Source organism: Neovison vison, chromosome 6, assembly GCF_020171115.1.
Source record: "Neovison vison isolate M4711 chromosome 6, ASM_NN_V1, whole genome shotgun sequence".
NCBI classification, from domain to species: Eukaryota; Metazoa; Chordata; class Mammalia; order Carnivora; family Mustelidae; genus Neogale; species Neogale vison.
The window spans coordinates 223,328,033-223,395,785 of NC_058096.1; the positions used below are offsets into that span (position 1 = coordinate 223,328,033).

The 67,753-nt window shown below is 63.7% G+C and overlaps 3 protein-coding genes across 4 annotated transcripts; all 3 read right to left on the reverse strand.

Annotated features, from left to right (window-relative positions):
• Positions 1 to 3,215: 3,215 nt before the first annotated feature.
• On the reverse strand, positions 3,216 to 27,239 carry CSNK1G2 (casein kinase 1 gamma 2). 2 transcript variants are annotated; one of them, XM_044254648.1, is made up of 12 exons: positions 27,116 to 27,239; positions 11,570 to 11,999; positions 5,941 to 5,981; positions 5,713 to 5,782; positions 5,481 to 5,629; positions 5,159 to 5,393; positions 5,009 to 5,089; positions 4,852 to 4,936; positions 4,619 to 4,767; positions 4,405 to 4,488; positions 4,219 to 4,325; positions 3,216 to 4,124 (listed from the first exon to the last, which is right to left on the reverse strand). In XM_044254648.1, exons 2-12 carry the CDS (start codon positions 11,751 to 11,753, stop codon positions 3,894 to 3,896), a joined length of 1,416 nt encoding a protein of 471 aa, XP_044110583.1. In that variant the 5' UTR covers positions 11,754 to 11,999; positions 27,116 to 27,239; the 3' UTR covers positions 3,216 to 3,893. The 2 variants fall into 2 exon arrangements, with proteins under 2 accessions (XP_044110583.1, XP_044110585.1); XM_044254650.1 differs by having other exon boundaries at positions 3,997 to 4,124; positions 5,009 to 5,094; positions 27,116 to 27,238.
• A 3,931-nt stretch (positions 27,240 to 31,170) lies between these two features.
• SCAMP4 (secretory carrier membrane protein 4) lies at positions 31,171 to 55,483 on the reverse strand. Its single transcript, XM_044254652.1, has 7 exons — positions 55,447 to 55,483; positions 49,344 to 49,391; positions 46,554 to 46,682; positions 45,625 to 45,781; positions 44,419 to 44,520; positions 36,062 to 36,179; positions 31,171 to 34,001 (listed from the first exon to the last, which is right to left on the reverse strand). The coding sequence occupies exons 2-7, from the start codon at positions 49,348 to 49,350 to the stop codon at positions 33,822 to 33,824; spliced, it is 693 nt and encodes a 230-aa protein (XP_044110587.1). The 5' UTR covers positions 49,351 to 49,391; positions 55,447 to 55,483; the 3' UTR covers positions 31,171 to 33,821.
• ADAT3 (adenosine deaminase tRNA specific 3) lies at positions 51,008 to 53,148 on the reverse strand. The gene has a single exon (XM_044254651.1). It carries the CDS (start codon positions 52,070 to 52,072, stop codon positions 51,008 to 51,010), a length of 1,065 nt encoding a protein of 354 aa, XP_044110586.1. The 5' UTR covers positions 52,073 to 53,148.
• Positions 55,484 to 67,753: the final 12,270 nt, after the last annotated feature.

A 67,753-nucleotide genomic window follows, 5' to 3' on the forward strand; every position in this document is an offset into this window, starting at 1 on the left:
ACTCTCTAACATAAACAAATCTTAAAAAAATGCACACAGAAGAGCTACCAAACTAGAGAACGCGCCCTTCAAAATTGAAAGACAAATGAACTCAAACAGCAAAACGGGACCAAAACTACGTCAATTCTGTTAAACACACACAGATCTCTACGTTCCAGTTAAAAGCTGGGTCGGAAACCGAAACGAAACCAGTTCCTGATTCCAAGCGTCTCACTTAAATTACAAAGAAACAGAAACTGTCAGTTTCACTATGCAGACCCCGACCTTACCAGAAAGACGGCAAAGACCTGAGGGCAGCAAGTGGCCCTGGAAGCGAAGGCCATCGCAGCGGCAGGGAGGGGAGGCCGCAGGAGCGCGCACGGGAGCGCGTGCGGGATCAATGCGGAGACGGAGACGCAGTCCGCAGAGCGGGACGGGAGGCTCTAACCCGAGCTGAAACGAACAGCAACGCGCCCCATCGCGAGCAGGACTGCACCCGGCCGGCACCGAGGGACGCGGCCCTCCCACGGCGGGGCAGTCGGACTGGAAACCAATCCAGGGGGATCAAAGCATGTTTCCATAGACACAGGCTAAAAAGCCATATGGAAATGAAATATTTTGAACGGAATGATACTCTGATCAGACTAGAGCAAAACCGTAAGATCCCGTCAAAGTGGAATTGGGAAATTTATTATTGTATGCGCAGGTAGAAAAACCAAAGGTCTAAGTTTTCATCTTAATAAACGAGAACGTGAGGGCGCCCGGGTGGCTCAGTGGGTTAAGCCGCTGCCTTCGGCTCAGGTCATGATCTCAGGGTCCTGGGATCGAGTCCCGCATCGGGCTCTCTGCTCAGCAGGGAGCCTGCTTCCCTCTCTCTCTCTCTCTGCCTGCCTCTCTGCCTGCTTGTGATCTCTCTCTGTCAAATAAATAAATAAAATCTTTAAAAAAAAAAAAAAAAAAAAAAGAAACGAGAACGTGAACAGCAAATTTGATCCCCAAAGTGGGAAACAATACGCTGAGACCAAAATTGAAGCAGAAAACATGTGAAATACCAACAAAACCATTAGCTGGTTTCTTGCTGGAATTGTAGCAAAAATCAACAACTTTCTTTTTTTTTTTTAAACACAAAACCCCAAGAGCGCTGTCCAGACCGAGGAGACGGCACTGCACGCCCCACGGACCGCGAGGACACAGCAGGAGGGGTGTTCTGGTTCGCGAACGGACCGTCTCACGCCCGCATCCCGTGCGGCCTCACGGGCGCCACGGGAACGAAGCGTCCTGAGCGGGAGACGGAAGAAGGTGTGTGCGGCGCACGGGATCAGCCTCGCCTCCGTTCAAAGGGAAAGTTCTGCCATTTGCAGCAACGCGCGGCCTCACTCACGCTGAGGCTGTGCGCGGCCTTACGTGTGGCGTCCGAACTACAGCCGCTCCCGCGGGCTCCGAGAACACCCTGCTGGCCAGGCTGGGCGAACGGGGCAGATGCTGGTCGGCGTGCGTCCGGGGGATACGCACGTTCTCGGGGCGCACTGCGCAGCCCGGGGACGACCACGCAGGCGGCAGAGCTACTGCAAGGGGCCCCGTGTCCTCGCCATGCGCACACCATCACCTCTTGTCACCCTGGCCCGGGGTGGGGGGCTGCGCATCTACGTCCTCTTGTCTGCACGCCATCGGGCCACAGCGCACAGCCCCGAGTTCAAGTTGAAAGAAAACCGATCAAAGGCACACGGGCCCCCTGGCGAGCGGCAGAGGCTGCGCGCGCACACGGAACACACACACATAAACGTGTACGCACAATTACGTAACGGAAACATACCAGGGACCAGGACACAAGGACTCTGCTCAGAAGCACACAGCACATACCGCACCGAGCGGGGTGGGCGGGAACGGGCCCCACTGTGCAGCCAGCAGCGCCTGCGCGGCTCCATCCCTGCAGCGACCCGCCGGCTCCATCCCCGGGGCCACAGGCTCTGACCCGACAGCCCAGGGCGCCGGCGGCGTCCACTCTGGGGCTGGGCGTCCGGCTGCGCTGCCTGCCTTCTCTCTCCGGGGTCCGCGCCCCCCACGGTCACCGCCCCCCATCCTCCCCGCGGGCCTGCACACGGCATCTGCGAGCCCCGCACGAAGCTCGGCCTGGCGGCCCGCGGACCCTGCGCTCACGCCTTTGAGTCGCCTCCGGCCGGCAGGTCACCCAGACCAGCGGCGCCGCTGAAACCGTCGCCTCGCCAGGAGATGCCTGGTCAGTGGCTGTTCTCTGCGTCCCCCAGGCGCCCGTTCAGTGTGGGGTTGGCGATGTCCCTCCACCTGGAATGTTCTCCCAGCAGAGGCTCTCCAGGCCGCTCCCACGTGCTTCTTCAAAGGCTCTGCCGGCGTGGCGCTCCCCGGCGGCCCCGGCCTTCCTCCCGGCGCACCTCACGCTCCCTCTGTCCCGCTTCCAGGCCCTTTCGCGGACGCCCGGCCCTGCGGACTCTTCCTCGTTCCTCACGTCTTCTTCCCCCTCCATTTCCTTCTGAATTCAAGCTCTTTCCGCTCCTAGTTCTGTCCATTTCCGTCTTTAGTTTTTGAATTTCTGATCCAAGATGACTTTCGCAGAAGTCTTCGAGTGCGGGCCGAGGGTCTCGTGTCTTCACTCGCGTCCAAGTCACCTGTCCAGGTGGACAGGGTCACGTCCTGGTTTTGCGAAGATTCACTCCCTTTGCTTTCGGCCACATCCCTCCAGCAGGGGGAGACCCCCCCCAACATGAGCTCACCGACCCTCACCACATCCAAAGATTCCGTCCCCAACACCGTCCCAGGCCACGGCGGTGTCAACCTGGTGAGCGCTGGGTGAACACGGGCAGCCCGGCAGCCACCGAGACCGTGTCCCTCTGTGCTGCATTCAAGGCCCCACAGGAGGCTGTCCCGGGCCCCCATTTGTCAGGCGCGCGGGGACCCCGTGCGGCTGCCCCAGCCCCGCCACCTCTCCTGCAAGCAGCCGCCTTGCCGGGGTCTCTGACATGTCGGTGTGAAGCCAGGCCCACGGAGACCCGGCCCGTACCCGTCCTCCACGCTCATCCTGACGAGGGCAACAGCGGCGTCCCCAGCCCCCAAATGCAGCCTCGCCCAGCTCCGGCCCGGCCCGGAGCTCTGACGCCGACTCGGGAGCAGGGTCGCGCCCCGGGCCTGCCCCTCCTAGGGACGGGCGCACCTGTGCTGCCTCCGCCCAGCCTCTCGGAAACACTGCACACCACGCTCAGGACTTCTTTCATTTTCCTTTATTTTTTTTAAAAAAGCCCCTAAACTCTATGGCTTCCAGGAAGCGTCAGAGAAACCGAAGTGCCGTTTCTGTACACGGTGTAAAGCAAGGCCTAGACGCCCACCCGCTGCCAGGCCGGCCCGCCGCTCCAGCCCGAGGGCCGCTCCAGCCCGAGGGGGGCCTAGGGGGACGACTCCCGCCAGGGCTGCCCAGCCCGGACGTCCCGCGGGGCTGGGACCGGGCTTTAAGGCGCTTGTCTCCTGCCGCTCCACCGGGGCGTGGAGCCCGGCCGCGAGGAACCCGCACAAGCCCGGGCACAGACCTCAGCCCGAGCGCGAGCAGGTGCCGCCCCTGGGGCTCTGGGCCCTGGACTCGGCTCCACGAGCAGCAGCAGCAGGAGACCCCGCGGGGCTGGGCCCGCCCGCCCAGGCTGGGCTGCAGCAAGTGGTCGGGGCCTCCCCCACCCCGCCTTCCCCGGTGGCCCGGGGAAGCCCAGGGTGGGCTCGCCCCGCAGCGACGCCCACGGTGCCCCCTCGAGAAAACGGCCTTTGGATCGAGGGAGACAAGCTGGACTTTATGCGACTACCAGGGCGGGCGGCGCGGGCGGCCACTACTCACTGCGGCGGGCGGCGGCCCCCGCGGCTTCTCCTTGTCCCACTGCCACTGCTCTTGGAGGGAAGGACTAGACACGGGTGTAGGAGCTCTCGGCCAAAGTCTCGTGTGAAGGAAGTGAGCCCGCGAGGGGCAGGCGGGCAGCTGGCCAGCCCTGCAGTCTGCGTCCTGGCTGTGGCCGCGCGGCGGGGCTGGACTGCCCTGGGGGGCTCTGGCAGGAGGGGTCGGGGCGCCTCGGCCCCAGGGTCACTTGTGACGCTGCACGGCTTTTCTCTTCCTCCTCTTGAAGAAGCAGCAGCACCTGCACCGGGAGGGCAAGGGGACACGGACATGGGGCACCGGGTGGGAAGGGGGCCCGAGGTGCCCCCGTGCCCGGCTGCTGCCCGGGGCCTTACTTGGTGTCGTCGGCCACCTCCACCTCCGCGGGCGCTGTGATGGGGGCGTTGGAGTGCCCGGCCGTGGGGTCGTCCGCGTTCAGCTCCCCGTTGGTGGAGTTCAACGCCTGGGTGGGGGCGCAGCAGGCGGGTCAGGTGGGCCCTGCCCCACCCCCCCAGGTCGGGGTCGTCGGCCCCGCCCCTCACCTGGTTTTTGCTGTGTGGCTGGGCTTTGTCCCGAGGCTGAGGCTGCGAGGGCAGGTCGGAGTGGACCGTGCCGATGGGCGTGGGCTGCAAGGGGTGCGGGGCGCACTGCTGAGGCCGCCCACCACGCGCCCGGGCCCCGCCCCTTGCCCCCGCCCCGCCGCCCGGGGCCCCGCCCACGGCCGGAACCAGGACTCCAGGGCCGGCGCCCACGTACCAGGGGCTTCCCCGCCCAGTCGTACTCGTAGTCGAACACGAAGCCGCTGCGGTCGAAGAGGTCGGTGAAGAGCTTGCGCAGATAGTCGTAGTCCGGCTTCTCGAAGAAGTCCAGGCGCCGCACGTAGCGCAGGTACGTGGCCATCTCCTCTGTGGGGAGCCGGCGGGGGCGCGGGGTCAGTGGGCGGGGTGCGGTCAGCCGGCCCGGGGCCGCGGGGCGGGGGCGGCCCTCACCTGGGAAGCTCTCGCAGAGCACCTCGATGGGCGTGGCCCGCTTGGTGTCCCCGATCTTCTGGTAGCGCTCCTTGAGCGTGTCGGCCTGCGGGGACAGCGGTCAGCCTAGCCCGCGCCGCCGGCCCCCCGCGCCGCCGGCCCCCGCCCCCGCGCCCACCTTGAGCCCCTGCCAGGGCAGGCTGCCGCGCAGGAAGTACATAAACATGTGGCCCAGCGCCTCCAGGTCGTCGCGGCGGCTCTGCTCTGCGGGGGGAGAGCAGGTCAGCGCGGCCCGCGCGCCCCCCCGCCCGGCCCGCGCGCCGCTCACCCTTGCCCAGGTGCGTGTTGATGCTCATGTAGCGCGCGGTGCCCGTGAGGCTCTTGTGCTCCCGGTACGGGATGTGCTTCTTGGTCTCGGGGTCGATGTACTCCTTGGCCAGGCCGAAGTCGATGATGTGGATGGCGTGCTGCCGCTTGCTGCCCGGCCGGCCCACCAGGAAGTTCTCGGGCTTCACGTCGCGGTAGATGAGGCTCTTGGTGTGCACGTACTCCATGCGCGTGATCTGGGGCGGCGGCGGGGGGCGGTCAGGGCCCCGCGCCGCCCGGCCCCGCGCCCCGCCCCACCCCGCCCCCGCGCCCCCAGCCCGCACCAGCTGGACGGCGATCATGAGCACGGTCTTGAGCGTGAACGTGCGGTCGCACAGGTCGAACAGGTCCTCCAGGCTCGGCCCGAGCAGCTCCAGCACCATGGCGTTGTACTTCCCACACGGACCGAAGTAGTAGACCTGAGGGACGCCCTCTGCAGCGGGCAACACAGACTCATGTGGGGCCCGCGGGGCGCCCTGGGCACCGCCCCGCACTGCGCACCCGGCTCGGCCGTACCTGCGGCGTTGAGCTGCTTGTAGAAGCGGTACTCCAGGTGCAGCTGGGGCGCCCGCGACTTGATGGGCTCCTGGGAAGGGCAGGCGGACAGACGGTCAGGTGACCCCCGCCCCCCACCGTGTGCAACACCGCCACCCAGGAGACCCACTGGGCCAGTCTGAGCTCAGGTGACACCCCCTCTCTTCCTGCCCCCCACCCAGACTCTCGGCCGCTCTGTCCCAGACTCACCAGTTTAATAGCCACGTACTCATTTGTGTAGAGATTCTTCCCTGCAGGAGAGACGAGGGTCAGAGCCGCAGTGCCCCGGCAGGGGGCCCAGCGGACCCAGGGGCCTCCGGGGGCCACCTCCGATTCCCCGGCAGACCCCCTTGAGCTTGGCCACGTCCTGGGAAGGAGAAGAACGCCTACGAGGCCCCCTGCCCCGCCACGGGTGGCCCCATCGGCCCCCCCATCCTCGAGGTCCCGCCGGCAGGTGACCCTCTCCTCCCACCACCAACCAGGCCCGCCCACTCAAGCAGGCCGCTCCCAACTCCTCTCTAGGGACTCCTTCCTGCCAGCACACCAGTTCGCTCCAATTTCTCCCATCTAAAAAGACAAAGAGAGAAAACGACCCATGGTGACCCCAAGGTCCCTCTTTAGCTCCCTCGGCAGCAAAGCAGGAGAGGGCAGCGTTCCCCTCAGCCTGTGTTGTCTGACTGCAGCAGCCCCTCAGGGCTCCCGAGAACACCCCCACCCCTTTCCCCTCTAACAGCTGCTCAGCCTCTACCCAGGACCAGCCCCAGAGCAGTCCACGCCCCCGCCCCCGCCCCCACTGGCTCATCTCCTTCCGTCCCTCCCGCCAGCAGACCCCAGCCCTGTGGAGCACAGCCCCCTGGCAAGAAGCCACACGGAGAGGCCTGTCCAGGTCCCGTCTTGCAGGGGACTCACCGAAGGCACTCCACCCCTGGCCATCGGGCGTGGGGAGCTCCCTCGTGGTGCGGAAAGGAATGAGGCCCCAGGGCCCTCCCCCTTGCTGGAACCGTGGTCCAGTGAGACCCTGCCCACAGCAGCTCTGGCTGCCTTGCCAGCACACCGGGGGCTAGATCTGTGTGCCTCACAGGTTCAAAAGAGCCTGGGGAACGTGGTCTTCCCCGAGCCCATCACTGACCCGCAGGACCTCCAGAAGCCCATACAGAAAGAGCCCACACACCCAACCCCGGAGACCTGCGAACACGTGAGTTCCGGAACCAGCCGCGGCCCAGGTTTCACCTGCCAGAAACCCCAGATGGGGCTCCTGGAGAGCCGGCCTAGGCCAGCAGCTCAGGGCTTCTGTCAAGGGGTCCCGCACCCTGTGGCTCCGAGGTCGGGTGAGCTGCGGCACCACGGAGGGCTTGCCCGGTGCTCGGCCCCGCTCCCCAGCCCCTCCGGGAGCCACTGTGCCGCGGGGAGCCGGGCTGCCCTCTCCCACAGAGCAGCTCCTCCCGGCACGACCCTGGCCTGTGCCCTCAGACCGGCCTCACGGGACCTGGAAGGCCACGGACGTGGCCCCACACGGTATACCTGCTCCTCCGGGAGGCCGTGCGTCTGTCCCACTGTCCCGGAGGAGGACCGCTGCGGGGAGAGGCCCCAGCTTACTCCCCCATCGTGGTGTCACCCGCACCGCGCTGTCTCAGTGAACCAGCTCCCAGGCTGCCGCGGGGGCTCCCCCGGCCCACCAGCCCCTCCCCCAAGTCCCCGCCCCATCCCAGGCGCGCTCCGGGTGGTCTGTGGCACCAGCGGCCTCCGCCATCCTAGGGCCTCGTTCCCAGGGGCGGTTCGAGAGTGCACAGGTCCGCTTCCCTGACACGCTGCGCAGGGCCTCAGGAGAACCCGAGGAGGAGACACCTGACCCCCCAGCCGCCGGCCGTCACGTGCGAGGTGACGTCTCGGGGGGTCCGCAGGTGTCGCTGGGGAACGCGTGACAGCCTGTCCGAGTCACTCTGCGGGCCCCTGGCAGGCTTCGGCACGCGGACAACCGGCAGTGTGTTTCCATTTTTCTTCTCCAGCTGTTGCCCAAGTAGGAAAGCTCGCTTCTGCCGGCGCCTCGAGAGAGCACGTGGCCGCCACGGGCCTGGGCCCCTGCCCGTGCCCGTGCCGTGCGGGGCGCCCAGCCCGCTCTCTCCATCTGTTTTCCCGTCTTCGCCGAGGCGGGCCACAGTCAGGAAGGGGCGGACTGCGAGGCCCCGTGTCCTGGCAGACCCCGTTCACACCGTGGACGACCAAGAGGCTTATCGGACGCTCTCTTGAAGCCCCGCTTCCTTGCTTTTGATGAAAACTAGCTTTTGCCTCTTACGTTCTTTCTTCAACATTTTACGAGGAAGTCTCAACGGAAACGGAAACACCACGTGGGGAAGCCCCACCCCCTCAGGCCCCAGGTGACCTCCGTGAACCTGCTCCTTACCCCACTGAATGGCCGTGCACCTGTCACCGGATCATCGCCTTTATTTGCTTATCTTTAAGATTTTATTTATTTGAGCGAGAGCGAGCACAAGCAGGGGAGCAGCAGAGGCAGGGGGGAAACGGGCTCCCCGCTGAGCAGGACCCTGGGATCATGGCCTGAGCCGGAGGCAGCGGCTTCACCGACAGCCCCTGGGCGCCCGCCTTCCTCACTTCTAGTAAGAGCAGAGCCCTGCGAAGCAGCCGCAGCAGCACCCGCGGAGGCGTTTCCCGGGCCCCCGCGATGAGCTCGGGCAGACGTGGGAGCCCGCCAGCTCCACACGGACGCAGCAGCCCGCCCGCGGCGGCCACCGAGGGGGCTCCACCGTGCCCGGCCCCCTTCCCGGCTCCGGCCGTGTTTCTCCGAGGACGCCGGCGGGCTCCCAGGGCGCTCTCCCACGCCCCGCAGGGCTGGGTGCCACGCCGAGCCGCCCGGCCCGCTGCTTGTGCTGCACACGCGGCGTGCGACTCACGTGGCGCCTTCACTCGCGGCCGGTAAGGCCGAGTACCTTCCGCGCCCCATGGCGACTCGACGGCGGCTCTGCGGAGCCTCTCTCCACGCCTGCAGCCCATTTCTAATGTGGTGTCCCCCCGTCCTCTCAGCAGCGGAACGGGGCTCCGGCTCCAGGCCCCGGGCCAGGGCTCGCACGCCCGGCCGGCGAGCTGGCGGGGCCCCCCTCCTGCCCGTCTAGACTCTCGGCGTCCTCACGCACGTGTGCGACACGGGGCTCTGTCACCCGCTGCTTGACGGCGCCACCTGTCTGAGGCCCGTCCACGCCGCTAACCGGCTTCCTTGTGAAAACACGGGGTCTTTCCAAAGACTTCGAAGACAGAGCGAGCAGGCAAGCGGCCGAGTGGGGAGAAGGGCAGGAGAGTCCCCAGCAGCCGCCCGCGGAGCGCAGAGCCGGACGCGGGCCTCGATGCCACCGCCTGAGACCACGACCCAAGCCGAGACCAAGAGTCGGACGCCCAACCACGGGGCCGGCCAGGCGCCCCTCGCAGCAGGAGTCTTTACCTCTGAGGGGTCGGACCCTTTTCAGTCACTGATCACTGGGTCTTGCGGAAGAAAGCGGCGTCGGACCGCCTGCGTGAGCCCTGGGTCAGCCAACGTCCTTGAAGGCCCGAGTGAGTGGAAGGTGAGCGTGTGCCCACGTGCCCACTTGTGTCTGAAGTGGGGAGTCGCACACAGCTGGAGGCGGTCAGGGCCTTGGGCTCAGAGGGCCTCACCAATGTCAGCGGAGTCACTGGTGCTCCCGAGAGCGGCGAGCAGAAGGAAGATCCCTGGGGGCCACAGGAGGCTGCAGCGGCCACCATCCAGGTGTGGAGGTCCCCTGAGCTCCCCCGACCCCTGGCTAAGAAGCCAGGACGCCCTCGCCATGGGACAGAGGTGACTCCAGCCCGAGTGAGGTCTGCTCTCAGCCAAGTGCCCACCCCTGATGATGTCAAGATGAGCCTCCGTGGCCAAGTGTCACACAGACGCCCCACGCGGCACCCGCCGCTCTAGTGGAGAGGGAAGGCAGTGCCGGGGCTGCGAGACGCGGCGAGCGAGGCGGTGACAAGGAAAGCGGAGCCAGGGCTGCTGGGTGCTCAGCGTTTAACCGTCACGAGGACGCGTGAGGCTCAAAGGACGAGACGGGAGACACGAACACGCAGATGGGAACCTCCGAGGGGGAAACGGGGCGTCCAGAGAAGTGAGAAACGCCGAGCGTGGAAGGAAAGATTCACCCCCAGCGGCTCCAACAACAGGCCAGACGCGGCGGAGGGAAGAAGGGTGAACGTACGGACGAGCAAAACCGAATGGGACGGAAGCAAAGGGAGGCCACGGGCCCTGGGAACACCTGCCGCCTGGGGGCCGCAGAGAGCGTGAGCACCTCGTGCGCACCGTCGGGTCGGGGGATGCAAAAGGCCCGAAGACGAAGGCAGGAAGGAGCCGGACAGAGGACCGAAGCTGCTCCGAGGGACCGGAAAGGAGTCACACAGGTCTGCAAAGCGCACTCAGTCCCGTGGACAGACACAAAGAAATCTGCCCTAAACCACGCAGAATCGAGGTCTGAAACCAAAGGCAAAGAGAAAACCTTCGAGTTGCCCGGAAAAAAGACGCACAATGGACGGGGGGGTAGGAATCATCGGGAAATGCACACGGAGCCCATCCGGCGTCCCCGAGCACGCTCCAAGCAGAGAGGCCGGACGAGCCTGAACTCAGACAGGGCCGTGGGTCTCCCGGGCCCTCGGACGCTGCCCACGGGAGTTTAGAAATGTCGCCGTCCCTGCGGGGGCCCGTCTGGCAGTTTCTCGTCCGCACACACCTTGTCCGCGACCCGGCGCTTTAACAAAACATCTGCGCACGACTCGGGGAGGGCGCACGGAGCGCGTGCACCACAGCGGCAGAAATCTGTGCGCAGCTGCACGTCCCCGAGTGGGAAGACGGACAGGGACGACGGGGCGCGGTCACAAAGACCGAGAACCAGGTAGCCACACACGCAGCAGCAGGGACACGCAAGACCATGCGGGCAGAAGCCTGGCAGTAAACACCAAGCCCTTCAATTTGAAAAAGGCTCGAAGTCCAAAACTGCGGCACCCCACGGCCCCGACGCGCCCTGTCCTTAGTCTGTGCACACCCGGACTGTGGAGGCTGCCGACCCCAACACCCCAAAGATAGGCCTGTGTAGTCCCCAGGCTACAGGCCGGCACTGGGCCCCGTCTGTGCGAGCACGGGTGTGCACACATGCACACGCTAACAGGGCAGCGGGACGGGGGCAGGGTGGCTCCGTCTGGGGTCGGCTGTGGAACGGACCGCAGGCTGTCGGGAGGGCCGGACGCCGCTGCCCTCTGCCGCAAGCTCGTCAGCCTCGGTGGCACACGCACCCACCGTTTGAGCCCAGCACCAGCCCCACCTGCCCCCTCGACCAGCACACAGAGATCGGACCCCAGCCCCGGCAGTCTGCTCGCTCACAAACCCCGAGCCCCGGGCGTCCTAAAGCCACAGACAAGCAGTGAGGCTCCACGGCCCAAGCCCAGGGCTGGTGCCTTGAGCAGCTGTGCTGTGCCTCTGGCTCCAGACGGGACCCCCCACCCCCCGCCTCCCAGGGCCACAGGCTGGGGGCGGGCTCGGGCTCTGCCTGCGGCTCCAGGGCTCAGCGAGAGCTGAGCACACATCTCACCGGCTAATGCCCCTGTCCCCGCCAGCTCGAAACTCCCACGTGGGTCCCCCCTGCACAGCGGGGGGCACACAGCTCCCAAAACACAGGTCGAGGCTAGGGCTCCACCCTGCGGCGAAAGCTCCCCCCGGGGAGCAGAATCTCACAGTTACCTGCATTCCAGTCCCAACCATCCGCAGTGAGCTGGGAGCGGGGCCGCAGCCCCGTCGGGCAGCCCCCCCGTGCCCGGGCGTAACAGGGCTCACCTAGCCGGAGCTCCCCGAAGTTGCCGCAGCCTATCTTCTTCCCGACCCGGAAGTTGGGTCCCACCATCAGGACCCCTGAGCTGGTCCCCGAGCTCCGGGCGCCATGGCTGCTCCGGCCGCCGGCCTTGGACATTCTCCGACCCTCCTCCGACTCCCCTTTCCCTCCTTTCTTGTCAAAATCCATAAGTTTGTGGTACCCTGGCCTCTCCACGGTGACTCTGCCGCTGCGAATCCCGGGTCCGGGCAGACCTACGGCTGCGGCCGGCTCTTTGGGGCTACAACACCATGGTGGCCCGGCTCCCCGCTAGTGAGACGCGGGCGCTTGCCGGGGCCCGGCCGTGGCGCTCATCTCGGTGGCCTCGGGGTCGCACGCAGGGGGAGGACACATTCTGTTGACAGGTCCCGCCGCCTCAAATCTCGTAGCTCCCAGCTGGTAGAGAAACAAAGACAGGGGTTAGGAGGCCACACGTGTCCACGACACAGTCCCAGACCAGCGGGGGGACCCACGGGTAGCACCACGAGAGGCTTGGGCAGTGAACCCGCACGCTGGAAGGACTTCTAAGGTGAGAGTGGGACCCACGACTTTCTGGGGGACAGGGGTGCAGTGACTCACGCCCCTGTGAATGCCGCAGGTCAGGCTGGTGGGGGGTGGGCTCTGTTGAGGGACCCCAGCCCCATGACTCGAGGACAGAGCCCCCGGCAGAGGGGGTGGCCAGGCACATGACTGAGGCCTCAGAACCCCAAAGCCAGCTGTGGAGCCCCAAGCCTGGGTGCAGAGAGAGCAAGGAGGGCCCAAGGCTGACGGACCCTTACCACGGACCTCGGATGCCTCGGGGCCGTCCCACCGCCCCCCCCGCACCCCACCCTGAGCTGTGCAGGTGGGCCTAACCACGCAGAACTGTGGCCTGTAGTCAGGCGGGGCTGGAGGGAACCTTGACCCTGGCAAGGCTTCACTTGGTCCGCAGCTGCCAGAGCGGGACCAGCCTGGGCCGGAGGGACTATGCGGGAGCCAGGGAGGGCTGAGGAGGAGGGTGGGTACCAGCAGTGCCGAGGATACAGGGAGGAAGGGGCCGGCCACCCAAGCTGGCTGTGGCGAGGGGCAGGTTCCCACAGAAACAACCCCGGCCAGCGGCCTCCAGCCCCGTGTCCCCAGGCCCTCCCAGACCCGCGCCCACCCAGCAGACTCAGCCAGACCCGGCCTCTCTCCATCCCCGCCAACTGCTCACACCAAAGCCAAAGGATCTGCTCAAAGAGAAAGCACCAACTCCGCCAGCCAAAGCGCCCCCCTCTCAAGTCAGGGTGGGGCGCCCGCGTGCCTGCGGGGGCTGATGCAGTGTGACCCAGGACACTGGGTTTCAGCCCAGGTCGTGATCTCAGGGTGGTGAGCGAGGCCCCAGCCGGCGCCTGCCCTGGGGGCGGAGCCTGCTTGACCTGCTCTCCCCCACCCCACCCCCCACCCCCGCCCTCCGCTCCCTCCCCGGCCTCTCTCCTACCCCCGGCTGCCAGAGGCCGCTCCCCAGCTCACACCCGTCCCCCTCCAGTACTCAAGGCCTGCCACACCTGCCCGGAATGTCCACGCATGGCTGACGGGACCAGGTGACGGAAACAAGGCAACAGGGGCACGGTGAGCTCACCGTGGAGGGAGGCAGCCGGGTTTTTTAACTGAGTGGGCAGGGGCTGGCAGGCGGGACACGGAGAGGGCAGGCTGCTTGCCTGCGGCCAGTGCTGCTGCCAGCTCTCCCGGGCAGGGGCGCGGCGGCACAGATGGTGCTGCCTCTCCCTCGGGGGGCCCCCAGGACCCCTGCTCCGCGGCCCAGGCCAGACCCAGAGTCCTGGGTGCAGCTGGCTCAGAGCAGGCAGGGGTCCCACGGAGGGGATCCCCGGGCCGCGTGCTCAGGGAGGGGGATGGCCCAGGGCCGTGGCGCGCACACACCCCCTTCGAAATCTTGCCCGTGCGATGACGTGGGCGGAACTAGAGCCGGGTCCGCCGAGTGAACTCGGCCAGCGGCGGGCAACGGTCACGGCATCACGGACGCGAGCGTCGGAGAAACACGGCGGCAGCACAGGGGCCGCGGGAGAAAACGAAACACAGATGAAACCGGACACGAACCGTAAGAAACTCTTAACCTCAGAAAACAAACAGAGCTGCTGGGGGGCGATGGGGCCCCTGGGGGACGGGCATCGGGGGGCAGGTGCTATGGGGAGCGCCGTGAGCTGCGTAGGACACGAGTCACACGCCGGTACCTCTGAAGCCGGTAATACGTTAGAGGTTAATAGGAAATACCTATCTCCTGTGAAACAACAGCAAAGCCCTCGATGGGCTCTGCCCTCCTCCTGGCCCGAGCCAGGCCCCGGCCCAGGCACGCCGTGGGGGCACGGGAGCCGCGCGACAGGAGCCGGACAGCACCTCCCTCCCCAGGAGAGGGCAGACGGCCCCGCCCTTCTCTCGGTCCTTGCTCTGCCGTCACCCGTACCACGGATAGGACCCACACCCCATACTGGTCACCCTTGAAAAGCGCACCGTTGGGGGCGCCTGGGGGGCTCCGTGGGTGAAGCCGCTGCCTTCGGCTCAGGTCATGATCTCAGGGTCCTGGGATCGAGCTCCGCATCGGGCTCTCTGCTCAGTGGGGAGCCTGCTTCCTTCCCCACCCCTGTCTGCTTCTCTGCCTGCTTGTGATCTCTGTCAAATAAATAAAATCTTTAAAAACTTTTTTAAAAAAATCTAAAAAATAAAAAGAATAAAAAAGCACACAGTTCAGTGGTCTTTAATACAGTTACCCAACCGTTACCATGATCGCATCCCAGAACCTTCCATCTCCCCAAAAAGCAACCCCAACCCCATCAGGCATCACCCCCGAGCCCCCTCCCGTCCGTGGAGGAGGCTGGTCTGGGCGTGACACACGCGTGGACGCACACCCCGTGGGGCCTTCTGTGTCCGGCTCCCTCCCCGAGCGTCGTGGGGCGCGTCCGTCTCTGGGCGCTGAGAGGGGGCCTCCGCGGACCGTGCGGCCGGTGTCCTGGGTGCGGCGCCGTTGCCGGCCCGACGGACATCGCAGCTGCCCGCGTCCCGGAAGCCCCCAGCGCTCCTCGGGCTCCCGCCCGCACCCCCGGCGCGGCGGCAGCGCCTCTGCCCACGTTTCCCCGCACGCCCGCTCCTGTCGAGACACGTCTCCGCCGCCGACGGAGACAGCGGCGGCCAGACCGGCTTCCCGGAGAGCGGCTGCGGCGGAACGTCGTCGTGAAAAGGGAACGGAGGACGGGACGGCTCTGTGGGGGCCCCGGGAGCGGAGGGGGCCCGGCCCGGTCTGGAGCGGCCTGGAGGGCCGGACGGAGCAGAACCCGGCAGGACGCGGTCACCAGCCGGGGCAGGACTTCCGTCACAAACACCTGTTCTCCGGTACAAAGCGAAGGGCAGGACGCCACAGCCACAGCCACAGCCGCCTGCACACACCCCATATGCCCCTCACGCTCCCGGCGCCCTCCCCGCTCCCCCGGGAGCCTCCTGGGGTCCACAACCACGGGCCCCCCGAGCCCACCTACTGCCCCGCGAATGCTCGCTCTCCTTCCCTCAGAGCGCCACCAGGCACCGGCCACCCGCGCACACGCAGGCACACGCGCGCACAGACTCGAACGCAGAGGCCCAGAGTCCTGCAGACGGAGGAGCCGCCGGAGTTTTCAAGACCGCGAGGGACACGGACCATTCTCGTCTCCGAGGGCCGCTCTCCTGACACGGGGGGAGATCCAGGGGTGAAGGGGCCCCGGGGGCTCCCCGCAAAGGCAGCGCGCTGGAAGCCAGCACGGGGACCTCAGAGCCATGAGCTGGGGAGGGGGGGTCCCGAACACAGGCTCCACACAGAGGAAGCCAGGACAACCGGACAGACAGACACCTGCTCTCTGTCCTGGGGCCTGGCACGGAGCCCCTCAAACCTGGGGCACTTTCCGAGGAACCAGTGGGTCTCTGTTCTTCAGAGGCTCCAGCAGCCGCCAGGCGGCTCAGCGGGAAGACCTTGGGAGCGGGGCTGGGAGGCTGCGGCGGGCTCCGCGGTGCCCTCTGCAGGCAGGGACACCTGGCTCTGGACGCCACTCCCTGCGGACCTACCGGGACGGCTCCGCCCCAGGCACGCGGGAGAAGCTCCTCTGTGGCCCATACACCTCAGGACCTCAGCCCCCGCTCCTCCTGGGAGCCCCCCCGCCGGCGGCACAGGGCCATCCCTAGCAGCCCCCCCCCAGATGGGCATCTCCCCTGGCCTCGTGACCCAGGCGCAAACCCTCTGGGCCCGCAGAGCGGCCCTCCGGAGACCAGAGCGCCAGGGAGACCCCTGGGCCTTGGGGTGGTTCCTGGGGTCCCCTCCAAGAGACCCATGTGCTCACCCCCGCCGCTGCCTGTGACGGCGGGGTCTGGGGTCTCGCAGCACGCCCCTCCCCAGACACCTCTTGCTGCTGCCATGGAGAATCCTGACCGTGGGGGTGCCATGCTGGGGGCTTGGGGACACCGTCCACACCCCTCTCTCTCTCTCCAAACCCTCTACGGGGAGGGGTCCACCAGCTGGCCCACCCAGCAACAGGCTCCTCTGTGTGAGCCTCCCCAGCGGCCCCTGGCGGCCTCCCCAGCCAGAGGGGCCTCCAGTGGCTCCGGCAGATGGCGCAGACCGGGCGCCTGGGCGCAGCACGGGAAGGACGCGGGGGCGCGCTGCCCCGCAGAGGCCCCGGCACTGTGCCAGCGGCCTGTACCTGCAGCTCTCCCAAGCCCCACGCTGGCCCCAGCTGGTCGGCGGCGGCCCCCCTCGGGGTACAGCAGGCACCGTGGTGGCAGGGGAGAAGCCCTTCAGTCTGACCCCTTCCCGGGAAAGCTCTGAGGAAAAAAGCCCCTCCTCACCCCCACGGCAGGGCCACCTCCCCGCAACCAGCAGGCGGCACGGACCTGCCGACGTTCTAGAAGGCAGCCAAACTCAGCGTGCCCTGGGAGGCCACCCCACCCAGCACGGGCCACAGAGGGGCATTCTGGGTCATGCCTTGGTCCACTCTGAAAGCCAGATGGGACCCACAGGGGGACCCTGTGGGACCACTGAACGCGGCCAGGACCGGGCAGGTGCCAGCCTGGCGTGCCGGGGTCCAGCCGGGTAACCCGCCATCCAAGGGCACGGGAGTGTCTGCCGTCAGCCCCAGCCCTGCCCAGCCCTAGGTGCCACCCCTAAGAGTAACCGTGTCGGGGGAAGGGGCTCCCGTTCCCCCCCCACAGGCCTCAGATAAACCCAGTCTCTGCTCAACCAACATGGCCTCCAATTCCTGACACAGGGCAGCTCCCCCGGGGCCCCCTGACCCAGGGAAGGCCTCAGCCTGCCCCGACCAAGAGGACCACAGACCGCGTGCCCAGGCGGCCCCCGTGTCCCCGCCGAGCAGGCCTTGTGGAGACCTTTCTGGGGCAGGGCTGTGCTCCTCTGTGAGCACCCACCTCAGATGAGTTACCTGCCGTGGTTTTTTGGGGGTCCTCCATCTTGTCAGGGCCAGGGGCCAGCTCCCCTGGTGGAGGCCCCAAGAACCCCCTTCTCTGACTGTGTCCACTTAGTGATGTCACAGTCCCTGGCTGACATCACCAGCGCAGCCCCATCCCAGAGCCGGGTCAGGTCCGGGAGCAGGTGCACGCAGACAGCCTACCTCCTGAGATGTAGGGCCCTCCAAGGCTGTCCTGGGCCCGGGCAAGCACCCACGTCCGTGGGATCCAGGCTGCGCCCCAACCCAGCATCTCTGGCCACGCACATCCCTCCTGAGCCGGACCCACCTTCGTCTCACGGGGCCTTGAGGACGGGGAGGCCAGGCCTCCTCCCAGGACCCCCTGTGCCACAGCCTGGTGTCCACACAGCAGTCCCAAGGGCGATCTGGACCCCAGACACGTGACCGACCTCGTGGTCACAGCCCAGAAGTCCGAAGTCACTTGCAAGGTCGTGTTATGACAGAGAAGTAAGTGTCCCAGGGTGGCAGGCCCCCCGCGGCGAGGTCAGCGCAGAGTGTGTTCCGGGGAACAGGTCATGCACTGCGAGTCCCAGACGAAGGACTGCAGGTGACCAGCGAGGGCGAGTTCGGGGACAAGTGTCCTCAGTGGGTGCCACACACAAGCCACTGCTCGGCGAGCGGGAGTGGAAGACCTCGGGCCACGGTGAGCATCCGCTCAGTGGCCACGAAGACGCCCGGAGACCGCATTGAGTCCTGGGGGACCGCGGACAGGGGCACCGCCGCAGCCACGGGCAGCAGCCGCCAGAGTCTGCTCTCCAGTGGCTCGGGCACAGCCGACGCGGACAGCTGTGCAGACGTGGCCCGGGTCTGGGCCCCAGAGCCCCGGAATTCCCAGTGCCTGCCCTGCGATCTTCCGACAGACCTGGGATTTCACACAATGAACCGGATCACAGAAGAGAGGTGAGGCCCCGATGACAAGCCCCACAGCCGAGCCCACGCGCTGGCACCAAGCAGAGACTCGGAAGAGGGCGGCCCCAAGACCTGGGCACAGGATCCCCGGCAGGCAGCAGGAGAGGACGCCCAGGATCTGCTTCGAAACGTTGCCTCCAAAAAGCCTGGCAGGACACAGATCCCTGGGTGAGCTGCTGGGGCCGTGGGGTCGCGCGCCCCGTCCAGTGCGTCTGAAAACAGCGGAGACGGAGCCGAAGGGAAGCGGGAGGGCTCGGGGCCGATGAGCGGGGCGCACTGCGGTCCTGCGACGGGGGACGGCGGGGACGTCCACAGGGCCTCCCCGGCCGTGGGGGCTCCGAGGGGTGGGCTGGGCTGGGCCCTGCTGCTCAGGCAGCCCGCGCCATGCCCCGCACGTGGCCCACGGCGGGCCGTCTGTCCAGCCCGGAAGTCACCAGTCACGTTCACGGAAGAGGAACGAGGCGCGGGCCGGGGGCTCAGTGGACGCCGGGGCTGCCACACGCCAGCGCTGGCCTCTCCTCCGACCGTTCCCAGCCACCCAGGAGCGCCCTCGTCCGTAACTTTCCATAGAGCTAACCCCTATCGCGGGGGCAGGCGATCCCACCGCACGCGACAGACCCCAGGGACCCCCGTCCCGGCAGGCCCAGGGCGACCAAGGCACTTGCTGCAGCCGTCCCTGGGGTGGGCACTGGTGTCCCTGGAGAGGCATGTCTGAAGCCCCAGCGATGGGACCCTCTGGCAAATGAGGGTAGGCTGTCTCCTTAGACAAGTGTCCTCACGGAGAGAGGACAAAGATGTCCAGGAAGGGCAGGCCGCAGGCGCAGGCGCAGCCACAGCCAAGGAACAGCAAAGCCAGCCAGCAAGACCAGAATCGGGCAGGGGCAGGCAGGACCCGTCCGGAGGCCTGCAGGGCGGGTGCGGTCTCGCCACACCTGGATCCCACACCTCTGCGCTCCAGAACAGCGTGCAGCCCCGCTGGGAGACACCGTGAGTGGCCACAGGCAGGAGCCGCGTGGGCAGCCGGGACCCGATGGGACGAACGCAGCCTGGGGACGTCCTGCAGGACCCCCGGCCAGCCCTCCTGCGACCTCCCAGGGCACCACACGAGGAACAGTGGACTCAGGGTCCCGGCCCGGAGGGTCCGAAGCAGAGGGACAACGGGAATCCCGTGGGGCCGGGACGGGGTCCCGGGACAGAGCAAGGATCTCGGGTGAAGGAGGGGACGGAGCCGCCTGTCACTGCGCGGCCGTGCGGCGTGAGCGGAGGGCCCGCGCGTGGGGCCCCGGGAGCTCTGTCCTGTGCGGGAACTCCGCTCACGGCTGCTCCGGAAGAAGGGCTACTAGCAAAAACCCAAACTGGGGCAGCTGGGGGGCTCCGCTGGTGAAGTGTCTGCCTTCGGCTCAGGTCGTGATCCCAGGGGCCTGGGATCGAGTCCCTCATCGGGCTCCCTGCTCGGTGGGGAATTGCTTCTCCCTCTGCCTCTGCCGGGCCCTGCTTATACGCTCTCCCGCTCACTGTCCCTCCAACAACTCAACCACCAAAACCAGGACACTGACTCATGAGGCCCACGAGCCACTCCGAGGCACTGCGTGCACCTGCTCAGAGGAGCGTGGATGAGGGAGTCCACGGCCACGGGACAGCTGGGTGCCCCCACACAGCTGCTGCAGGAACCCCAGGGTTCTAGAAGGTATGGGGCAGACGCAAGGAGGCAGAGATGGCCCCATGAGGGGTCAGACCCTAATCCAGGAAGCAGAAACGGCGCGAGAAGCCAGGATGCAGACAGTGACCACGGAATCAGTGAAGACGGGGAGACCGGGGGCCTCACCCACAGCGAGTGCAGAACACGGCAGCGGCCGCCGAGGAAAACTGTCAGCGGCTCCTCAGAGTTACTCACGGAGCCGTCAAGGGACTCAGCGACCTGCTCCTCGGGGTCCACCACAGAGAGTGGACACATGCGTCCACACAAAACTGTGCTGTGCTCACAGCAGCCGACAGGCAGACACAACCCCCACCTCAGTGGCCACCCACGGACACACAGACATGCGTCCCCCGCCCATGGGCATGGCCTCGGCCCCCAGCAGGAGCGAGCACCCCCCCCCAGCCCTGGGGGCGGAGCCCGAACCCACGACACCCGGGGAGGACACAGGAGGCCCCAAGGGGTGGGAGTCCACGCGTGTGACACGTCCAGACCAGGCCCCTCCAAGGACGGAAAGGGGCTTGTGGGGGTCGGGGCTGGGGAGGGGTGACGGGACACTCTGGAATGGCAGGGAGGTGATGGCCCCACAGAACTACGAATGTATTAAAAACCACCGAAGTGCACATTTCAGTGAATTTTTTATGGTTCTGTAAATTACATCTCAACTCAAAACAGAAAAGCGCAGCGCGGGGTGTCTCAGTAAGGCTGTTTACAAAGCCACAGGGCGCCTGGGGGTTCAGTGAGTGAAGCCCTCGACTCCGGGCTTGGGGCCGGGGCTCGTGATCTCAGGGTCGCGGGACTGAGCCCCACGTCGGGCTCTGCGCTGCGCACGGAGTCTGCCGGGCTCTCTCCCCGCAGGCGCGTCCCACGCGTGCAGGCGCACACGCGTTCTCTCAGATCCTGAGAAGGCCTTAAATAAACACAAACGAACCCGCAGAGGGAGGGGGTTGGGAGGGACGGGTGCGGACGGAAGGTGCACCTGCGAGCCGCCCGGCGCCCAGGCCGCACCCCTGCCCTGCGAGAGCCGCCGCAGGCGCTTCCGCGGAGCCCGGCCGTGCCCACAGGAAGTCAACGACGCAGAAACGGCGGCCACGGGGAGAGGGGGACCGGCTGACTCGCCCCTGCGTGAGAGCTCAGCGACCCCAACCTGCGCGCCTCAACCCCTGGGGGGCCCCGGGCGAGGATGCCCCCTGCCACAGCCACCCAGGACAGCCCCAGTCCACGTGGCCCTGGCCCGGGGCGCCTGAGCTCACAGAACCCCCCCAGCGCTCACCAAGGCCGGTTAGGGCGACGCCGCGGCCCCCACTCTCCCGCGCACATGCAGGGGCCTCACAGGAGCCCACACCGAAGGCCCTCGGGAGGCGGCCAGCCCCCTCCCGCCCTGTCCCCACCACCAGAGACCCAGGCGGCAGTGGGGACCGTTACAGACCAGAAGCAAGCCCGAGCTACCCAGCCCCTGCCTCTGGCCACACACGTGGCAGCGCCTCCCCCAACACTGGAACAGCGCCCGGCGCCCAGGAGGCCCCTCAGAACGCACACGCGGCCCTGCTCACGGCCCGGGATCCCGGCGCTCCCCGAGGGGCTGAGGCCGGCGTCGGTGCGGGCTGGGAGCTGCCACGGCACCCGGAAGGTCCCACCGCGCACCCCGCAGGCCCACCAGCCACCCACCCCACCCCGCAACAGCCCGGCACCGGCAGCCAGAACAGCAGGTAAAAACACCAGGAGCTCCATTAACAAGGGACCTCGGTCCGCAACACGGAAGCGGGTGCGAGGGTGTCCCTGGAGGACACGGGACACGCTCCCACAAAGTAGCTCTGTCTGTCCAAAGCTCAAGTCCTCGGGCCAGCAGAGCTGACCGACTGCGTACCAGGCCACAAATGTTTTCTGGTCAATTCTGTGCTACTTCTTAAAATCAAGCATTTCCAATGAAAATTTAGCTCCCAGGGGCACCTGGGTGCCTCAGTGGGTTAAGCCTCTGCCTTCAGCTCATGATCCCAGGGTCCTGGGATCGAGCCTCGCATCGGGCTCTCTGCTGAGAGGGGAGCCTGCTTCCCCCTCTTTCTCTCTGCCTGCCTCTGCCTACTTCTGATCTCTGCCAAATAAATAAATAAAACCTTAAAAAAAGAAAGAAAATTTAGCTCCCAGAGAGCGATGGGCCACAAGTGTCAAACGCACGTCAGCAGGAAGGAACTGACCAGCAGGGTCAACGCCTCCTGCACAGGGTGCTGGGGGCTCAGTGGGTTAGGCCTCTGCCTCCGGCTCAGGTCAGGGTCTCAGGGTCCTGGGACTGAGTTCTGCGCCGCGCGCTCTGCTCAGCGGGAAGCCAGCTCCCCCCCCACTCGTGATCTCTGTTTAACCAAATAAAATGAATTCCACCTGTTGCTTTTGCGCCAAGGCCGCCACCCACGTGGCCCGAGTCCCCTCTCCACCTGAGATCTGGAGCACCTGTGCCTCAGAAACCCTGGTCACTGCCAAAAGCCGAGGACCACCAAGACCACATCGACGGGGAAGCTGAGGCCCAGGGGGTGAGCGGGCCCTGGAGAGCCTGGGCGAGGGCCACAAGGTGCACTGGGAACCTCGGGGCTGGGCCCCTGTGCCTCGGCCGTCCACTCTCCGCAGCCGCCCAGCCCCTCCCGCCGGGCTGCGGAGGAGCTCCGGGGACTCCCGGCGCCAGGTGCGGCTCTGGACGTGGTCCCCCAGGAGCCGCAATGCAGCCCAGCCCGAAGCTCCGGGCCGCACCCCTGACGGCTCCTGGGGGACCAGCCCCAGAGCCCTCTCCCAGCTTTCGTCCTCAGACGTCCGGCTCCAGGACACAATGGAGGGCTGCACCTGGGACCCACGGCCACAAGCCTCTCGCTCGGGGAGGCCACTCTCAGCTGGGCTCCCAGCAGCGGCTCCAGGGCAAGGCTCTCACCGGGGACATCCTGCCCCCAGGAACCGTGGGTGGCACCTGGGGACGTCCCCTCCGTCATGACTGGAGGGCTCTTGGCACCAAGTGGGTGGGGCCCGGGAAGCTGTTCAGCCCCCACAGCACCCAGGAAGCCCCCCAGGGAACGCGTCAACCCCGGTGTCAGGGCGCGGGGACAGAACATGTCCTCAGCAGATTTCCAACAGGCCCGTCGGTGCAGCCTAAGCAAAAAGAAGGCAGCCCCCAAGCAGGGGCCCGCAGTGAGCTCCCGCCAGCCTCCCCGCGGGTGTCAAAGCAGAGAGGCAGGAGGGAAGGCACTGCTGGGGCAAGGAGGTGCACTCAGGGCCCCAGGGCTCACTGCCCAGGCCGATCAGCCCTCCTGGCCCCACGCTCGCATGCGGAGCTGCTTGGGGGGGGGTGGTGGACTGGGGATGATTCGTGGGACACACAGCCTCCTGCACGGCACGGTAAAGGTTCTGTAAAGACCCGGAATTACACCCAAGACCATTTCTAGAAGCAGCGAGAGCGCCCTCAGGTGTCCTGTGTCCCAATGAACCACACCCACCTCTCCCGGAAGCCCTCAGCCTTCCTGAAGTCTCTGTCTAATCTAATCTAATCTAATCTAATCCCTGAGACACACAAGTGAACCTGGGGAGACGGAAGTGTCCCAGACCCTCTGGGGGGAAGCCTCGAGAGGCACCGCCTCACCGTGGGGTGCTGTCCAGAGCCTCCAAGGCCACAGGTCTGCAGAAGGGCTCTGCTGGGCCCACTCCCTGCCTGGTGGGCCAAGGCTCACTCCTTGAGGCGGCCGCCCTGCTCACTCTGTGCCCACCCGCCGGATCCTGGGACCACAGCAAGCAGAAACGACGAGGACAGGCACAGCCACGTATCTGCAGGGGAGACAGGTACCTGCTCTCTAAGACGGGGGCTCAGTCTCCAGACCCAAAAGCAGATGAGGTGTCCCTCACTTAGAGAGCGGACACTACTGGAGAGCTGACGTCTCCCTTTACACACAATTTTCCTAAGAATCTAAAATATCAAGGGCGCCTGGGTGGCTCAGTGGGTTAAGCCGCTGCCTTCGGCTCAGGTCATGATCTCAGGGTCCTGGGATCGAGTCCCGCATCGGGCTCTCTGCTCAGCAGGGAGCCTGCTTCCTCCTCTCTCTCTCTCTGCCTGCCTCTCTGCCTACTTGTGATCTCTCTCTGTCAAATAAATAAATAAATAAATAAATAAAAAAGACTCTAAAATATCACACACCAATGAGAAACCAACAACAACGCAGTATGTCCCTTTCCGCCTCTTAAACAGGGACTGCCCGCCCAGGGCCGCCTTGGATCATCCCAGGACCCACCCCGGAGCTACTCGGTCCTGGCAGGAGGCTCTGAACAGCGTGAGAAACACAGGCACCTTGCCCACCTGCCAAGAGAGATGCACCTGACTTGGGGGGCGGGGGCTGCTGACGGGAGCCTCAGCAGACAGAACCCGAGGTCGACTCTGCACCCCGGCTCTGGTGCATCAGCTGATCCGACACACACCAAGAGCAGCTTAAGGAACAAAACTTCTGTAACGACGCTTAACCGTGGATGCGACCGAGCTCCCCGAAGAGAAAGGACCCGTCGCAAGGTGGGCGGGGGCTCCCAGAAATGGGCCTCCAGCTGCCCTGAGGGTGAGCAGACCATGCAGGAGGCCGTCCAACGGAGGGGACCCCAGACGGGGCCTGGACAGGGCCGGTGCGACAGCAGGGCCCAGAACCACAGCCTGCTCCTGTGAGCAGCAAGACTGAGGGTTTTGGCACAAGGACTTAGCCCTACGAGAGTGCCTCTGACCCTGGGAGTGGACCCCCACACCACAAGGGCCCCGTGTGGAAGACGGGCCGAGAGGGAGACACCAAGGCAGGCCAGCACCCACGGGATGGTGAGGACGAACAATAGCTCCAGCCGGCAGGAGCCCCAAGAACTCCCAGCACACCCACTCCTGCCGGGGCCAGTCCTGCCTGGCACCGTGGGCACCGAGGGGCACAGGTATGCGTGCTGGCCTCATCAGGGCCCAGGCCTCCATACCCAGCAGGTCACTCAGGACTCTGCTTCCTCGACTGCACAACAGGCACTCAGGAGGCTGCCCAGCATGGTCCCCCAAAAGGGAAGGGGGCAGACTCGAAGCCACGCAAGGTGGGGGCCTTCCAGACCCACCAGACCTTGGCTTGGTTCTCCCTTTCCCTAAAGGCCCACTGACTGCACCACGTGGAAAGACTTGGCCCGTGGGAACATTCCCGAGCAGTCGCCAGAGCTCTCCCCAGTGCGCCCTGCGGCCCAGCGCGAGCCAGCAAGGCAGTGATGCTGGCCGCCACCCCAACCAGCACGCCCCGGCTCGTGCCTACAGGCGCCTGTCTCCCCAACAGAGCCGACCATGCTGACCTGCCGATGTCACCAGAGGCCTGAAGGCTGGTGGCCCCCAGCCCCCAGCGCCCCACCTCTCCTGCTCCCCCCAGCCCTCTGCCCACCACCAGACCTAGGGCCTTGATGGACTTCACCTCCTCGTAGGAGGAGACAGGGCCCACCTGGAAAGAACCTGCCAAGACAGAGATCGGCCCCACCCCAACCAGGACGACGGACCCCGCTGCTCGTGAGGTGGCCTGGGGCAGCTCCAAGGGGGCTGGGAGAAAGGGGGAACTCAACAAAGTCCACTATGGAACAAGCGGTTACTGGGCATCCCAGGGGAAAGGCCACCACAGGACAGGGGGCCCCGCAGGCCTGTCCCAGTAAATCCGCACGGACACGAGTGACCCCGTGGGTGTCTGGAATGCCTACTGGCGGCATGCTGGCGTCCCCCGAGCTGGGATGAACAGAGAGGGAGGCTTTCAACTTCGGGGGAAAAAAAAAACCTCACCTACTTCCTCTCGCAACCCAGAGGTAATGACCGTGTAATTAAAAAGAGGAGAAAAATCAGCTGGAACCAGAACCAGCAGTTCAGAGAAGCCTGTCTTCACAGGGGCTCTGTCATCACAGAGCGGGGACACACCCAGAGCCACGTAACGAGCCACTCATCCCCAGTCCACTCGAGAAACGAGAAGGCGTCCCCATCAGACGCGAAGCCCCTTTACGCAAGGTCCAAGCGCCAGACAGACAGAAAGACCTGTGCCCCACGGCCCACGCAGAGCCCCTGGGGTTCTGTCCACCCCCGGGGTGGGCCAGGTATGTCCAGTCCCTCGTTTCAGACCTCCCTCCCCAACCGCACCACACAGGTCGCAGCTCCACAGGCCCAGCAGGCCCGGGACCGCGGCCCCCCCGAGGATGAAGAGAACACCTGGGGGTACCACAGCCCATGCCCACCCACCAGCCTGCCCATCTGCCTGCAGGGCTCCCTTTCTTGGGGCACAATTTGGTGGAGACACAAGCAAACAGAAAATGAACTACCAGCGAAACCGCAAACTTCCCCCTTTCGAACCTGCGTGCCTGGTTCCCAGCCTGTCTTGTCAAGGGCCCACCTCCGCCAGGGACCAGACCAAGGCCCCGCGGACCTTACCCCCACACTGGAGCCTTTGTGTTCCCACTCGTCTCTCACACCCACCAGCCGCAGCAGCCTGTGGGGCTGGAGACGCCAGCGGAGCCGGCCATGTCCTGCAGGCGAGGACGGAGGCCCCACGCAGCGGAGGGCCGCCCTGCAGACGCCCCCGAGTCTGAGAAGTGGCCAGAGGGCCCGGAGAAGGCGTGCTGGAGCCCTCCGAGGCACGGCCCACACACAACCACTACCGCCCAGACGCCAAGAGCCCCCAGGCCTCCCCAGAACAGCCCCAGCAACACCCCCCCAAAGCATCCCTGAGAAAGTTGGGGCAGGCGGGGGGCAGGGAGGAGATCGGCGCGGCCACCGCCCCCGGCGCACAAACAGCGCACCCCCTCCCAGATCCCAAGTGTTTCCGGAAAACAAAACCGGGGGCGCGGGCGGAAAGGGGAGGGCACAGGCACACCGAGGCGGCCGCTCCTAAGCAGGGCCCCGCAACAGGTCACCGCGGACGAGACCCCCCTGCCGCAGGCCCCGTCCCCGCCGGCCCCGCTGTCCCCTCGGGGCCTTCCAGCCCACAAAGCCAGGGACGGCTGGACCGGGACAGGGGTCCAGGGTCGAAGGGGGGACGTGCGGGGTCACGGGCAGGGGGCAATGGGCCCGAGCACCCTTGCCCCCTGCCCCCCGGGGCCGCGAGAGGCGCAGTGGAGCGCTGCTCCGTGGACGGCGGGGTCTCAAGCCGGGTCCCCGGACGACCGCCGAGCCTGCACGGGGGCGGGGGGCAGCGCGGCCGGGAGCCAGGCGTCGGGGAGGCCCGGAGCGCCGCCGCCAAGGCGTCGGCGGGTGCGCGAGGCCGCAGGGCCCGAGTCGGGGGAAGGGGCCGTCCGGTGAGAGCGCGAGGAGCGGGGCGGCGGGGCTGTAATGCGGGGTCAGTGGGCGGGGGGAGCCCCAGGTGCGGGGCCGGCGGGCGGGGGTCCGCGGCCCGGCGCGTGGCCGTGGCAGCGGCGAGGGCGCGCGTCCTTACCTCGGGGACTCCGCCGTGGCCGTGGCCGTGGCCCCCGGCCGGCCGGGCAGCGACCCGGGCTCCCTCAGCAGCGCGGCGCGGACCCCCGCTCCGGGCCCCGCTCGCGCTGCGGCTCCGGCTCCAGCGCCCGCTCGGGCCCCCGCTCCCGCTCCCGCACCGCCGCCGCCGCCGCCGGCCTCCGCATGTTGGCGCGGGCCGTCCCCGCGGCGCGGGCGCCCGGCTCGCCCCGGTCTCGCAGCGTCGCCCGCGGCCCGCGCTTACGCCCCGGCGTGGGGGGAGGGCCCGCCCGCACTGCGCAGCCGCCGTCGAGCCCGGGCGCGCGGCGCCTCAGCGCGGGGCGGGGCTTGGCGGCCGCCGGCGCTGCCGCACGACGGCCGCCGCGCTTTGCGGCCGCTCGGGGACGGGCAGACAGCGGCCCGCGGGGTGTTCCTGGAGGCGCGCGCCCCGCAGGGCTGGGTGGGGCGGGGCGGGGTCGGGGGAGGCGCGCGCGCGCACGTGTGAGGAAGGAGCTGGGCCGCGTCCACACTCCGGGGGGAGGGGGGCAGCGGGACTCCCGCCGTTCGCCCGGGCCCGCCCGCCGTTGCCATGGCGACGCGTGGCGGTCGCCCGCCGCGCTTCTGTGACGTCACGGTCTCGCCACCTGACGTCACGGCCGGGCGGTGGCGCGGGGCGGAGCTTGCAGGGCTAGCGGGAGCCCTGGGAGAGGGGGCCGGGGGGCGGGGCTTGGGCCGTCCCCCCCCCCCCCGCAGGTACCCTGCAGGGTGGAGCGCTGACCTCCCGGGAGTCCGCGGCCGCTCAGGGCTGCGAGCAGCGGGCACGGCGGGTTCGGGGGGCTCCGGGGACTGCGCGGGGCACGATGACGCAGAGCTCAGCCCTGCGGGAGGACGACGGCATCGGAGCTCGCGCCGTTCTCCGGCTGCGGTGGCCAGGCGGGAGGCCGAGGAAGGGGTCCACGGCGGACCGGCGCTGCAGGGCCGGGGCGGAGGCGGCGGCCGGCCTCGCGGGGCCCGCGGAGCTGGCCGTGGTGCCCGAGCACGTGCGCCGCCGTGAACCGCCGCAGTCCTCGCCCGCTCAGGCCAGAGACCCTGCGGAGCCCGTCCGTAGACCTCGCTGCACCCTACACGACCCGCGGCCGTCCTCCCCAGTGGCCGTCGAGACGCCGGGCAGTGCTGTCCCCGCTGGGGAGGCCGTGCTGAGCGCCGGTCCGCTGTCGGCCCAGTGTCCCCGGGAACCGTGCTTCGCCTGGCCGCTCTGGGACTCCCGGAGCCGGGGCTCTTGCAACCCCGCGTCCCATCCTTCTGTCCCACGGCAACGTCCCCGCCTCCAGGAAACCCAGGCCACACATCGCCGTGCTGTCCTTGCTGGCGGCGTCTGACCCCTGCCCAGCCTGACCCTGCAGCCTTGCCCCTGTGGGAAGCGACATCCCAGGCGGCTGAAAGAAGACGGTGAGGCCGAGGCTGGGGCGGTGCCAGGAAAAGGCTGTGTGGCTCCGCGCAGGTCGCCCGCCCTCTCTGGCCCTCCACGTCTGCAGGGTAGGACGCTCCATAACCCCGCGGTGCACCGTGGGAATCACAAGCTCGTGAATAAAGGACCGTCAGCTGAACGTCTCTCTCACCACTTGGAGACTTTGAAAAAGCAAAAGGCCTTTTGCGCTTCCTCTTTTCTAACCCACTTTGAAGGTGGCCCGCAGGTGCCTGCCTCCTTTTAGCTTTGACCCTGGGGACACCTTCGGGGAAAGCTGGTATGGGAAGGGCCCCGTCGGGGCTCAGGGCAGTAAGAACCTCCTGGAGAGGTGGAGCCTGTCTCTCCCGTTGCCCATCCCCCCACCAGGGAAAGCTGGACGAAATCCCAGCCTCCCCTAAGTCCCAGACAGCTGCGGATTTCAGAGAGGAGATGGGCGGGCAGCGACCCCTTGTGTTCCCCGACCCCCGGAGGAGGCAGGCCCGGCTCCCCTAGAGACCCCAGGACGGGAGCAGAGCTGCCTCCTGGGGTCCAAGGGCGGCCCACAGGTTCACTTTTGTGGAACTGAGTCGGGTTCCCGCTCCCTGCAGCCAGGCCCTGCCCCCGCTGTGGGGCAGGGACGCGGACTGGCACATTCGCATTTTCCAGAAGCAGACACTGAGGTTTATAAAGGGGAGGTGACTTGCTCGTGTCTGGGCCGTGGCAGGAGCTCTGCAACCCCAGCTGGGGCGAGTCAAAGCGCGCGCTCGGGATGCTGTGAGCTCCGGGGGGATCCCAAGGCCAGAAAACTTGTGAGGGGCAGCCCGTGAGCAGACACCCAACAGAAGCTCCTGGGTGGGACCCCCCTCACCCAGCGGGCCCCCATCCTCTGAGAACAGACCCTAGCCACCAGGGCTCTACCATGTGGCCCCAAGATGCTTCTGATTGGCCCAGAGCAAGCCCATCCGCGGTGACTCTTGGGTTCCCGAGCAGGAGGGGTCCCTGCCTGCCTGGGTCCATGGGACCCAGATGGTGGTCTCCTGCCCATGTGTCTGCCTCCCGCAGTGCCGAGACACACTGGGGTGAGCACGCGCCGGGGCGCCCAGGCCTCCCGGGACCCTCCCAGCGCAAACCAGGGCAGGGGACGTGCAATGTGCCACGGCCACCAAAGATCCCAGCCAAGGAGCTCCTTCACTCCTAGGGGCCAAGGCCTGGGCAAGGTAGAGAATTTAGCGGTGCCACCCCCAAAATTCACATCCACCTGGAATCTCAAATGGGACCTTATTTGGAAATAGGGTCTTTGCGCTGGTGAATTCGGAGGTGGTCACGCTGCATGAGGGGGGGCTCTATGTCAATGGCTTCTGTCCTCGTAAGACAACACATGGGGCGCCTGGGTGCCTTGCTCGGTGAAGCATGGGACTCAGAGGGGGCTCAGGTCATGATCTCGGAGGCGGAGTTGTAGGATCGAGCCCAGCACGGGGCTCTGCGCTCAGCAGAGTGTGCTGGAGATGCTCACCGTCCACCCCTTCCCCACTCATACTTTCTCTAAATATATCTATCTTTTTAAATGGAAGAGAGGGGCGCCCGGGTGGCTCAGTGGGTTAAAACTCTGCCTTCGGCTCAGGTAGTGATCCCACCGTCCTGGGATCAGCCCATTGGGCTCTCTGCTGGGGTGGCGGAGGGAGCCTACTTCCCCTCCCCAGCGCACCCCTGCCTCTCTGCCTACTTGTGGTCTCTGTCCGTCAAATAAATAAATAAAATCCTTTTCTAAAAAATGGAAGAGAACAAACAGCGGACACTGGAGGGGTCAGCCACAGACCGAGGGACTCCTGGAGCCCCCGGACGGAGCATGGACCCGGAGACACCTTGATTTCAGGCTCTGGGCTCCAGAATTTGGAGGATGAATTGTTTCGGGCCACACAGTCTGCGGTACTTGAACATGGCAGTCCCAGGAAACCCCCGTCGACGGGGACCCAGACTGGCCACTGTTAGGAATTGAACAGTGGTTCCCACAAAGGTATGTGGAGATCCCAGCCCCCGCGTCTGTCGGAGACAAGGGGTCACAGAGCTGGCTCCTGCTGGGGGAAAACCTGTCCCAGGTCCCCCAGCTTCTCAGGGCTTCCCCCTACCTGTCTAGGCCCACATGTCCCCTTCCTATTATCATACCGGATTGGGACCACGCTACGCCTTATGGCCTCACCTTACCTTGGAAAAGTACTCCTTCGGTGACCACCTCTAAAGAAGGTCACCTCCTGGGGTCCCGGGGGGGCTGGGACTTCAACATAAAAGACCCAGTTCACCTCGTCAGAAAACGCAGACACGCACACAGCGCAGCACACACCTCGCTCCACCCGAGGGCAGGGTCCAGGCCCTCCGACCCCCGGACTCGGACGGACAGCCGGGTACCGGTCTGTGCCTTCCGGAGGGTCGCAGGGGACTGAGCCCCGCCTGCCCGCGGCCGTGACCTGCCCACGGATGCCTCCGCACAGACCCCCCTCACTCTTGTCTCCCTGACACCTTTGGTCCCCACTCTTCACGGTGGGCCCAAAGAGGTCACAACAGAGAACCCAGCCGCCCTCTCCGTAAAAATGGAAAGAACGCCACTCACCCCTTTCTCTAAAAAACGTTATTTTTTAATGTTGAAGTATAATGAACATTTTTAGATGACATTAAGAAACTTTTTTAAATTCTGTCTTGAACGCTAACCTAGTGTTAGGATTCGGCTAGGACAGGCAGGGAGGGCCCTTCCCTAGAGCCAGCCGTGGGGGGACACGGCACCATGGACACCGTCCTCTTGCAAGCCAGGCCCCCCAGACACGGGAGCACTGAGCCCCGGGGGCCATGGTCCTCGGGACACCAGCATCATTCCACTGCGGACCCCGGGCTCTGCCCTCCAGAAGGTGGGGGGAGGCACCCGCGGTTTAAGCCCTGCCTGTGGTTCTGTGACGCGGTCACCCGCACAACGGGTCCCAGTCTCTCAACTCCAGCCCCAAGCTGCGTCCTTCCAGGCCCCTGGGAGCCGAGGGCGCACACATTCCCCCCTCTTCCTGCTGTTGTGAGTCCTGTCTCCCCCCCCCCCAGCCCAGGGCAACCTGCTCTCTGTCCACCCATGCACTCCGGGTCCCACACATGCACAGGTGCGTCCCCACGGCACAGCATGCCCTGGCTCCCCGTTTCGTTGCTCTAGCATCTGCTGAGAGCCTCAGGAGGGCGTGGCCCCAGGAGAGTCGCAGGGGTGGTTCCTGCTGGGGGAGAACCTGTCCCAGGCACCCAAGCTTCACAGGGCGGGGCAGGGGGTAAGGGGGTCACTGGTCACCTTGGCATGCCTTGGCCCGTAGAAGCATCACCCCCATCTCAGCCCCGTCTTCATTTCTCTCTACATTGTTTTAGGGCCCACCTGACTTCGGGGTGACCTCACCTTAACTAAGTACCCCTGCAACCACCCCATTTCCAGATAATTTCCCGTTCTGAGCTGCTGGGCACTAGGACATCAACACATAAATCTGTGGGGAGGGGGGAACAAGGCAGCCCAAGCCATCTGCTTGGGGCTCGGTGGGGTTCTCTGTGGATCTGGTCTCCTCCTGTGCTGGCAAAGTGTGCCGTGGAGAAGGACTGCCGCCCTCCCCGCCGTGTCCATGCGGGGTGTCCACGCCAGGAGCCCCGGGAGGCTCTCCTGCTGCTCTTCCTGCCACGTCTGCCATTATCTTCCCTTCAAAGTGAGCGATGCTGGTTTCTCATTCTCTGCACAATTCCCTTTTCAAGTTAAAAGAGCGGGGCATAAAAACAGCAAGTTGATTGAAACGAAAAGCACAAAGGAAACGCACCATGGTGGCTCGTGGACAGCTGGGGTGCGGCTCTGCGGGGCAGGGTCCACAGGCAGGGGCGGCATGGTGGCTAGGGCAGCGGGCCGTGCACCCCTAACAGCCCCGCAGAGGCTCCGTGATGCAGGACGGACTACGGGATTGACTTCCAGGATCCTCTCCCGTAACATACCCATCACGGAGTAACAAAGGTGCCTGCGTGCGGACCTCCTACCGTGGCCACACCTGCTCCGCAGGCTACCCGGCCCCATGGTCCGTGCAGTGTGTGCCTGTCGCAGAGGCTGGCTTGGGGACGTTTGGGGGATACCCGTGGCTTGAGACCTAAGGGGACCCAGGCCCGGGTGCATTTGCAGGGACCACGGCTGCCTTTGGACACCACGTGGTGCTTGGCACAAGGAGCTGAAGCAAGCAGGCGTGGGTGTGGAGAGCACAGAACGAGCCTGGCTGGCCGGGGCTGCTGGGGGGCCGGCGTCCGGCGCGGCAGTGTGTGATGCAGAGGGCCCCTGTCCTACCCCAGGGCGGCCAGCCAGGGGCCGAGGGGTAGCACCTGGGGTGTCTGGGGAGCCTGGCCAGAAAGGGCCGGGGGGCTATGAGGGACTGTCTGGCCTGTCCGCAAGCAAGGGCGCTGCCGAGATGCCCGTGGAGTGCTCTGGTCCTTTGTCTCAGGAGCTACAGGGTCAGAGGGGAGAAAAGTGACGTTTCGATGAGATTCCTCACTAAGGCACAGATTTCGCACAACTTCTTTCCTTCTTCAAGGCCAAACTCCTGAGAAATTCCGTCTCCTGCTTCCTGCTGCTCGGGAGGGGCTGCGTGGCCGCGGGCTCCAGGCAGCCGGCCCAGGCGGTGGCCCCCATCCTCCCCCAGAGGGGTTCCACCCCAGGTTCCGGATCTCGACAGATGTCTGCTCCACGTTCCCAGGAAGAGAGCCACTGTGGCCAACGGCCCTGCACAGAGCCCAAGGGGCAGACAGACCGACGGACAGGGGCTCAGACCACGGCACCCAGGCGGCTCATCGGCTCTGGCTGACTCCGCAGGACTGTGCACAGGAGCTCTCTGGCTGCAGGCGGACAGGGACACAGAGGACAAGAACACGGAGGACCCGGCCAAGCGTCGCCTGTAGGGACAGGAACGAGGGGACGAGAAGGGCCGAGGGGACGCCCCGGCTGAGTCCCGCTCTGCGCCGTCAGCTCCAGAAGGCAGGCGGCTGGCCTGCTGCCCTTCCTCGTCAGGGAGGCCTGCAGCGGGCGCGGAGACCTCCGCGGGAGAGAGCGTCCTCCGGCCGGGCAGCGGAGGCCGGGCAGCTTCCGGCGCCGCTCGCAAGGACGGCCGCTCCCGGAGGTGCGAGGCGCACGTGTGGGTCTCTGAGTGTGCGCGGGCGCCGCCGCCCTGGCCGGGGAGGGGAGAGGGCAGTGGGGGCGGCCGGGCAGGGAGGCCAGCCAGCTCCTCTAAGGCCACTGGCTGCCAGCCGCCGGGTAGCTGGGCACAGTGGGATACTCGGGCAGGCTGTTCCCCGAGAAGTTGTTGTACTGAGCCTCCCGGGACGGTGGGTTCCGCCACGCGCCTGTGTTCCACTCAGTCTGCGCCTTCTGGAAGCTTCCGCCAGCCCCCCGGTAGATCCTGTGCACCTGCAGGCACAGAGGCAGAGAGAATCCAAACTGAGCCAATGGCAGGCTTGTGTTCCGGCAGGACCTCTCGCAGGAGTCACAGAAGCCACAGAAACAGCTCCCCGGACGCGTCAGGAAACGCTGGAGCCGACATGGCGGCCTCGGAGGGCGCCGGCCCGACCCACCGCCACGGTCCCCCCACTGCTGCCGTGTGTGGCCGCGAGCACTGCTCTCCTGCCCTGCTCTGGGGCCGGCTCTCGGGCCGCCTGACGCGGGCGCCCTGCACCCCACGCCCTCTCTGTGGCCCGCGGTCTCCTAGCCAGAGACCGCCAAGAAGGACTGACTCCCCACAACAGCGCAAAGAACGTGGGCCAGGGCTGGAAGCTCTAGAAATTCTGGAAAACTCAGCAGGTGAAAACTGGCATTTCAACTGGGTGCTCTGCTGACCGGTGGAGCGGACCCCGTGGCTCACGGGGATCTTCCTGCTGCTCCGTGACTCTTAAATACCCTCTCTGCCCTCTCAGTGGGAGGGGAAGGACAGACAGAGAGCTCGCACCGACAGCCGGAGCCCGCCCTCCCCACCGGCCACTTGCGAGGCTGGCCCTCCACGGCATCTGGAACGGGACTGCGGGCTCCGGCCAGCGTCACTGCTGGGGGGCTCAGGTCCCTGAACCGTCCGTGTGGACGCGAGGCTCGGGCTGAGCACCTGCTCCCCTCCCCGAGTCGGGGTTCCTGGCCCGAGCCAGGCAGACGGGCCCGCAAGACTGACCCCCCGGAGAACCTGGCGCTAGGTCTCTGCCAGCCCCCGGAGAACACAGCACACACGCACGGTGCTGTCTCGTTTGGGGGGAAACTAAGCGTTTCGACACCCCGGGAGAGGGCTCTGGAAGCTCCCGCCTAGTGTCCCCACCCCCCACACCCCTGGCCTGAGCTCATTTTGCGTCCTGTCCTCTATCTGTATAAACCACAGCCATAAGAAAACCATCTGCTGCGCTCTGGGGGGGTCCTGGTACACCCCTGCACCTGGGCCTGGGGACGGACACAGGCGTGGTGTCGTTGCTTAGGAAGAACACACTCTATTTGGGTCCATAAACCTTCCTTTTCTGGCCCCACAGGCGTCTTCAGTTAGCAACTACTTTCTAATTTCGGATGTTTGCAGCTGCGCAAAAGGCCCTGGTAGCAAACGTCGCCCGGTGCGGACTTGATTCCGGAACCACGTTCAAGTTCACTCGCCGTGCGTCTGCGCGCACACTCGTGGGTCCCACAGGTCCCTCCACGCCCCCCCGACTGTCCACACAGCTGAAAGCATTTGGGGTGCACACGGGGCAGGGGCTGTGGAACAATGCTTCTGTGTTCGTTCCCAGACAGCCAGGTGCAGGGGAGAAGCCTCCGGAAGCCAGGCGACGTGCTTTACCAGCCATGACCTCACGGCACAAAGGCCAGAGAGACTCCGATCACGCCCAGCACACACCTCGTGCTGGGGCCGGAGCAGCGCCCGCGGCCCTTCACTTTCCCACAGGGACTCCACGCACGGCCACGGGCTACGGCCTCTGACCAACACCTGAGGGCTCAGGCCTGGTGTCCCCCGCAGCCGCGTGCCTGTCGGCTTCCACGGGGCTGCACGGTGACCATTCTGCCGCAGTCTCCGAGCGCCCGGAGCCGTCCTGCCCACGGGAACTTTCCGTGGCGGTGCAGACGGCCCACCAGCCCCACACAGCCGGCAAGTACCCGAGATGAGGTGGGTATGGTAGGCGCCCGCCAATGTTTACTTTTACTTAATCTCAATTTAACTGTACTTGGCGGCCAGCACCCAGCGGCGGCCAAATCGGGCAGCGCGGAGCACACCCCGGGCCACGCATGTGCTGGGGGCTCTGGCAGATGGTGTCCCCGAAGGCAGAGGCGGACATCAGCGGCCTCCACTATGCTGTTTCCCCCAGCCTGCTTGAGTAACGGTCAGCTCGTTCCCGGACACTCAGTCTCTCGCTCCTTAAACGGGGATGAGACGAGCTCCCGGGGCTCGGGGGCTAGGGCGATGGCATGCAGGGGAGGATGCCTGAAGTCTCCGAACCCAGAGGACTTACCTTGATGATTGCAATGGCCATCATGGCAGCGGACATGGAAAACATGATGGCTGGGAGCAGCATGACCACAGCGGCCCCGACACTGGTCTGGAAGAACCCGACCGCCGCCAGCCAACCACTACAAGGGGCCAAAGAGAGCGAGCATGGGTGCCAGCACATCCACCAAACAAGGAGCCCAGTATCCTCCATATGTAAAGATCACCAACAAATCAACAAGAAAAAAAATAAACAACTAACAGGGAAATGGGTGATTGGTATGGGGACTTGCAGGGAACGATGAACACACAAAAAAGACGCTCAAACCCAGCAACAAGGAACACACACTAGAACGGGGTCGCTGCGTTCCCCTGCCACGTGGGCAAGCGTGGCGTGTGCAAGGGGCTGTGGAGAGAAGCCCTGCCCTGGAGGGAGCGTGGCCCTGTGCGGGGCAGCGGCAGTTCCCACAGCAAGCTCTACGCGCTCATGGCCGCACCCAGCTCTCGTGCTCCTAAGAATTTACACCACAGAATCACGAGTCACCATGAAAAGCCGGGGGGGCCCTAAACGTTCACCGGCTGGAGAGGACACAGACGCCTGTGTGATGGCAGGCTGAGGTGGTGCAGGAAGCAGGAGGGCAGAAGAGTTAAAGAGCCCTCGGTACAGCAGGGCCGTGCGAGGCGCGTTCTGCCCCGAGCACGCGGGGTCACACATCCACACCTGCCTCTAGGGCCGAGAGGCAGGAAATGACCTGCGCTTCAGGGACGCAGAAGACCAAGCAGGAGCCGCGAAGTCAGGGCTCGTCCCCACAGGCCCCGTTCAGGCCCTCCAGCTGCTCCGCGGGCAGCCCCGTGTTCCACGGGCCAGCCAGCCAGGCCTGCCGGGTCCAGGCGCCGCGGTCACACGCGCCCCCGCGGTCACACGTGCCACCGACAGCCCCGCGGCAGCGCCCCCGGAAAGCAGAAGGCTGCGTCCCGCTGCCCCCACGCGAGCCTCGCCGTGCCCCACGCAGGAAGCCGAGCCCCACGTCTCCGGAGGCCGCCCGCGCTTGTTGGCGAGTGTCCTCACGCCTCGGGCAGCGGGGTGGGCGCTGGCGCAGGAACACGCGTGGTTTTCTCGGAAGCGTGCTCCGGGGACCGCGTCACGTACGTGACACGGGGGCAGCCAAGGAGCCGGAGCCGCAGGCTCACTCTGTGCTGGGCACTGGGGACAGACCTGCCACCCGCTCCCACTCAGTAGCAGGCTGGGAAAGCCATTGGGGAGGGCACTTCGGCCAGGCAGCGGACACAGTGTGGGGCCGAGCCAGGCGGCTGGACGGTCCAGGCGGGCGACAGGTGGTCGGAGGCTCCTGGGAGGGAAGAAATGCTAGCGCGGCAATGGGGGAGAGTCACCCTTGGGACCAGTGTCCTCCCAGCAGGTCTGCGGCCCGGAAAGAGGGGTCAGGCAGGCGGGGTCCCAGCCTGAGGTCTGCGGTCTCTGGGCAGGTGAAGGCACGCGCAGGCAGGAATGCGGGCCAGGGGGCCTGCTCCACGGCCCCAGCCTCCCCGCAGGACCAGGACGGAGAAACATCTCACGTACGGGTGACCACCCAGGCTCCAGGGACAGTAGGGGACACACTGGCCTCCATCAGCTACAACTCGATGAACGACAGAGCCGTCCGGGTCAGGAAGAGGCCAGGGCGTCCACGGTGGCAGTGGGGAGGAGCCGGAGGGCAGGGCTCAGGGAGGGGACGAGAGGCGCCGGGGGCTCCCGCGGGGGTGGAACCAGGGAGGGGAGAACACGGCATGAGAGACGGAGCGGAGACACGAGACCTGGGGAGTCCGGCGACTCCCCAGAAGTGCAGCCCCACAAGCAGCGCACACGCGAGACATGGAGACACGTGTCACCTCCGCGCCAACAAGGGCAGCTCGCACAGAGCAACCCCCGACGCTGGTCGGCACGGACGGAAGCACACAGCGGGTCCCCCACGCACAGCAGTGTCCCCGGCCACCAGCAGGAGCGAGCCTCCACACGCTGCCCCAGGGACGGCCCCGAGCCCACGACACGCAGGGAGGGAACAGGCACAGGAGGCCACACGGGGTGTGAGTGCAAGCGTGTGACACGGCCAGACCAGGCTCCTCCACGGACAGGACGGGGGCTCGTGGGGGCAGGAGGCTGGTGAGGGGGTGACGGCTGACGGGGACGGGGCTGCCTCGGGGAGATAGATGAAACCTTCCTCAACTAAACAGAAATGACGGGTGCACTCTTGAGGGTGCACGAAAGCCACCAAGCTGTCCACTGTGAGAGTGAATTTCTGGCCTGTGACGGGGGGCTCACTACGGCCGTTACTCTGAAAACCAAACTGCGGATTGGACAGCCACATGCAGAAGAACGAAACCAGACCATGTCCTTACTCCACACACGGAAACAGACTCCGAACGGGTGAAAGGCCTCGGCGAGAGGCAGGAATCCATCCCAATCCTTGAGAACACAGGCAGCGACCTCTTCGACCTCGGCCGCAGCAACTTCTTCCTAGGAACATCACCAAAGGCCAGGGAAGCAAGGGCAAAAAGGAACTATTGGGACTTCATTGAGATTAAGAGCTTTTGCACAGTGAAGACAACAGTCAACAAAACCAAAAGACCACGGAACGGGAGAAGATACTCGCAAACGACATATCAGATAAAGGGCTAGTGTCCAAAATCTATGAAGAGCTTAGAAAATTCAACACCCAGTGTATTTACCCTAAAGATACAAACGTAGTAATCCAAAGGGGCACGTGCACCCGAATGTTTATAGCAGCAATGTCCACAATAGCCAAACTATGGAAAGAACCTAGATGTCCGTCAACAGATGAATGGATCAAGAAGATGTGGTATATATACACGATGGAATACTATGCAGCCATCAAAAGAAACGAAAGCTTGCCATTTGCGACAACATGGATGGAACTAGAGCGTATCATGCTTAGCGAAATAAGTCAAGCGGAGAAAGACAACTATCATATGATCTCCCTGATATGAGGGAGTGGTGATGCAACATGGGGGCTTAAGTGGGTAGGAGAAGAATCCATGAAACAAGATGGGATAGGGAGGGAGACAAACCATAAGTGACTCTTAATCTCACGAAACAAACTGTGGGTTGCTGGGGGTAGGGGTGTTGGGAGTGGACATTGGGGAGGGTATGTGCTTTTGGGTAAATTGGAAGGGGTGGTGAACCATGAGAGACTATGGACTCTGAAAAACAATCTGAGGGGTTTGAAGTGGCGGGGGGGTGGGAGGTTGGGGTACCAGGTGGTGGGTATTATAGAGGGCACGGCTTGCATGGAGCACTGGGTGTGGTGAAAAAATAATGAATACTGTTTTTCTGAAAATAAATAAATTGGAAAAAAAAAAGTTAAAAAAAAAAAAAAGAAAGAAAATTCAACACCCAGAGAACAAAGAATCCAATCAAGAAACAGGCAGAAGACATGAACAGACATTTCTGCAAAGACATCCAGATGGCCAACAGACACATGAAGAAGTGCTCCACATCACTCGGCGTCAGGGACATACAGATCAAAACCACAGTGAAGGGGCGCCTGGGTGGCTCAGTGGATTAAAGCCTCTGCCTTCGGCTCAGGTCATGGTTTCAGGCTCCTGGATCGAGCCCCGCATCGGGCTCTCTGCTCAGTGGGGAGCCTGCTTCCCCCTCTGTTTCTGCCCGTCTCTCTGCCTACTTGTGATCTCTGTCAAATAAATAAATAAAATCTTTAAAAAAAAAAAAAAAAAGAGGGCGCCTGGGTGGCTCAGTGGGTTAAGCCACTGCCTTCGGCTCAGGTCATGATCTCAGGGTCCTGGGATCGAGTCCCACATCGGGCTCTCTGCTCGGCAGGGAGCCTGCTTCCTCCTCTCTCTCTGCCTGCCTCTCTGCCTGCTTGTGATCTCTGTCTGTCAAATAAATAAATAAAATCTTTAAAAAAAAAAAAGAAAGAAAAAGAAAACCCACATTGAGATGCCACCTCACACCAGTCAGAACGGCTAAAATTAACCAGTCAGGAAACAACAGATGCTGGCGAGGATGCGGAGAAAGGGGAACCCTCCTGCACTGCTGGTGGGAATGCAAGCTGGTGCAGCCACTGTGGACAACAGCATGGAGGTTCCTCAAAAAGTTGAAAAAGAGAGCTACCCTAAGACCCAGCAATCACACTACTGGGTATTTACCCTAAAGATACTAATGTAGCGATCCGAAGGGGCACGTGCACCCGAATGTTCACAGCAGCGAAGTCCACAAGAGGCAAACTATGGAAAGAGCCCAGATGTCCATCAGCAGATGAACGGATAAAAAAGATGTGGTATTTATATACAATGGACTACTACGCAGCCTTCAAAAGAAATGAAATCTTGCCATTCGCAATGACGTGTGTGGAACTAGAGGGTATTATGCTGAATGAAGTCAGTCAATCGGAGAAAGACAATTATCATACGACCTCCCTGATGTGAGAAAGGTGAGAAGGAATGTGGGGGGTGTGGGGGCAAGGAAGGAAAACATGAAACAAGATGGGACTGGAAGAGAGACAAACCATAAGAGACTTTTTTTAAGATTTTATTTATTTATTGGACAGAGAGAGAGAGAGACCACAAGTAGGCAGAGAGGCAGGCAGAGAGAGAGAGAAGGAAGCAGGCTCCCCGCTGAGCAGAGAGCCCGATGCGGGGCTCGATCCCAGGACCCTGAGATCATGACCTGAGCCGAAGGCAGCAGCTTAACCCACTGAGCCCCCCAGGCGCCCCTCATAAGAGACCCTTAATCTCACAAAACAAACAGAGGGTTGCCGGCCGGAGGTGGGTAGGGGGAGGGGGCTGGGGTTATGGACCTTGGGGAGGGTATGTACTATGGTGAGTGCTGCAGTGTGTGTGAGCCTGACCATTCACAGACCTGTGCCCCTGATGCAAATAACACATTATATGTTAATAAGAAATTAAAAAATTTTTTAGATTTTAAAAATTGACATAAATACTATAAAAATGAAAAAACAAAACAAAACAGCAAACCAAACTCGGGAAGCGCAGGGCAAGGAAGCCTCCCCTCCGTTCCCACCAATGAGCTGGAAAGAAGGGAGGGCGGGCGCGGGGCAGAGCCTGGGGAGGGCCGGCCCACGGAAGCACGCACACCCGGCGGCCGACCCGAACGTAGTTAAACCCCACGTGGGAACAGAAGGACACCCGTGGCCACGTGGGGCTGCCGACGACGGCCCGGCGGAGGGCAGCGCTGCACCCGTGCGGGCCTCCAGCAGCGGCAAAGGCCTGTCCGAGGCCCACGGGCACGACAGCCACAGACGCTCCATCCTTCTCTCCGCCTCCCTGGAAACCCCAGAGAGGCCCAACACGGAAACCCTACTGGGGGTGCCTGGTGGGCTCGGCTGCTCCCAGTCTTCGGGCTCCCTCCCACCGTCTCCCCGCTGTGGGGACAGGCCGGTCCCCTCCCCCGGTTGGCCCCAGGGCTCAGCCCCGGCCCCAGAGCCTCCCAGTCTCTGCCCTTCCCTCCCTAGTTCTACCCGGGGGGGCTCCCGGAGCAGTCTGGGGGGCTGGGGGCAGGGACAGGGCCCAGTCCGAGGGTGGACCCGTCCGAACCCTACAGAGGCACCCAGGCCTGGAGCACGCGCCAGAGACCCAAAGGAAACGGGAGGCAGAGCACACAACTAGCCTCTTTCAGCCTCCTCTGCCCCTCCGCGGGACGGTCCCGCCTTTCCTGACCTCAGCCAGGTGACAGCCAAGCACATGCAGCTGCCGCCCCCGAGGGCGTCCTCCCCAGGCTGCGCGTCAGGAGCGTGATCGCAAACCCCCTCGCCAAAGAGAGCGCTTAGAAAAAAAGATAAACTATAATTTAAAGAGCTTTTTATAAAATTCCTTGAATTTGGAAGTGGGCTCCACGCCCCACACAGGGCTGGAACCCACAAGGCGAGGTTTAGCGTCGCAAGCTCCCCAGAGCGAGCCAGCCAGGCGCCCCGAAAACGCCGAGTAAAGGAGCAAGAACGTAAGCCAGAGGAGGGCGCGGAGGGGTCGAGGCCGGTTTCCCAGACACGAAGCAGCACCGGGGTCTTGTACAGACACATACGAACGAAGGACACTCGTGTGTGTCTGAGTCCTTTTCCTCTCCAGGCCCCAGGGAGGCGTTCGCAGAAATGCCCCGTGTGGGAGCGACAGACCCTTGGGACGCTAGACAGGCAGGGGCGCCCTGAGACCACCCCCCGAGGAAAACCGCACAGTTGGCCGCTATGTGTCCCATCAGAAGGCCAAGACCAGGGACGGCCACAGTTGCAGCCGCAGATACCCGTCCCCTGGCAGTGGGCCACCAGGGACCAGAGGAGCACAGTCACCCTGGACTGGGCTCCCAAAGGGAATGTGGGTTGGCAGACCAGCACCCCAGGGTCCCCATTCCCTGCACCGAGCCCCGGGGAGGGCCAAGGAGCTCGGTGGGATCCCAGCCACCCCAACGAACGTTCCAAGAAGGCAGAGCCAGGAGGACCCCAATGACAGCCCTTCACCACCTGCGCAGGCCCAGTGCCCAGCAACAGAACGGGAGCGGCGACAGCCGTCCGTGAGAGCAGGCAGGCCTGGAGCCGCACGGTGGGCGCTGTGACCCCCTCCCTCCCCTCCCGGTTCTTCAGGAGAGGAAACGCTTCAGAGCGGATTCTGCCCCGGCTCCCTAGCTGGTTGGTCACCTGTCCCCAGCCCTGCCTGGCCAGCACTCCAGCAGGGACAGAGACTACCGTCCCCTCTCTACAAGCCGGCCCCTGGGGACAACGTGGAAACCGGGGTGGGGTGACACCGGACGGAAAAGAGCTCCCACGGAGGGCTGGAGCCCGCCCTCCCCACCGGCCGGCTCGCGAGTCTGGCCCTCCGCGGCGTCTGGAACCGGACTGCCGGCTCCGGCCAGCCTCGCTGCTGGGGTCTCTGGTCCCTGAACCGTCCGTGCGGACGCGAGGCTCGGGCTGAGCACCTGCTCCTCTCCCCGAGCCAGGCTGACAGGCCCACGAGACCGACCCCGCGGAGAACCCGGCGCTGGGTCTCTGCCAGCCCCCGGAGACCACAGCACACACGCACGGCACGGTCTCGTTTGGAGAGAACTAAGCGTGTCCTGTGGGGCACCCCAGGAGAAGACTCTGGAAGCTCCCGCCTGGTGTCCCCGACCCCCACGCCCCTGCCCTGAGCTCACTTTTGTTCCTGTCCTCTGTCCTCTGTCTGTATAAACCATGGCCATAGGAAAACCATCTGCTGGGCCCTGGGGTCCTCCTGGCACATCCCTGCACCTGGGACCCCAATGACAGCCCTTCACCGGTCCTCCAGACCCAGATCTGGGAGGAACCCGAAACCAAGGGTCCACGCGGAGCTCATCTGCTCAGCAGGCAGGAAAGAAGCAACACCAGGAAGCCCCAGGGAGGATCTTCGGGAAACAATCCCAAGTGAGAGCAGAAGGTGACTCGCGGACTTTGTAACGGGGAACAGAACACACGGGAGGGGACGGACACCAGGAAGGTGCTGAGGGGCAGGCTCAGGAGGCCACGAACACCCCAAAGGATGCCAACCGAGAGGCCAACGGGGCACACCTGAGCAGAAACAGGCTTCCAGACCCCCGACAAGGCCGAGCACACACACCAGCAGCCTCAAGCAGCCCACGGGACACTCCACGCCCAAGACACGACCTGCGACCAGCCAGCAGCCCCACAGGCACCCACATTCTCGTCCTGGGAGCTGGGACGTGTCCCTTCCCAGAGCAGAGGGGACCTTGTCAGGGCCCCGAGCTGGGGGTGACCCTGGGTTCCCAGGGCGCCCGGCGTCTTCACCAGGTCCTCACGAGAGAGAGGAAGAGAGCAGGGGGTCCCAGAGATGGGCCGACACCGCGCTGCCGGCAGGGAGGATAGAGGGGGCCGCGGGCCAGGAAAGGGCAGGAGCCGGGTCTCCCTGGGCCCCGGGGGGACCAGCCCTGCCAGCACCAGGGTTTTGGCCTCATGAGGCCCACGTCAGACTCCTGACCCCAGAACTGTGAAATGAGTCTGTTTAAGTCGCTAAGTTTGTCCTAACTTGTGACGGCAGCTGCAGACCTGGGTATAAACCTTAAAAGACAAAAAGTCTAGCTCTCTCCTGACAGCAGGGTCACAGGCAGCCTCTTGCTGTCCGGGGAGCCGCTCCTCCCAGACACGTCCCCGGGGACACACCTATCAGCCTCCCAGAGGAGCTGGGAGTGCGTCCCAGGCAGGACCCTCAGGGGCAGGCCCCGGTGGGCACGGGCAGCAGACCCCAGCCCCAGCCCTCCAGGGCCACCGGAGTACTCACACGCCGTCCCTCACACCCTGGGAGGCTGGAGCCGCACCTGCCCCACGGGGACCGCGCCAGCCCCGCGCGGCAGCCCGGCGCCCCGCTCACCATGCGCCCCATCCCGCAAAGCCGACGGCCTGGATGACGGTCAGGACAAACTGGGCTCCGAAGACGAAGAAGAAGGCCATGAAGTTGAAGGAGCTGTCGGCGCTGCAGAGGGAGAGAGCACGGCCGTCAGAGGCCGCGTGCGCACGGCGGGACCCGAGGAGGTGCCGGCCCCAGCGCGCCATCACACGGGGGCTCCGACCGGGCGGGGACTCCACGGGCCACACCGGCCTCTCCGGGAAAAACTGCTGTCCCCGGACAGAGTCCAGGCTGCGGAGGGACACGAGGGGTTTCACGGTGAGCGACGACGCCCACAAGGTCGCTGAAGATCGACCCGGGGAGGAAGCGTGTCACAGACTTAAGGAGCCCCGTAGGCTCTGCAGAAGGCACGGGCGGTTGCCAATGGGGCCGTGGCACAGGCGACCTCCGGGTCACTGAAGGAGGACGGGCCTGCAAGACCCCGAGGGCCGCGGGAGGAGGCAGGGCGCTCCCAGGCCGTCCGCAGGCCTCCCAGCTCCGGCAGCCGGGTGGGTTTCTAGTTCTCACGCCCCCACCCGGGAGGGCCTCAGGCAGAGTTCCTGAGCCCGGGCTCCGGGAACCATCAAGGGGCAAACACGGCAGGTCCTGAGGAACAGGGGGCGTGCTGGGGTGAAGGTCCACAGAAGCTTAGAGCTGCTTGCGAACACCCAGTGCATCCCCCGCACACAGGAGTGTCCCCTGGCCCCCGGCAGGAGCGAGGCGCCACCATGCACTGCCCCGGGGACGACCCCGAGCTCACAACGCTCAGGGAGGGAACCAGACACAGAAGGCCCCACGGGGTGTGAGTCCGCGTGTGTGACACGCCCAGATGAGGCCCCTCGATGGATGGGGACGGGGCTTGCGGGGGTCGGGGCTGGGGTGATGGCTGATGGGACAGGGTTGCCTGGGGGCTGAGGGAATGTTCTGGAACTACAGAGTGATGGTCCCACGACCTTCTGAAGACACCAGAAATGCTGACACCAGCGGGTGGGCAGCTGCGGGAGCGCTCTCTCGAATCAATCCCTACAGGGCAAACCAGACCGCCCTTGCCGGCGTCTAGACGGCCACCCCGGACAGAAGCCGTGCCCCGACCCCACCGGACGGTCCCGGACACGGACGTCTGGGGACGCAGGCCCGAGCACACAGGGTCAGGCGTCTGGCCGCCCCCTGCGCCGTCCCGCCCGCACTCACCGGAAGGCCTTGTAGGCCGGCCGGAACCAGCACACGTAGCCGCAGGGAGAGAAGAGCAGCAGCCACAGCAGGGCCAGGCCGAAGTTGGCTCCCGAGCCGCCTCCGATCCACCAGGCCAGGCAGGCCACGAGGTTCACCGCCAGCGTGGCACAGTAGACTGGGGGGGGGCGGAGGGTGAGTGGGCTCCAGGGCGGCGGGCCTGGGCGCCTCCCACCCCCCGGGAAAGCGGGGCCGGGCTCTGGTCAGCAGGGGCGTCGCAGAGCCGGACGAGGGCTCAGAACACATCACTGTCAGAAAGGCGAGGTTGAGCCCCAAATCCGCGCTCCCGCCGCCTGAGGATGGGACCAACCTCATGGTGGGGCTGTCCCCGGCCGGGGTCTGAGGGGGGCAGGTAGGCCCCGCCCCGCCGGCTCACGCAGCCACAGCCTGTACCCTCCAGGCCGAGCCCTCGCGCCGCCGGCTCACACAGCCACAGCCCAGCCCCGCCCCGCCCCGCTCGCTAGCGCAGCCATAGCCCCGCCCCGCCCCCCGCCCCGCCCGCTCACACAGCCATAGCCCCGCCCCCGCCCCGCCCGCTCACACAGCCATAGCCCCGCCCCCGCCCCGCCCGCTCACACAGCCACAGCCCCGCCCCGCCCCGCCCCCGCCCCCGCCCCGCTCGCTAGCGCAGCCATAGCCCCGCCCCGCCCCCCGCCCCGCCCGCTCACACAGCCATAGCCCCGCCCCCGCCCCGCCCGCTCACACAGCCATAGCCCCGCCCCCGCCCCGCCCGCTAGCGCAGCCACAGCCCCGCCCCCCCCCCGCCCCGCCCGCTCACACAGCCACAGCCCCGCCCCCGCCCCCCCTCACACAGCCATAGCCCCGCCCCCGCCCCGCCCCGCCCGCTCACACAGCCATAGCCCCGCCCCCGCCCCGCCCCGCCCGCTCACACAGCCACAGCCGGTAGATCCTCTTCACCAGGAGCTGGTGCTCGATGGGGATCTCGTCCGAGAAGTTCTGGTAGAAACAGGGCTTCAGAGGGATAAACCTGGGCAGCGGCGGGAAGTTGTTCTCCTTTTCTGCAGGGCACAAAACACCAAGGAACGATACCAGGAGGGGGGCCTCAGTGACGGCCCCAAACACGTCCCCATCCCTGTCAACCTGCGGACGTGTCCCCTCCCGCGGCAGAGGACCTCGTCAGGGCCGCGAGCCGGGGGTGACCCTGGGTTCCCGGGGCGCCCGGCGTCCTCGCCAGGTCCTCATGAGAGGGAGGCAGAGGGCGGGGGTCCCGGAGGCGGGCAGACCCCGCGCTGCCGGCGGGGAGGATGGGGGGCGGCGGGCCAGGGAAGGGCAGGAGCCGGGTCTCCCTGGGCCCGGGGGGCCAGCCCTGCCCGCGCTGGGGCTTTAGGACTCCTGACTTCACAACATGAGATGATGAATGTGGGGGGGGGGTTGTTGTTGTTTTTTTTTTAAGATTTTATTAGAGAAAGAGAAGCAGAGGGGGAGGGACAGAGGGAGAAGCAGGCTTCCCAGCGAGCAGGGAGACCGATGTGGGGCTCGATCCCAGGACCCCGGGATCGTGATCTGAGCTGAAGGCCGCCGTCGCACCGATGGAGCCGCCAGGCGCCCCCGGTGAACGTGGTTCAACCCCCTCGGCTGTGGCGATCCGGAAAAGCAGCTGGAAAGACGCGCAGAGCCCAACGCTGCCAGCACCCGACTCCACAGAATGTTCTGGCACTCCAAAGGCACGCGCTTCCTGGGGCAGCTCAGACACATGCCCACCAGCCCCGGGTTCCAACCACAGCACTTTAGCCTCTCTGAGTCCTGGAGCCCAGAAGTCTGAGCTCAGGCTGTGGTGGGGCTGTGCTGCCCGGGGGCTCCAGGGGAGGGTCCCTCCTGCCTCTCCCAGCTCCTGGGGCTGCAGGTGCGGCCACATGGCCTGCATCGGTGACACATGGCTATCTCCCGTGTCCTTATGGGAACACCCGCCACTGCATCACGGCTACCCTATCGAGTGTGACCCCCTCTCCACTACACCCACAGCGGCTCTGCTTCCAAACACGACCCTGCTTCACAGGTGCGGGAAGACGGGACGTGTCTTCCGGGGACAGGGTTTAGCCTGAGCGTGGCATGGTCCGTGCCACCCTCAGCCTTTGGAAGATGTCACCACTGTGGCCGGACGCCTCCTGAGCACCTCAGAGGGTCAGGCCGTGAACCAAAGCCAGAGGGGGGCTGCCTTCCTGGCCGGGGGACGCTGACAGTAATCACAGTGACTGAGCAAGAGGGGCGAGCCAGGAAATGCTGTGGGGGGTGGTTGGTTAGCTGTGCTCCGAGATGGCCGGGGCGCCTGGCTGGCTCAGCCCGCCGAGCATCTGACTCTTGGTCTCAGCTCTCGATCTCGCGGTGGTGAGTTCGAGCCCTGCACTGGGCTCTGCCCCGGGCGTGGAGCTCCCCTATAAAGAGCCGTCAGGTGAGCCCCGCCTGCTAAGTGTCTGCCCGCGGCTCGGGTCATGATCCCGCATCCTGGGATCGAGCCTCACTCGGAGGAGCCTGCTTCTCTCTGCCCCTCTCCCCCGCTTGTGTGCTCTAACAAATAAAATCTTAAAAAGAAAAAAAAAACTTGGTACTTAAACAGAGACTCCTGGAAGTGAAAAGGAGAGGCCCTGGGCTCCGGGGGAGGGCATCAGTGTGAGCGGATGGAGAGGCAGTGGGGAGCCCAGGGACCAGGGAAGGGTGGAGAGGCGGAGGCGGAAGCAAACTGCACCTTACTGGCCGCAGAGCCCTGAGGCATGACCACAGGAAGCAGGAAGCCACGGGGTCCCAGGCCTGAGCAGAGAGGGGAGCTGATCCCGCTCTGAACTCAGCCTCTGTGATCAGGTGTGGGAAAAGGGCCCGCGCGGGCCCCCAGCTTCCATGCCACAGTCCCTGGTCACCACCCTTCACGGTTCCTGCCCAAGGCCCCAACAAGGACCCCCCCCGGCCCCCCGCCCCGCTGCTCCCTCGGCCACCAGCACCTCTCTCCGTCCTGGATGTCCGACCCCCACCCCTCCTGCCACCCACAGCAAGGACAGAGTGACGCTTCCCGTGGTCAGGCTGCGGCCCAGAGGGGAAAAACCCCGCCAAATCACATCCCTTTGAAACCCTATTTCCTTGGCAAGTAAGAAGCCCTGGGACACGTTCTGTGTAGACTCGGCCCTCAGGAGCCTGGGTTCAAATCCCAGTGCCACCAGCAGCCGGATGACCTCAAGCACCCAGCGCCCCACCCCACCCTCCACCTGAGGACGGGGGCAAAGCTGACACTAAGTACACATACACAGGGCGGGGGTGAACGTGGGCGGACCGTGTGCACTCCAGGCCCCGCGCCGTGGCCTTGGGGCCCCAGGGACCCCTCACTGTACCTGCACAGCCCACCCCCCCCTTCTGAGAGGGACGAGGTGGGCACGCCTGTGACAGAGTGAGTGACACACGCAGGCATGAACCCAGACGCCCAAACCTCACACCTCGCAGTGACATCCATGACCAAATGGGCCCCGGGGCAGTGAACCTGGGGCAGGCGGACAACTCCCACAGAAACCGGCATCGCCCTCCCGTCGGGCTCAGAGCGAGGAACGGACCCCAACACCCTCCACAGGAGGAGGAGAGCGGCGTGTGCCCCCCAGGGGTTGTCAGGGTGGGTCTGGACACTAGGGGACCCCTCCCACAGGACCCCCCCCACCGCAGGACCTCTGGGCGAGACTCACCAGACATTTCCGCTGTGACAACTGGGCGGGGCAGAAGCCTAGGGCCACCTGGAGGGGAGACAGCCACAGTCAGGAGGTCCCTCAAGGCTGCTGGGGGACCCCGACCCCAGCTGCACGCTCAGTGGCAACCGCGGCTAGAGGCCTCAGCTCCAGGCCGCCCCGGGGGCTTCCGTGCTCTGGTCCCAAAGGGCACCCCAAACCGGTCAGGCCGGCCCCACGTGCTGCCTGCAGAGCCTCCCGGGCACCGTCCACGCTGGCAGAATGGGGGTAGGCCTGCTGCCCCAACACACAGCCGGCCAGAACCAACATGTTCCTGGGACCCCATGGACCCACGCCACCTCCCTGTCCCCCCCAGCCCCCAAGCTCCCTCTTTATCCATGAACAGCTCCGAGCACCTCCTCAGCGCCGCTGAGAACTGGGTCCACGCTCAGTGCTGTGTGACATCGCACGTGTCGCACGGCCTCTGTGCTCTGCACCCTTGCCCCTGCGAGCCTGACGGAGCTAAGGGCCTCGCAGCGACCCGCGTGAGGCAACTGGGGACGCAGCTGGCCACTGGCGGCCCTTCCTACACGGAACCAGGGGAGCCGGCATCACGGAGGAGCCTTGCGGAGCAGGCTGCCACCAACACGTACACCTGTGGGGACTCTGCCAGTCCCCTGAGGGCCCTACGGGTGGGCACGGCCATCACCAGGACAGAAGCTGGGCTCATGGGGCCGTGCCCAGAGCACACCCGGGCCTCACCGTCCCCAACACTGGGGACCTACAGACAGCTCCCGGACACGTGTTCGAGGTGACAAGGTTCCACTGACACCGAGCTCCCACAGTCCACACCCCCCACCCCCGGGATACCCTCTCTGGTCCGGCCCAGCCCAACCCTCCGTGCCCACATGCCGGGTGGGCTCACAGCCCCACGGCACTGCCCCTCCGTGGCACTGGCCTGCAGGCAGACCCCCTCCCCTGCCCTGTGCCTATGGGCTGGGGGAGGGCTGGGGCAGACCCCTGGGCTCCAGGGGAAGCTCAGAGCAGGGATGAACTAGGCCCCATAGGGATCCCAAATCTGCACATGCTGGACGAACCCACGTTGGTTCTACTGCTAACCGCTCTGGGGCAGACCCCCAGCTGGCCCCACCGAAGCACGGGAAACGGGACGGCGACCAGAGCAGCCTTTCAGGGAACGGAGTGCAGGCCACCCCCGCCCTGTGTCAACACCCCAGGGCCAGCTCTGTGTCATTCCAGAACCAGGACACAGGCCAGGAGGTGCCCCCTGGGCCAGCACGTGGCCCCACAAGGCTCAGGAGCTCCCCTTCCCGCATATAAACCCCAAACCTTGACAAAAGTGGTCACCTGATCCAAGGACCCTTGCCTACCACGGTCCCCTGCTCTGTCAACAGACACCAACCTGGTTTGGGGCTATTTATTTTCAGAAGCAGAGCCGTTTCCAGACCCAGAACAAAGGGGATCCTGTCCCAGCAGACCCTCGGGCCTGGGGCAAGAGATGGCTGGAGAAGGAAGTCCGAGGGCCCAGGCCCCCGCCCAGGCTGGACCGCACGAAGCTCGAGCCCGGGGAAAAGCTCCGCTGGGGCAGAAACGTGTCCCCACGTGCCAGCAGGACAGTGAGAGGCGGAGGCCTGCGCTGCAGTCTGAGGGAGCCGAGCTGCCGGTGCCTAGGAGCCAGGGTCCAGCCGGCGGCACTGGGCCTCCAGGACCCCACGGAACACCTGGAAGCGGTGGTTGAGGTCGGGCCGGGCGTGGATGCGGAAGCGGGTGCCCAGGGCGCCGTCGGGCGAGGGGGCGCCGTAGAAGACGCGCTGCACACGCGAGTGCACCAGGGCCATGGCGCACATGGCACAGGGCTCGCGGGTGACGTACAGGTCATAGCCCGTGCACACATAGGGGAGGCTGTCCGTGCACGCGTCCCCGTCCTCGTCCAGCTTGCGCACAGAGCCCACACGGACACCCTGGGGGGCGCCGGCCGGGGCGAAGGAGCAGGCGGGGAAGGGGCCGAGGTCATAGGCGCCGCGGCCCTGGCCCTGAGCCACCAGGTCAATACACACCATGGTGGCGTGCAGCAGGGGGCGGGCGCTGCTGCTGCAGTCGTGGCCCGTGGCCAGCACGCGGCCAGAGGATGGGTCCACCACCACGGCTCCCACCGCCCTGAGGCCCCTGGCGGCTGCCTGGTGCGCTGCCCACACGGCCCGCTCCATGTGGGCCTGCATCGCCGTGCGCTCCTGCGCGGAGAACAGCCGCCCGGCCAAGGCGCGGGTCACCTGCCTGTCCTCGTGGAAGGACGTGGGCCAGTAGGCACGCGCCTCCTCGAACTGGCCTCTGGTCAGGGGTGGCCGGGCCGGCACAGGCACCAGGAAGGGCTGTCCCAGGCCACGAGGGTCCACGGCCGGCTGCGGGAGGAGCTCGGCCAGCGACCTGGCCCCCGCGGCCGGCCCCGCCAGGCACAGCAGCATCTCGAGCGCATGCGGGCCGGCCCGGCGGCTGGGCCGCACCCTCTTCAGGTGAGGCTGCGCGGGCAGTGGGTGCACGGCCGACACCTCCTTGAGAAGCCTTGACGTTTGCCGCTTGTCCAGGATGGGCGCAGCGTAGGCCAGTACCAGCTCCACGTCCCTGGACTGCTGCTCGGACAGGACCGGGACGGCTTGCCACGGCTCGGCCTCGGGCTCGGGGCTCCCGGTGTTGCCGTCCACGCGCTGCTCCCCGAGGCCCGGGGCTGCCTCCATCCTCGGCGCGGCTCCGACTGTGGGAGACAGAGACCGGAGCAGACATTCATCCGTCGGCTGCAGAGGCCCCGGCAGAGCGCAGAAATCCGACCCAGGTCGCGGGCGCGTGCGGAATCCGAAGGCTCGTCCGAGTCGGCGCACACGGAGGGCACCGGCGGCCGTGCTCCTGCTCACATCCCGCCGAGTCCTGGTCGGCGGAACTCAGCCCAGCACTGACGTTCTGTCTCCCTGGGGCACGGGCCACTGCGGACACGCACGCCAGGTCTCACCCAGTGAGAAGACCACCACGGACGGGCTCGGGACTCGTCTTCACGCCGGCCGGCCGCCGGGTCACAGCACTCATTCCCCTGCCTCTCTGCGCTTTGGGAACAGCGGCTTCTAGAACGTGTAACATCACGTCCGGACCTCGTCAGGACCGCCACGGATAACGTCAGACCCCAATTCCTGGTCATCTCGACGTGACTGTGGGGGATCCTTGCGGCCCCCACGCGCCCACACCACACAGCCGGCGGGCATCCGGGGCAGACCAGCCCCCCTCCTGCCTTCCTCCCTGCGGACAGGGAAGGGCTGGAATCCCCTCTGACAACCATGGGCTTCCACGTCTCACGACACGCCTCCTAGCCCACTCCTCGGCCGCCCCTAACCACGGGTGTTCATCAGCCAGGCCCGCTGGGAGGCACGGGACAGCCTCACCCTCCAGGCTATGTCCTGAGCTCATGATACATGTCCGGCCGGCGCGCAGAGCCCGGGTGCTGCTGGCAGCCACGAGGGACCGGAAGGCACAGAAGGCCTCCCAGCACACGCACGGCACCGTGCCAGGCAGGGTCCACAGCAGGGCCCACGGTGCCGGCTCTAAATCGCCCACAGCCCACACGGACCCTGAAAGGTCCAGGTCTCCACAGCAAAATACGCGCCCCCCCTGCCCCACCGAGAGTACAACTCTGATGAAAACAGAACAGCCGACAAGTAAAGAAGCCTACCCCGGGACGCTGCCGGCCGGGGTACCAGCCCCTAGGGAGGGTGGCAAAGCCCCAGCGTCTCTGTCTGACCTGCGGCTGCTCCACTCCACACCCAGCCACGTACCTGGAGCTCCGAGAACACACGTTCACCACGAAGAGCACACGAGTGCTCTCAGCAGAGCCTTCACGGAACCCGGAACGCGGACATGGCCCAAGCGTCTTTCGATGGATAAGTGGACCCACACAGTGGGTCCCCCACACACGGGAGCAGCCCCTGGCCACCAGCAGGTAGGTGTGAGGTGTCCCCATGCACCCCGGGGACAGACCCACAACACTCAGAGAGGGAACCAGACACAGAAGGCCACACGGGCTGAGTCCACGCGTGAGACACACCCAGACCGGGCTCCTCCACGGACAGGAAGGGGGCTCATGGAGGATCAGAAATGACTACGAATGGGGACGGGGCTTTTTTGGGGGTGGGTGGAGTGTTCCGGAACAAGACTGTGATGACGGTTCCACAACCCCGTAAAAGTCCTAAAAACCACAGATCGGTCCATTTTAAATGGGTGAACTGCCCCTTGGTGAAGCCACTAAAAAAAAGGAGGGGTGAGGGCACCGGGCAGTTGCCAAGTCAGCAGACTCCAAACAAGGCCCTAGGCCTCGGATGACAGCTGCTGGTACTGTAGCCGCCACGTGTCCTCCCAGTGACCCAGAAGGGAGCTGGGGGCTGTCCCCTTTCTGCAGGACAAGACGAGGCTCTGTGAGCTGGAAGGACTTCCTGGAGCCACCAGGCAGGGAAGGCGGAGTCGGGATCCGACCAGCTCTCGGGCTGCCTCCGGAGCCCGTTCCACAGATAAGGAGTAAACAGCTTCTGGAGACGAGGTCCCCGCCTGAGCTCCCAAGCCCAACGTCCAGAGGACAGTGCCAGTCCAGTGGCAAACAGGGTCCGCGCACCAGGGCTGTTTCAGCCAGCAGGGACGTGCAGCGGGCTGGAGGCCTCTGGGGCACCCGGCTCCTCTCTCATCCCCGAAGCTTGAGATCAAGGCCCGGCTCCAGGCACCCAGCCGCCTCCACACCCCCCGCACACCATCTGCTATGCTCGCCCAGCTCAGTGCCAACCCTGGCCCGTCCGGGGGCAGCCACAGCCGGCTCAGAACCGAGGATGCAGGGTTCCAGTGCCTCTGCCTCAGGCACTAAGTCCTAGACCGGGAGGAGGGAGCCTCAACTGCACATGGGATCCCCCACAGGTGGACCAGGGACATAGGACCCTAACACAAGTGTCCGGCAGCTTAGGACTACCCGCCCCGCCCCCCCCCGTGTTGCCCCACCACAGAAAGGGTGCCCTGGAAGTCCCTAAGACTCTGGTGCTCAAGGGAATCAGGAAATGGCACTGATTCAGGCAGAGGAGTCTCCCTGCAGGCAACACCCAGTAAACTCAGGCTCGAGGCCCCGTCTCCCCACTGGATTAGGAAGGCAGGCCAGAAGCTGGGTGTGAACCCCGGGGGACCCAGCCTAAGCCCCAGCCTCAACGTCCCCCTCTGAAAAACGGGATCCAACACCATCACGCGGGGCTGTCCGAGGCAGAAAGGGACGAAACCCACACGAGACCCCACACCGGCCCGGGGCCAGTGATGCCCAGGGTGGGGGTTGGGGGGGACGGTGCGTGGGCAGAGTCAAGGAGGGCTCCTCGGAGGCAGTGACCCGCAGCTGGCCCTGGAAAGCAGGCAGTCCTGAACAGAACAGCCAGGGCTGGAGTCCCAGGCCCGCCCGCAGCGCGCGAGGTGCTGGTTCGGTGCTGGTGCCGAGGGCGGAACCCGGGCGGCTCCTGGCCCAGCGGGGAGGCAGGGAGCTGCCATCTGCACCCTAACGAGCTCCCCACGGCTGATACGGAGTTCTCCGACGGCGGGGCGTCCTGCGCGGCCCACGCCCTTCGGTGCACGGAAGTCCGATAAGGTCGGGCGCGCGGGGTGCAGGGGGAAAGCCCCCTGCCCGGGCCAGGCCAGGAGAAGCCCCGGGCCACTCACGCTGTCGATAAGCGCCAGGGAGAGGCCTGCAGGGGCGGGACGCCAGCACACGCGGGACGCGGAGGCAGGGGGCTGGCCGCGACGACCCCAGGCACACGCGCGGGGGGGGGGGGCCGAGCGGAGCAGCCGGACGTACGGGGCTTCCAACTCCGCGCCCGCAGGGGCGCGCGCACGCGCAAAAGGTCGACGGCGGGGCAGCGGCGGCCGGCGGCCGGGCAGCCCCACGCGCACGCGCACACGCGCCGATGCCCCCGGCAGCCTCCTAGCGCCGGGCACGGCCGGCGTCCCCCGCCAGCCGAGATGCGCTATCCCCCGCGCCCGTCACCACCCTGGCTCGCCGTCCGTGGGAGCCCGGGCCGCGAGAGCCGAGACCCCGGGGCCCCGCGCTTACCTGAAAAACCGCACGCGAGCGCAGCGCCTCCTAAGGCTTAGCAACCGACCGCCTGCCCCTCCTCCGCCCGCGCCGCGGGGCACGACGGGAGCGTAGTTCCAGGGGCGGGGTCGGCGCGGCACAGGGGCGGGGACCGGGACTACAATCCCCACAAGGCTGCGCGCCGGGCCGCGGAGCCCCGCCCATCTCCCGAGCGCCGCTCCCGAGACACGCGGGAGCGCGGGGAGAGCGGAGTTGAGGGTTCGAGACCGCGCTGGGCGGACGGGAAAAATGGGACGGCGGGGGCCGTTGGGGAAATCGGACTAGGGAGACTGAGGCAGAGGCGGACACGACACCCAGTTTGCTGCTGCCGCGTAGCTTCAGAAGGGCTGTCCTCAGAGCCCCGGGGGGGAGGGTCCGCTTCTCATAGTGGCCCGGGATTGGGCGATTCTGGCCTCGGTGTTCCCGTCTGTACAGCGGGCCAAGGGGGCCTCTTGGCTCTTTTCGCCAAAACGTGCTGATTTCAGGAGCAGCTCCAGGTATTCGTCGTGGTGAGACACTGAGCGCAGCGGTTCTGCACGTCGGGCGACGTCTGGGGACCTCCGCGGCGGCTGGGGCGGGGTGGGGGGGGGGCGGCCGGGGGGTCACTCGGCGCCCGGGTGCCGCGGCGCACAGGTTGGGGGACCCCGGTCGGCCCCCGCTGCCGAGCCCGAGGCAGGTCCGGACCTCGAAGCGCTCCGAGGGGCGCATCTCCCGTTTCCTCCGTCTGCCTGTGTCCCGCAGCGGGGGCCGCGGAGCCCCGGGTCGGCCAGGCGTCTGCTCCGGGAGGGGCGGCCGCGGCGGACCCCCGCCTCCGCGGGCTCCTGCTGCCCCAGCCCGCGTTCCAGGCTCGACGCCGCCGGTTCCCTTCGGCGGCAAAGCGTCCCCCTGCCCCGGTGTATTCGCGGGAAACACGTTCGCTGCGGCCGGTCACCTTCCTTTCCGTCCCCCAAATCAGAGTCCGAGTCACGTGGGCTTCCGTTCTCTCCAGCCCTGGATGGGCCGCTCGCACCGGCCCAGAGCGCCTGTTTTGCTGCTGATGATTTTTTTTTTTTTTTCATTCCACGGTGCTTGGCGGGCGTGTTGTTAGAAGCAAAGACTGGATTTTCTGCATGTAAAAAAAAAAATCCTCCTCAATGTATTTTTCTACCTATACTTTTTAAGATTTATTTATTTATTGGACAGACAGAGATCACAAGCAGGCAGAGAGGCAGGCAGAGAGAGAGGAGGAAGCGGGGTCCCTGCTGAGCAGAGAACCCGATGTGGGGCTCAACCCCAGGACCCTGAGATCATGACCTGAGCCAAAGGCAGAGGCTTTAACCCACTGAGCCACCCAGGCGCCCCAGAATCTGCCTACTTTTTTTAAGTTAGCTTTACACCTGATGTGGGGCTCAGACACATGGGCCCAAGATCAGGTGTCCCACGCTCCACCAACTGAGCCAGCCGGGCCCCTTGTCCCTCCAGTTTTTAGTCTTTCCGTAGGCGAAAAGACATACAGGTGGGCATGTGAAAGACAGTTTGGCAGGTCTCCCAAGAGAACAACCCCGTGGCCCAGCAATTCCAAGTCTAGATACACACACCAGGGAACGGAAAGCAGGGACCCAAAAGGATACCAGCCCAGCCATGTTCACAGAGTTAAATGGATAAAGGAAACGTGGCCCATCCAGATACTGGAATATGATTCAGCCTCAAAAAGGGAAGGATCCTGGAGCGTCTGCGGGGCTCAGTGGGTGACGCGTCTGCCTTCGGCTCAGGTCGTGATCCCAGGGTCCTGGATCGAGCCCTTCATCGAGCTCCTTGCTTGGCAGGGAGTCTACTTCTCTCTCTGCCTGTCTCTGTCTGTCTCTCTCTCTCTCTGACAAATAAATCTTAAAAAAAAAAAAAAAAAAAAAAGCAACAGACTATGACTCAATGGAACCAATGAGAGTCAGCCTTGGGATTTTGCTTGAAATAAAAGCAGACGGGCACCTGGGGGACTCAGTGGGTTAAAGCCTCTGCCTTTAGCTCAGGTCATGATCTCAGGGTCCTGGGATTGAGCCCCACATCAGGCTCTCTGCTCGGCGGGGAGTCTGCTTCCCCCTCTCTCTCTGCCTGCCTTTCTGCCTACTTGTGATCTCTCTCTCTCTCTGTCAAATAAATAAAATCTTTAAAAAAAAAAAAAAAAGAGGGGCACCTGGGTGGCTCAGTGGGTTAAGCCTCTGCCTTCTGCTTGGGTCATGATCCTGGGGTCCTTGGGATCGAGCCCCGCATCGGGCTCTCTGCTCCGTGGAGAGCCTGCTTCCCTTCCTCTCTCTCTGCCTGCCTCTCTGCCTACTTGTTCTCTCTCTCTGTCAAATAAATAAATAAAAATCTTTTAAAAAATAAATAAAAAAGAAAAAAGAAAAAGAGGGGTGCCTGGGTGGCTCAGTGGGTTAAAGCCTCTGCCTTCGGCTCAGGTCATGATCTCGGTGTCCTGGGATCAAGCCCCGCATCGGGCTCTCTGCTCAGCAGGGAGCCTGCTTCCTCCTCTCTCTATGCCTGCCTCTCTGCCTACTTGTGATCTCTGTCTGTCAAATAAATGAATAAAATCTTTAAAAAAAAAAAAAAAAAAAAGAAAAACACAAGCAGAGTCCTTCTCCTTGTGCTATAGGGTTGAAGCCCGGAGCTTCCTGCAGTAATTTTTACCACCCAGTGGTGGAGTTTGTCTGGGAATTAAACCCAAATGGAAGAGAGCAGATCCCAAAACACTGAGCGCCTGGGTCTAGCCCTGCACACATCGGGAGCCCCTGTGCTTTCTGCGTTTTGTTGGCTGTGGTTTTTAGGACTTAAGCTAATCGGAGCTAATGATTTCAGTCCTTTATAAACCCAGAGCTCCCATCAATAGGGTCCCATCTGTTCATCCCGTAGCACCTTCACAATTCCCACGATCCTCAAAACTCACAGTGACAGGCAACTCGGGTCCAGAACCAATACGTTGGGAAAACCTGGGGACTGGTTGCCCACTTGTAAGCAGAGTGGCCGCAGAAAGTGGCCTGGAGTGTGGGGAGCCTGGGTCAGCTACGCAGCAGGCTGGGTGCCCAGAAGCTCTTCCCTGTCCACAAGGCAGTCAACAAATGAGTCTGGGGAAGGGAAGGGCTTCCCACAGGGCTGTCCCTCTCTCCGCGGGGCTGGGGCGAAAATCAACGTTCCTCATGCCAAGCAGGGCGACACTCCTGTTGGTCATCACCCTGTCGATGTCCGAGGGCGCTCGTGACGTTGGTGTGGGCCAGGTGCTTCCCACTCTGGGGGGGTCCTCAGACCAGACTCTTCCTGGAAATGTGGGGCAGGTGGAGGGAGCGAGTCCTTCAATGCCCACGGAAGCCAGATCAAAGCCACTGGGGTTCTGCAAGAAGGGAAAGTTGCCACGTCCTGCTTCCTGAATATTATAGGACACTCCGCTGCCCCCAGCAGGTCTCTTCACAAGCGAATCCCGCCTTCTTAGCCAGACCTCGAGAGCTCCGGACCCCTATGACGCTCCCGCAGCCCAGGACTGATCACACGCCAACCATCTGTCACTTCCCCTGGGGCCAGAAAAACAAACCAAATGGTCCCGAAGTTCTAAAACCCAGTCCTTTGCTCGCATCTCTTTACCCCTTACTTTGCACAGAATGATAGAACCCACCTGGTTCTCGCTTTCCCAGGCCCCAGGGCTGAGACTAACAACAATGGGTCCTGATGCATGTTTCCAGAGGGCATCCCCCCCCAACACACCATTCAAGGCACTTGACATCATCTCTTTGTATCCATTTTATTTTATTTTTTAAAGATTTTATTTATTTCACAGGCGAGAGATAGTGAGAGAGGGAACATGAGCAGGGGGAGAAGCAGGCTTCCCTCTGAGCAGGGAACCGCCCCCCCATGCGGGACTCAGTCCCAGGACCCTGGGACTATGACCTGAGCCGAAGGCAGACACTTAACGACTGAGCCACCCAGGCGCCCCAAGTATCCTCGTTTTATAGATGAGAAAACACCGCAGCCCCCGGCCTTTTGGTCATTTGACACTTACGATCAGGTTTATGCGTGTGCCTTCCCCGCTCACACCCCAAGGCGGGGTTTGCTGGCATGGAGGAGGTACCGAGTCCAAACAGGGCCTAAGTTCCACAACCTTGAAATGACCTCTTCACGATTCTTGGGGCTGGACATGCACCCCAGGGGTACACAGTTCCAATGAACCTCGCCCAAAGCCTGGCCATGTAGGACTGGAATGTCAGGAGAAGCCCTATTCTGAGGAGCCTACCCTTTGGTCTGATAGTCTTCCCAGCACTCATTATTCCCTGGGGGTAGCTTTTTTATCGAGAATGTCCACTCCCCAAGACACAGCACGGTGGCGTCTACCTTCCCTGGCCCAGAGCAAGTTCTCAATATAGGGGGCCACCCAAAGTCACGATTATTGTTCTTATTATTTTAACAAGGCAGACGGGATGGCCCACCCATTCCCCAAGGAGCCCCGTGCAGCCTGCCCAGCCGCTAAGGATCCCCCGGCACTGTTGTCACTTACCTACCAAAGGTGCACATCCCGATCCCTGGCTTCAGTCCTGATCAGCAGGAGGGACCTGGGAGTCCCAACACATCCCCACCCATAGTCTTACCCCCCCACCCCATCAAGGGACCCGGCGCCTGCTTCACGTCACTCAGAGAAGCAGGGGTGCCCTCCCAAGGGACCGCTACAGCGCGCTCCCCTTCAGAAATGCAGATTCTCGGGCTGCACCGTGCACTTGCTGAATCGGAAACTCTAGGCTGGTCTCCAGCCATCTGTGTTTCAAACCGGCCTCCCCTGGGGGTTCCAGGGCCGCCCCCGCCCCTCAACTTCAAGAACCAGGCCCTTGGGCGCCTGGGTGGCTCCGTGGGTTAAGCCGCTGCCTTCGGCTCAGGTCATGATCTCAGGGTCCTGGGATCGAGTCCTGCATCGGGCTCTCTGCTCAGCGGGGAGCCTGCTTCCTCCTCTCTCTCTCTGCCTGCCTCTCTGCCCGCTTGTGATCTCTGTCTGTCAAATGAATAAATAAAATCTTAAAAAAAAAAAAAAAAAAAAAAAGGACCAGGCCCTTTGCTCCCCCACATTTGCAGTGTCTGGAGACGTCTGTAGTCGGCAGGACTGGGGTGCTCCTGCCACCGAGGACGTGGGGGCCAGGCATGCCGCTGACCACCCCACCACACAGTGCTGGGGCACTCCCACAGAGACGGACCTGCCCAGAATGTCAGCGGGGCCAAGGGGGACAAACCCTGCATTAATTATTGGGAAAAAAGATTGAGTCTGGTCCCTGCTCACGCTGGACACGAGAGTAAATCCCCGGGGTCAGAGGGTACAAACCAGGGCGACCCCAGCGTCTGTGAGTCGCCCCCACTCAGCGTGTGTCGTGAGGCGCGTGCAGTGTTCCAGGACCTCTGGAGCCCGATGGCTGCCGAACGCAGTCTCCTGGGGGTCAGTGGGACCTCCTGACCCAGGGGGGTCTCACCTGGGAGTGAGTCTGCTCCCCAGGGGACACAGGTGATGCCTGGGGACATTTTTGGTTGTTTCAGCTCCAGGGAGTGCTCCCGGCGTGGAGCGGGTGGGGGCCAGGGATGCGGCCAGGACCCCCCAGTGCTCAGGACGCCCCACAACCAAGAAACATCCGTTCCAGGTGTCAGTCCCGCGGAGGCCGACGAAGACTGCCCAGGAGCAGAGCAGATACACCAGCCATGGTGGGGGACCCTGGACAAGGGTCTTGGGGCCCCGAGCCTCAGTTTCCCCACCTGTAAGTTGGGAATGGGGACAAGACCTACTCGTTTTACGTTGTTGCAAGGAGAGGGACGCGCGCGGCCAAGGGCAGACCCGATCCTTGGCTCCGGGGTGGGGGGTCTATTTGGGGGCAGACACCCCCCCCCCAAAAAAAACGGAGCCCTTGTCCGACTAGGCGATATCTACCTAGGGAAATGGGGAATCTCCTTCAGGAGGAGACGGCGCCCCTGTGTCAGGTCCTAGAAGAATCCCCACGTCCCCCTAGACCCCGGCTCGGTCCTCTAGGTACCCCAGCCGGCCCTGTGTGGGCCCAGGGCCGCGGGGAGGTACCGAGCCAGTCCCGCCCCTTTCGGGAAGACCAATTTCTATTGGCCAGAGGGGAGCGGCGGCGAGCTCTTATTGGCCGAGGACAGCGTAGCGGCGAATGATGGACGGGCCGGGGCCGGGGCGGGGGCGGGGCGGGGCCGGGGCGGGGGAGGAGGGCAGCGCGCCCCGCCCCCCGCGGGAAGGGGCCTGAGAGGGCCTTGAGGTGTCCTGCTCCCGCCCCCTCTTTTCCTTTCTCAGCCAGGGAAACTGAGTCTCTGCTTCCTGCCTTTATCCAAAATGTTATTTCCGATATCGTGGGTGGCGGTGTTTTGTGGGGTTTTTGGCATTACTTTTGATTTTTATTATTTATTTATTTATTTATTTATTTTTTTAAAGATTTTATTTATTTATTTGACAGAGAGAAATCACAAGCAGATGAAGAGGCAGGCAGAGAGAGAGAAGGAAGCAGGCTCCCCGCTGAGCAGAGAGCCCGATGCGGGACTCGATCCCAGGACCCTGAGATCATGACCTGAGCCGAAGGCAGCGGCTTAACCCACGGAGCCACCCAGGCGCCCCTGGCATTACTTTTGATTTTTAAATTTATTTCAATAAAATAGTATTTACCTCCGCGACTGTTGTTTTTTGGGGTGTTTGGGTTGTTTGGGGTTTTTTTTTTTTTGCCCTTTCATGAACTTTGGGTCCATCGTGAGTGCCTCACTCTCTTGACCCAGGTTCCAGTTTTACGGTAAAGGACGGGGCCAGTAAACTCAGTGGGTCCACAATGTTGGGCCTCTGACGCCCAGGTCAGTCACTACCCCTAGATCCAACCTCCAAGGGATAGAGAAGGAGGGGACCTCGTCCTTACATTTAAAAATCGAATAATTGGGGCACCTGAGTGTGTCAGTTGGTTAAGCGGGCAGCTTGGGCTCAGGTCCCCGCCGTCTCACTCTCTCCCTCTGTCAGATAAACAAGTAAATAAATAAATGAAATCTTTTAAAAAATTAAAAAAATAAAAATTGAGGAAATCAATTAGGCACAGTTGTCCATTTTTAGAATTAGGGATAGAATGGTATGATATGATATATGAATGATAGATACAATTCACCCATTTGAAACATATAATTCAATGGTTTTGGTTTTTATTTATTTTTAAAGATACTTTTAGGGGCGCCTGGGTGGCTCAGTGGGTTAAAGCCTCTGCCTTTGACTCAGGTCATGGTCCCAGGGTCGCGGGACCGAGCCCCGCATCGGACTCTCTGCCCAGCAGGGAGCCTGCTTCTTCCTCTCTCTCTCTGCCTGCCTCTCTGCCTGCTTGTGATCTCTGTCAAATAAATAAATAAAATCTTTAAAAAAAAAGATATTTTAAAACTTATTTGGCAGAGAGACCGAGCTGCCGCACAAGCAGGAAGATGGGCAGGCAGAGGAAGAAGCAGGCTCCCCGCAGAGCAGGGAGCCCGAAGCCGGACTCCATCCCAGGTCCCTGAGATCATGACTCGAGCCAAAGGCAGACGTTTCACGGACGGAGCTAGCCAGGCGTCCTTATTTTAGGACATTTTAATCACCCCATAAAGAAACCCTATAGGCATTAGCAGCAGCTCCCCCCATGAGCCCCAAACACTCACTAATTCACCTGCCTCTATGGAATTGCTTATTCTGAATATTTCACGTGAGTGGGTCATGCAGTATCTTGTTCCTCTGTGTCTCCTTTCTTTCCCTAAAAGTGATGGTTTCAAGCCTCCCCCACATAGCCCGTATGCCGGTCCCTCACCCCTGCTTACAGCTGAATAATGCTGCAGTGTGACCGGGCCATGTTTGCTTTCCGCTGGTCTAGCCGTGAACGTTTGGGCGGTTCCCACTCCTTGGCCATGGTGAGTAACGCTGCTTTGAACGCGCATGGACAGGTCTGCATGTGGACATAAGCCTTCCTCTGCTACATCTAATGGTAACTGCGCGTCTGACCTCGGAGGAGCTGTCTGCCTGTTTTGCAGGGCGGCTTCCCCGTGCCGAGCTCCCGCGGGTCTGTGCAGGAGCGGCCCGACCGTTCCACAAGCTCACCCACGTTCCGTATCGCCCGTCCTTTTGGAGACAGCGGCGGGAGCAGCTGAGAAGTGGCATCTCACGGTGGTTTGGGCTTGCCTCTCCCCGACGCCTGCAGCCGTGGAGCTGACCGTCGCTATGGAACACCTACCATGCGCCAGGCCCTTTCCTGGGAAGACAGACTCCCCTTTTGGCTGGCAGGTGACAGTCAAGGAAAACAGAACAAGGGCGGCCGGCTCTGCGGAGGGCGGGAGCCAGTGTGGTCTTTGTGGGGGTTGAAGTGGTCAGGGAAGGCCTCTCCATAGAGGTGACACTTTCCCCGAGCCTCCAGTCGTGACATGTTTTCTGTGGGAGAGAGCAGGCAGCCAGGCAGAGGTCCTGCGGCAGGACCGAGATCCCCCTGGTTGGGGTTTGGTGAACACAGGGGCTCACGGGGGAGAAGCAGAGAGTCAGAGAGAGTTGCCACTGCGCAAAACCATCTGGCAGTTCCTCTTTCTTCCTTTCTCTCTTTCTCTCTTTCTTCTTTCTTCCTAAGATTGATTTGAGGGAGAGAGAGCACAGGCAAGTGAGGGTAAAGGCAGAGGGAGAGGGAGAGAGTGGATGCCAAGCTGACTCCCTGCTGAGTCACAGAGCCCAACACCAGGCTCTTTCCCAGGCCCCCAAGACCATGACCTGAGCCAAAGCTGAGAGTCAGTCAGTCACTCAACTGACGGAGCCACTGGGGCGCCCTGGCAGTTTCCGTTAAAGCTAAACTCATGTGGGGGGGGGGGCGCGCCTGGAAGGCTCAGTGGGTCAAGCCTCTGCCTTCGGCTCAGATCATGATCCCAGGGTCCTGGGATCGAGCCCCACATGGGCCCCTCTGCTTAGCTGGGAACCTGTTCCCCACTGCCCCCCGCCTGCCTCTCTGCCTACTTGTGATCTCTGTCTGTCAAATAAATAAATAAAATCTTTAAAAAAGAGAGAGAAAAAGAAATCTGTCCATATATCCGTGCTCATATTCTTAGATGTCCTGTGGTTCTCTTTCTCTGGGGAGCCCTAACTAACGCAAGCTACCAGGTGAGCTTCCCGGCACCCTCTTCTCGGCTTCTAAGCCCCACTCCTGAGGTGGGACAGGAGAGGCAGGTGAGGGCAGGTAAGCTAGGGGTGAGGGGTCTGGCTGAGCAGAGAGAGAAAGGATTGGGCTGGGTCCCCAGGAAGGGCTTCCTGGGTGAAAGTCCCAAGCCTCCAGGGCCTGTCTCCCTCCAGGGCCATCCTCCCCGCCCGCCCCACCCCGGTCTGCTAGGCCAGCTGAACTATTTTAAAATGCCCCCCACTTCCTTCCTCACCCATTCAGGAGCCCACTTCCTGACTGGGTCTCACTGTCTCTTCTCAGGGTGGGGTAAAGACAGACTTGCAAGTTGGGGTGTTTCTCCACCAACTGCAGGGTCTCAGGCCCTGAACTTGGGGTTCCCTGTCTGCTGTGCAAATCAGGAGGGGCCATATAATTGGCAGATCCCAGTTGAAAGTGAAAATATGGGGCCCCTTGTTCAGAACTTATTAGGAATTTCATGACAACAGCCGCAGGGCAACAACCCAAGGGAGGGGCTCTTTGAAGCTCAAGGTTCTGGGTGACGGCACAGGTCCCAGCCCCTTGAAGCTGGTGCTGCCCTGAGCCCTGGGGCTGTCCCCATACCTCATGGTTTCATAAATGTGTATTTATCTATTTTATTGTGGTAAAATACACATAACATAAAATTTACTGTTTAGCCATTTCTTTTTCTTTTCTTTTTTTTTTTTAAAGATTTTATTTATTTATCAGAGAGAGAGGGAGAGAGAGCACGCACAGGCAGACAGAGGCAGGCAGAGGCAGAGGGAGAAGCAGGCTCCCTGCTGAGCAAGGAGCCCGATGTGGGACTCGATCCCAGGACGCTGGGACCGTGACCTGAGCCGAAGGCAGCTGCTTAACCAACTGAGCCACCCAGGAGTCCCTCTTTTTTTTTTTTTTTTTAAAGATTTTATTTATTTATTTGACAGACAGAGATCACAAGTAGGCAGAGAGGCAGGCAGAGACAGAGGGGGAAGCAGGCTCCCTGCTGAGCAGAGAGCCTGATGCGGGGCTTGACCCCAGGACCCTGAGATCATGACCTGAGCCAAAGGCAGCGGCTTAATCCACTGAGCCCCCCAGGCGCCCCTGTTTAGCCATTTCTTTTTCTTTTTCTTTTTTTTTTTTTTTTAAAGATTTTATTTATTTATCAGAGAGAGAGAGGGGGAGAGAGCGAGCACAGGCAGACAGAATGGCAGGCAGAGGCAGAGGGGGAAGCAGGCTCCCTGCCGAGCAAGGAGCCCGATGTGGGACTGTTTAGCCATTTCTAAGTGCACAGCTCATCGGTATGAAGCACGGACTCCCCACCCCGCGCCCCAGCCCCGGCTCCCCCCTCTCCTCTCTGTCTCCGTGGACAGGACTCTTCTGGTGACCTCTTGGCAGTGGGGTCTTGCGGGATGTGTCCTTCTGGGTCTGGCTGCTCTCCCTGAGCCCCGTGTCCTCGGGGTCCCTCTGCGTCATGGCAGAGGTCAGGGGTCTTACTTTGCTATCAAGTGCACCTGTGCAGTCCCTCTCACTCTCAGGCAGACACTAAGAAGCAGAAACATTAATTTCTTCTTGTTGTTGTTTTGCTTTTAACAATATTATTTATTTATTTAACAGAGAGAGAGACAGTGAGTGAGGGAACCCAAGTGGGGGGAGAGGGAGAGGGAGAAGCGGGCCTCCCGCTGAGCAGGGAGCCCGACACGGGGCTTGATCCCAGGACCCCGGGATCACAATTTGAGCCGAAGGCAGACGCTTAACGACGGAACCCCGGGCACCCCGGACACGTCCGTGTGTAACACCCGGTCTTCTGTAAGCCATTTGGTTTTATTCCAGCCTCGGCCTGATCCTAACAGGGAAACAAGTCCCGTTCCCACCAAGCCCCAGACAAACTCGAAAGACACCTCAAAGGTGAGGAACCGTGAACAGTCCCCAGCGATCTCGTCTCCCTGCACAGCTGGGCCCAGGCAGAAGTGACCACCTGTGAACGGTTGTTAAAAGCCCAGCTGCATGGGGCGCCCGGGTGGCTCAGTGGGTTAAAGCCTCTGCCTTGGCTCAGCTCATGATCCCCACAAAGGGCTCTCTGCTCAGCGGGGAGCCTGCTTCCTCCTTCTCTCTCTCTCTCTGCCTGCCTCTCTGCTGACTTGTGATCTCTGTCTACCAAGTAAATAAATAAATAATCTTAAAAAAATAAAAATGTTAAAAATAGAGTCTTAGGGGCGCCTGGGGGGCTCAGTGGGTTAAAGCCTCTGCCTTCGGCTCAGGTCATGATCCCAGGGTCGTGGAATCGAGCCCCGCATCGGGCTCTCTGCTCGGCGGGGAGCCTGCTTCCTCCTCTCTCTCTGCCTGCTTGTGATCTCTACCTGTCAAATAAATAAATAAAATCTTAAAAAAAAAAATAGAGTCTTAAACAACAACAAACAAACAAGCAAACAAACTAAAACCGGAACCCAAAGGGCTTTGCCCCGGGCTCTGGGCCCCAGCGCTGCGGTGCCGCTCGTCCGTCTGGTTTCTGTCAGGACTCCCCAGTGGTCTCTGTACTCTGCTTCCTGCCGCTGCATTTTGAGGGTGTTTTCCCAGTTTTCACAATTCAAGACAACATGGGGAGAGACGGCTACGGACAGAACTTGCTCTCCTCATTCCACACTGTTCGCTTAGATCCTGAGAAGGAGAATTTCTTTTCCTACCTCTCCCTCTCTCCCTCCTTTCTCTCTTTCCATCAACACTTATTGAGCACCTACTGAATATGAAGCCCTGACCTAGAAACACTGGAAGCACAATAGCAAACGAAACAGAGGCAGATGCCTTTCTTCTTGGAGCTCGCCAGCTAGGCCGATGCTTCTAGAACTTTCTGGGTGATGGACACATTCTTCTATCTGTGTCATCTAGGAGCTACCAGCCCCATGTGGCTCTTGGACACCTAAAATGGGCCCTTGCAACTGAGGAACTGAATTCTAAATTTTATTTACTTTTAATCAATTCATTTAAATTCGAGTAGCCATGTGTCCCGTGTAGCTTTCCCAGGGGACAGCACATGCTGGAATTCATGGCTCCAGGGTAGGAACATTTTTAAGGCCATCCGTTCTGTGGCCTGTTATCTTCCACAGAGGCTGGGTGTCTCAGGTCAGGAGAGAGGGAGAAACGCAGAG

Excerpts from the sequence above, each read along its gene's own strand:
- CSNK1G2 (XM_044254648.1), bottom strand. The coding sequence starts at position 11,753 with ATGGATTTTGACAAGAAAGGAGGGAAAGGGGAGTCGGAGGAGGGTCGG. Across the intron at positions 5,630-5,712 it reads CAAGCAGCTCAACGCCGCAG|AGGGCGTCCCTCAGGTCTAC; the intron begins GTACGGCCGAGC and ends TGCCCGCTGCAG. Across the intron at positions 4,125-4,218 it reads GAGGTGGCCGACGACACCAA|GTGCTGCTGCTTCTTCAAGA; the intron begins GTAAGGCCCCGG and ends CTCCCGGTGCAG.
- SCAMP4 (XM_044254652.1), bottom strand. Across the intron at positions 45,782-46,553 it reads GATCTACCGGCTGTGGCTGT|TCTACTGTGCCACGCTGGCG; the intron begins GTGAGCGGGCGG and ends GCCCCCCCCCAG. Across the intron at positions 36,180-44,418 it reads TTTGCGGGATGGGGCGCATG|TGGTTGGCTGGCGGCGGTCG; the intron begins GTGAGCGGGGCG and ends GGCCCCTTGTAG.
- ADAT3 (XM_044254651.1), bottom strand. The coding sequence starts at position 52,072 with ATGGAGGCAGCCCCGGGCCTCGGGGAGCAGCGCGTGGACGGCAACACC.